Source organism: Haliotis cracherodii, unplaced genomic scaffold (assembly GCF_022045235.1).
Source record: "Haliotis cracherodii isolate W230 unplaced genomic scaffold, xgHalCrac1.p SCAF_9, whole genome shotgun sequence".
Lineage (NCBI taxonomy): Eukaryota > Metazoa > Mollusca > Gastropoda > Lepetellida > Haliotidae > Haliotis > Haliotis cracherodii.
The window spans coordinates 12648649-12712511 of record NW_027266343.1 but is presented as its reverse complement, the minus strand read 5'-3'; the positions used below and the strand labels follow the sequence as shown (position 1 = coordinate 12712511).

The 63863-nt window shown below is 41.6% G+C and overlaps 2 protein-coding genes across 2 annotated transcripts; both read right to left on the bottom strand.

Annotated features, from left to right (window-relative positions):
* Positions 1 to 3466: 3466 nt before the first annotated feature.
* Positions 3467 to 31233, bottom strand: LOC139452356 (uncharacterized). The gene is made up of 19 exons (XM_071233811.1): positions 31146 to 31233; positions 29276 to 29377; positions 27824 to 28001; positions 25307 to 25451; positions 21170 to 21300; positions 18071 to 18128; positions 17747 to 17876; positions 16077 to 16406; positions 15233 to 15361; positions 13901 to 14003; positions 12530 to 12611; positions 11363 to 11432; positions 9895 to 10011; positions 9447 to 9511; positions 8816 to 8904; positions 8229 to 8295; positions 7049 to 7215; positions 6381 to 6544; positions 3467 to 5701 (listed from the first exon to the last, which is right to left on the bottom strand). The coding sequence occupies exons 2-19, from the start codon at positions 29373 to 29375 to the stop codon at positions 3810 to 3812; spliced, it is 4017 nt and encodes a 1338-aa protein (XP_071089912.1). The 5' UTR covers positions 29376 to 29377; positions 31146 to 31233; the 3' UTR covers positions 3467 to 3809.
* A 4135-nt stretch (positions 31234 to 35368) lies between these two features.
* LOC139451733 (sushi, von Willebrand factor type A, EGF and pentraxin domain-containing protein 1-like) lies at positions 35369 to 52531 on the bottom strand. Its single transcript, XM_071233046.1, has 7 exons — positions 52480 to 52531; positions 42591 to 42704; positions 41890 to 42003; positions 40115 to 40239; positions 39246 to 39312; positions 38272 to 38385; positions 35369 to 35946 (listed from the first exon to the last, which is right to left on the bottom strand). Exons 1-7 carry the CDS (start codon positions 52529 to 52531, stop codon positions 35369 to 35371), a joined length of 1164 nt encoding a protein of 387 aa, XP_071089147.1.
* Positions 52532 to 63863: the final 11332 nt, after the last annotated feature.

Below are 63863 nucleotides of genomic sequence, written 5' to 3'. Positions count from 1 at the left end.
ATACATATGAATAGAAAAATAAATGTCATTATATGACAAGACCTCTTGTTGGAACAGATTCCAGGCATTATTGATAATCTCAACGTACAAACTGGGCTGCAGTACCATCAACGTTTAACTGCATCTCAGTTGACATTGTGTCATTAAATGGGAAAACCCAGCATGTATTTATCAGCTTAATGAACCAACTTAAAGCCACCTTTTCGGACATATTACAGCAAGGTTGGGTTGAAAGGTTCATAAGAAAGACAACAAACACTGACAGCAACAAGTTCCAGTAGTTGACCTAGAGAACAATGCATACACCTTTTTGGGCTGCCCATATTTTCTGGTTTACGAATACAACCGCCTGGAAAAATCAGAAAATAAAAACAGCTTCTTTTATTTTAACCTAACTGCTCTATGATGGATTGAAATATAAAAAATCAGTTTCAAAAACAAAAATTAAAAGTAATCTTTTGAAATAATATTTGATATATTAAGTGTATTGTATGTAGTCTGGTCAATGCAATTCTCTTGCCAAGAATATTAATATGATCATGTTGCACTTTAAACAGCATTTATTTTTTTCCCACTAGACCAACCGACAAAAAGAAATCCAATAAATAAATTTATTATGCAACACAAATTTGTTTATTGTTTTGACCATCCTCACGTTATGAATATCCTAGCAACATCCGTAAACACAAAGTGTATATATAGTTTGGTCTTGGAAGAACACTTACAATAGGGCCCTGTTTTACAGCGCAATTGTACCACTACGACTATAGTAACTCCTACACTTTACCATAGACTTACGACAGTTGTAGTTCTATGACAATCGCAACTCCTATACTTTACCATAGACTTACGACAGTTGTAGTTCTGCAACTATCGTAACTCCTACACTTTACCATAGACTTATGACAGTTGTAGTTCTGCGACTATCGTAACTCTTACACTTTACCATAGACTTACGAAAGTTGTAGTTCTGCGACTATCGTAACTCCTATACTTTACCATAGACTTACGACAGTTGTAGTTCTACGACTATTGTAACTCCTATACTTTACCATAGACTTACGACAGTTGTAGTTCTATGACAATCGCAACTCCTATACTTTACCATAGACTTACGGCAGTTGTAGTTCTGCGACTATTGTAACTCCTATACTTTACCATAGACTTACGACAGTTGTAGAGTTCTGCGACTATTGTAACTCCTATACTTTACCATAGACGACAGACAGCACTACAGTGGCTTTGTACAAAGGGACCCAACCTGCCCAAGGCAACAACACGACTTTTATACAGAAAATAAATAGATATTATTGATATAGGTATATATTATTCCAAATAAGTTACTTCATCTAACATGACTAAAATAACAATAAATAGTTGATCATCCTAAGTTGACTGGACAGAGTTAATCTACACTAATATTTTGAGAACTGGGATGAGATTGTCTGGTTTTATGCTGAAAGGGTTTGAAATTACTTGAACAAGAAAATAATAAAAAGAACTTTTTGAATTCTTGGTTTGACAGTAAAAATAAGAAAGTAATATTGTAATCCTTTTAGATTAGTAACATAAAAGATAAACAATGTACAATCATAATGAATATCTTCAGTTCATGGGCAACAATATAACATTGCATGGTAGAACTTTATTTCTGAGTGACCCAAATTAAAGAAGTCTGCGAGTGTGTATTAAAAGTACCGTATTCGACATAATAAGCGCCCACGGCGATATTTGCTAATAAATTGGCCAGTGAACAATCCCAATTAGCACCCCTTCCGATTGATCAATGTACACAAGACTTATCTATTCGCGTATGATATGCACTCGTGTGTTATATGCAACCTTAATTATGGGGAATTAAATTCTGGAAAAATATATGTCGTACATAAACATTTCAGGCTGTCAGCATAAACCACGAAATTTATCTTTCAACTCTGTTTTTTTCACCAAAATAATATTCTAATAAGAGCCCCCTATTTCTAATTTTGAGAGCGCCCAGGGCGCTTATTACGTCGAATACGGTATTTAACTTTTTCTAAGGAAGTTTTTAAAAAAAATATTTAACATCATTGCTGCACCACAGATTTTCTGATTGACAAGAACAAGTTTTAATAACTTCAATCGTCATATAGTTATATTTAAAATCAAATTACCCCATAACTTTAATTTTAATAATCTCCACTAATCTTACAGAATTTTTTGTCCTGTTTGTATGAACTTTGTTCTCGGTCACAACAACAATACCAGTAGTATTAATGAAATATTCAACAACATTGTACAATATATTGGAGGGTCTTTGAAAGGCATTAAGAAGTGATACACACAAGGAAGAGAACATATGGATGTCAACTTCTTTATTACGAGGAACACAATGTTTCGGAGTATATGCTTACTGATGAAGGAGTAAGCATATACTCCGAAACGTGTTCCTCATAATAAAGAAGTTGACATCCATATATTCTCTTCTTAATATATTGGAATGTCAGTTTTAATCACATCACTATATGGCTGATATATTGCCCATGTAACGTAAATAATAACTCACTCACTCAAGCACATGTTATCACGATAGGACAACCACATTGTATTTGATGATGTAGGGAAAAAATTGGTTTTCAAAACGCCATTACGTTTTTTCAAGAGATCAACCAATCCAGGATTAAACGTAACAAAGTTCCACTATGTTTTTTTTGGCTGGTTCATTTTGTCGTAAAGATTTCCCTATCATGCCATTACAGACATCCTGTCTCATACGTTTCGGCCAACACACGGTAATTCATAACATACAGCTTTCCTTGGTCCAATGACACAATTCTGCCTCGATGATATAGTGGTAGGTCCCCAGGTTTCGATCCCCGGCCTCGTCATACCAAAAGACATTAAAAGATGGTAATTGTTGTTACCCTGCCTGGTGTTTGTCATTAAGGGGCTAACACAAGTACTGGTCAGCTCGGAGTCATTATACTTTGAGTGGGGTATTCATGTTCAAATTGCGGCATAGTATCTCTGCATTAGTCTGGACTTGCAAAAGCGTGTGCGCCACGCACAAATGCACGTACACACGCACAATGCACGCACACACACTTGCATGTACGTTGCTATGTAACTACAATAATATTGGATGCAACATTAATCCCCATTTCACCTCACCTCACATATATAACCTTTGAAGACCAATAAGCATCACCAAAATGGTCATAAATGTCCAGCACTCCTAAGAGGAAAAGAGTCCAGTGTTTTGAGAGCTCATATTTCATTATGTTTATTACCCTGATTGGTTGTTCTCCCGTAAAAAAATACTGGCGTGTTGAAACTCGAAAAAACATTCCGTTTCGATACACTTTGGCCTTGGAAAGGATAGTATCCAGTTCGCCTTGACCTTAAAGATGTACACCATGTTTGCTGAGTTTGCATTTAATGGACTACTGAAACACAAAATGTACAACAGTCCAACGACAACACCTGCAAAACAGACCCTGACAGTCAACCTACTGACTAGTGACGATCAGGCCTTGAAACTGCTGGTAAAACTGGACGTCTTCTGCTTTGCAGTGACATAGGAAAACAGCATACAATTATTGTTTTGAAAACTCCTTCATCTAAATCAAATTTCTGTCATGGCAATCAAACCTTCTGGATGTTTTCATTATTTTAAAATCGGAATATGTTTTGCCTGAAAAACTAAATTACTTTGACCAGGTGGAATTTCAACTGAACTCCATTGTGCTGCAAACATTGTTGCCACTCCCCCAACATTCTATCACATTTCTGCTTATTCCAAGTGGACTAATCCTTCATGTGATGAAGATTCAGATGATGACACTTTTCTTGCTCTTGCAGCTGTATACAGTATGGTCTGTTGAGCCACAGAGAGTACAGCTGCGCTTCCCCGGAACCCAACTGTACCTGGGTTGTCGAGGTTGTTCCTGGCTCTGCCGCAACGGCTTCATATAGTCCATCTCTTCAACACCTCCAGTGTCCATACACGATGAGAAGCTATTGTCGCTCTCACCACAGTCTTTCGAGGGAGTGTCGCCTTCCCCAGACAAAACAAACCCATCCAAATCATCTTCATCTAAATCGTCCTCAAAGCCATATTGGTTGGAGTACTCTGGAAGCATGTGACAGTTTGGGATGCCCTGATACTCTGCATCATTGGAGTTGCTCACAGTGGACCGCTCATCCTCCACCTCGCTGGTGATCTCGGACACACTGAAGCTGGTGTTAGCTGCATTGGTGTCAGTGTCTGCTACCACTAGCTTCTCAACTTCTGATGACTCTGCGCCCCGACCCTGCTCACACGGAACTGTGACGTCTCCACTTCCAAAGATGTCCTCCACGATTGACTTGATGGAGGAAGATGATGAGTCGTGACGTGATTTTCTTAAACCTGATTTCCACGATCCACTCATGTCTTCTGAACTTGACGAACTTAAGTTGAGTCCTACATCTCTTCTGGAGGATTTGTATCCTGGTGGTGTTCCTAAAGGGGTCCTAGAGGATTGGCGTCCTGGTGATGTTCCTAAAGGGGTCCTAGAGGATTGGCGTCCTGGTGATGTTCCTAAAGGGGTCCTAGAGGATTTGCCCACTGGTGATGTTCCCAAAGGCGGCCTAGAGGATTGGCGTTCTGGTGATGTGATTGGCACCCATTCTTCAGCATTTACATTTATAAGTGACCTTGGATCTGGGGAATGTGATGCTGGAGGGGTCATTCTATTTGACTTTGTTGACCTTGACCGACCTGCCTTCGGGGAGTGAGTTCCAGCATTCCACCAGTCCACAGGAGTGAGTGACCTTGTCCGGGACTCACTCCCAGTATCGCTCCCTGATTCATTCTGCTCATAGCTGCTGTTGAGGATGTCCCTGACCGAAGGGAACTCGCCCAGCCCACGCTTAGTAAACACAGATTTACCAGCATGCACATCATCCACTCCATGGTCCTTCCTTCTGTCCCCACGGTCCTTCCTTCCGTCCCCATGGTCCTTCCTCCCGTCCCCACGGTCCTTCCTTCCGTCCCCATCGTCCTTCCTTCCGTCCCCATGGTCTTTCCTTCCGTCCCCATGGTCCTTCCTTCCGTCCCCACGGTCCTTCCTTCCGTCCCCACGGTCCTTCCTTCCGTCCCCACGGTCCTTCCTTCTGTCCCCATGGTCCTTCCTTCCGTCCCCACGGTCCTTCCTTCCGTCCCCACGGTCCTTCCTTCCGTCCCCATGGTCCTTCCTTCCGTCCCCATGGTCAACCTCTTTTGGAGTCTGATAATCCAAGCCAGGCCCCTCACTGTTCTTTTCCCCCTTGCGACAGAAGTGAGAACCACTTGAACTCTCCTCTGTAGCATGCTGCTGGGAGTTCAGATGCTTCTGAAACCTCGGAGGCAAATCTTGAATAAATTTTCCTGAGAAAACATATTTTTCGCCACTCAAAGTCTGGAGAGCTAAAGCTTTGAGACCACTGTCCGTGGGACCTTTGATATAGGAGTTTTTGTGTTTCCCCGAGCTGACACACTTGGCCCAGGAGCTGTACTCCCCTGCAGGAGCTGGTGGGATGCTGGGAGCTGCTGTACTGGTCACTGTCTGGTCTGGTGCATGCAGTGAGGTGGCAGGACATTGATAATACCCCGGGCTGACCTCGTCTCTGCACAGACTGTCATTAGCCACGGGGGAGATGTCTTCTATCTCGGTATCAAAGTGGCTGAACAGGGAGCTATCTGAAAACACAATATAACTATTCAGGCTCTTTTCTTCAATTACTTGTTTGACAGGTGTTTTTTATATAAAGATGTTTTATTTTAATGATCAGTCAGTAAATTACAGAACAAATGAAATGAGAGAGACAGCTTAGTTTCGTTTATGAGTCAAGGAAAGTCAAAAGTAAACTTTTCTTCCCCTATTGTGAGATTATTTTCATCACTGACATTAAGTAGTTTGATCAGTAAGTAATATACTAAAAGATTAAAAAACCCAAAGAAATTGTAACTGTTTATGACAACATTTCAGATAAAGAGTTGGGTTTGAAGTAGGCTTGTGTTTCCCCAAACCGAAAGTAATGGTATCACTGGAAATTTATGGTGGTATGTAGGTCCCTTCTAAAAATGGCAGTGAGGCAACTTTTGTTTTTTCAAGTACTCGCGAACATGTTTCAAGTGTTCTTTATGCTATTTTTGTATCTTCCACCTTTGACCCCTAAATTTGATGCTGATTTCAAAATGAAGTTCTGATCAGTCATGAACTTGAAGTTTATTGCATCTGACCTAAGGAAGTTGATTCAGAACAACTGCTAATGTAGTTTACAAAACACTGACATTGCTGGAAACATCCAGGTTCATACATAGTCCAGTTACTACTAACTATGTTCCTGAATGCATTTACCGCCTCCTGTTTGCCTACCCTCTTGGTGTGACTGTGCTGTAGAGTTGGGGTCAGGGACAGCAAAGGATGAGGTTTCTGTCTGGACCTCTACGCTGACCAGCTTTGGGCGAACCTGCTCCGCATCAAATACCTTCACTGGACTCAGTTTCAGCAACATCTTCAGGACCTGCTCACGAATCTCCCTGCAAAGTGGACAACCACTTCCTTAGTGAACAACTCTACGTTTGTCACAGGTATGTCTAATAAACACTTTGTTTCAAGGAGCTAGAACAGTGTTACCTTGGATGTGACAGAGCTAGAAAAGAGTTACCGGTATCTTGAATGTGTCTGAGCTAAAAGTGTCAACTTGAATGTGTTTGAGCTAAAAGAGTGTCACCTTGAATGTGTCTGAGCTAAAAGAGTGTCAACTTGAATGTGTCTGAGCTAAAAGAGTGTCACCTTGAATGTGTCTGCGCTAAAAGAGTGTCACCTTGAATGTGTCTGAGCTAAAAGAGTGTCACCTTGAATGTGTCTGAGCAAGATGAATGTTACCTTGGATGTGATTGAGCTAAAAGAGTGTCACCTTGAATGTGTCTGAGCTAAAAGAGTGTCAACTTGAATGTGTCTGAGCTAAAAGAGTGTCACCTTGAATGTGTCTGAGCTAAAAGAGTGTCACCTTGGATGTGATTGAGCTAAAAGAGTGTCACCTTGGATGTGATTGAGCTAAGACCTTGTCCTGCAGCCAGTTGTGTACCCGGACGAAAGTGGATGGATCAATGTCGGTGATGATGTCTGCCGCCACCACCCACACCCCCTCCAGACAGTCGGTGTACATCTGCTGGGTCTTCTCATACTGCAGGCCCACGTGGTACCCCTACATGTCAGGTCAACATGGGTCAATACAGGTCAACAAGGGTCAATACAGGTCAACAAGGGTCAATACAGGTCAACATGGGGCAATACAGGTCAACATGGGTCATGCAGGTCAACATGGGTCATGCAGGTCAACATGGGTCAATAGAGGTCAACAAGGGTCAATACAGCTCAACATGGGTCAATACAGGTCAACATGGGTCATGCAGGTCAACATGGGTCATGCAGGTCAACATGGGTCAATACAGGTCAACAAGGGTCAATACAGGTCAACATGGGTCAATGCAGGTCAACATGGGTCAATACAGGTCAACATGGGTCAATAGAGGTCATCATGGGGTCAATACAGGTCAACATGGGTCAAGACAGGTCAACATGGGTCAATACAGGTCATGGCAGGGTCCTTGTTTTCGCATTGTCAAGAGTAATCATTCGTTTTGTTATACCAAAATTCACTTTAAAGTTTATGAAGTCTTTAAACTGTCCTCTGTTTCATTACAGTAATTTAGCTGTGAACCATGAAATGTCATACCAGACACCATCTTGTTTTCTAGCAGACGAGTCAATATTCATCACGTGACAGGTCAATACTGATAATGTGACAAGTAAATATTTGAGGTCAGTGTCACATGATTTCAGGGCCTACATTGAAATGTATTGTTTAGTCACATGGTATGGATTAACCAATGGAATTGCAAGATTCTTATTAGAGGTATAACAAACCGGGGGCATAATAAGAGGTGAGCAAGTTCATGTGGGGAATCAAACCTTGGTCTTCGGCTTGACAACCAACGCATGAACCACAGAACCTAGTGGAGGGAATTATACAGGGCAGGAGGTGATCATTCAGTTTGTAACACGTTTGGATTTCCAATGGGGAATCTATCAGGAACCACTATGGCTCAGCCCATAGCTCTGTGTAGCGACAAGTCAAAGCCAAAATCGTTCACAAGGCGCAGCACAGAGTTGGGTGACTGTTTAGATCTGATGACAAGTGCGCAGTCTGGGACTTACACTTCTGTTGTAGATGGCCCATTTCTCCACTGTGTTGAAGACAAAGCCCTGGACCATGTCGGCTGTGCTGTGACAGAAAACAAAACTCAAAAGGCATAGCATCTGGCAGGGTGTTTACAACAATAAAATGATTTGAAATAAATAAATAGAATTAATTAATTCCAGAAAATAGGGCACATATAAAAATGTACATATGATATGAGCAAACTCCAATATAGTCTTGCATGTTTACTGGTCATTGTGTTGGTTAGGGGTTATACAGGTAACAAACCCATACTGCCCACTACTTCAAGCCTCAATACAGGGTTTCATCTAGCCAATGAAAATGCCCTCTAGACTCAAACAAGATCTTGAGTCATATTGGGTCATCATCTTAACTTGGAAGCTATGGATTAAAAGATGTTGATAAAACAAAAATGTTGTTATTTCAACCTTGAACAGTTTAGAAACAAAACTCACGGTCTACCTAATCATGATAATCAAATATGAAAATAGGATTAGGATAATTTTGGATCATGTCACATCAGATATGGAGGATTCCTGGGTCATCTGAAACCCTGTCACCATGACAACTATAAGGCACTTACTGTTTATTCCACAGTCGAGACAATACGAGGAGCTGGCCCAGGACCTGGCCAAATTCTTTATGGTAGGTTCTTGCCTTTCCAAATGGAGGCTGAAATAGTCAAACCCCAAAACTGAACCCTAGTAATCCCAGTACACAGAGACAGTATATCTTCCTACTTCAGGGGTTTTCCTGAAGACCGCTAACTAACATGACATTGAACAGCGGGTCTTTATCTTACAACAGGAATTTAACAGGCCTTTACAGTATGTTGGTTAAGACTGCCTCTTGAGTGGGTTGAGTGGATGGAGCGTCGGGCCGGAGAGCAGAATGTTGGTGGTTAAATCCCAAGCCGCATCATACCAAAAGAAGTTTAAAGATGGCATTGAGTTGTTAATATGGCTGGTGCTTTGCATCTGGGCTTAAAACAACGACTGGCTGACTCTGTGGGTGGTTGTGTGGGTGGTTGAGTGAGTGAGTGAGTGAGTGGGGTTTGGTGGGTTGAGCGAGCGAGCTAGCAAGCGATATGCAATGTATCCTCATGAAAACCTTTCTGCTGACAGTGCCAGCAGTCCTTCAATATTGGCCATTTTATTTCAGCCACATGGAGGTGCTAGGGCATCCAAACGTTCACCAACAAGTATCAATCTCACCTTGACAAATCTGCTCTCAAGCTGTCGTAAAGTGGTTTCCATTCTTACGTCAAAATTTGCTGAATCTGAAACAATTAAGGTGAGTTAGTGAGTGAGTGAGTATAGTTTTACACCACTTTTAGCAATATTCCAGCAATATCATGACGGTGGACACCAGACATGGGCTTCACACATTGTACCCATGAGGGAAATCGACAACAGCCTTCAGCATGATGAGCAAACAATTTAACCACAAACCTGGGATTCAAACCCACATTCACAGGCTTCTGTCAGCCTGAGGGATGCATCTGCACAGTGAACTGCAGCACCTTAGACAACTGGGCCACCCTTATCGCAACAGTCTGAGAGAGCTCCACAAACTGAACATCTATCATGTCTGTGAGTAGAAGGACTACCACTCATTCAGCCTTGTCATTTGTGAGACCAGCGTCCAGGGGAGACAACTCACCTACATACGTGTCGAGAACGTTGAGCACGGTGACTTGATGAGGGCCTGTGAGGGTGACGGCCGTCTCCAGCAGAACTTCAATAGCGACAGACAGCCCCCATGGTTCCTTCAAACACCCTGCATCAGACACAGACAAAAGCATCACTCTTGTGATCTGAACTGATCTGTTAGACTGGAAGAAGTCCCATTCGTCCCCACTCGCCCCTTTCCGTCCCCCCTATCGATGAATGTTATGTGCGAAAATAAGACAAACCAATGAGAATGCACGTATGATGTCAAGTTCATCGTCAAAGAATCCCTCAGAAATAATTTTTGATTTTACATACGTCTTGCATGTAAAAATATACCCAAGATACAGTTAAATGTGTTCAATCATACTGTATAATTCCGCATGTCCTGATGTGCTTTAAATTCCATCTGAAATATATATAATATACGGGGAAATATATGTGAACCATTTCACAACGAGTTGACAATTGTTTTAGGTATGCCCGTTTGTGCTAAGAGGGAACAAGGTCGCAAAAATGGCCACGAGAGCGTAAAGTCACTATTCAGCTTGTCCCGGAATAACACGAGTTGGTCACGACTGAAAGAAGTCCCTGCTTCCAAAATGAATTTTTGTAAAATAATATAAAAAATCTTATCTGTGTCCTACAATCCAAACAATGTTTTAAATTTTTTCATTTTGTTGCATTTTGATTAAGTAAGGTGATGTGAGACATCATTCACATTACATTATAATTAAATGGAGACTGCTTCAGAACACAATCTATTTTCATGCAAATTTTGGAACTTTTATTTTTGCTTGTTCAAACTAGTATGTAACCAAATAAACAGTTGTGTACAATCAACCTGGGAAAGGGCCTCCCTACATTAACAAGCACACAAACGCATGTCAAGGGAAGTAACTGTGTGCCATATTGGATCACATTGTTTTTTAAGAATTAGGATTTTTTTTTTTAAATATCTGAAAATGGAAATAAAAACGAAACCTGCGGCAGACTTCATGATGATTCGGTCAGTGCCTGAGAACCAAGACTATTGTTTTGTTAAGCCTTATAATATAATGGAGACTTCTTCAGAACGTTGTCCATTTTCACGCAAACTTTGGAACTTACATCAAACAAACAAGATCTGTTGGATATTTGTTTAACTGGATAAATGTTGCATCGATATCATGTTGTGTTTGACCTGCCTATTAACTGAATTTTGTCTAAATCCTTCAAAATCTGTCAAAGCTACCGTCTGAGAGCCAGGGTCATAACAAGCGAACCCTCACGTTTGTCTGCTGTTGAACACTGCACTCAACAATGTTCCAGCTCAATGACGACAGTGTGAAAATAATCGAGTCTGGACCATACAATCCAGTGATTGACATTGCGAGCAACAAACATCAGTTAAATACCAACGGGTCATGTTTGGAACAATTCCACCAGCAACTAAGTCTTCATGTGCCAGAATAACTGACCTGGCTGCACCACTCTGTTGAACTGATCACACAAGGCTCCTGGGTCTTCGATCTCCCCTTCGTCTAGGATCTACAGGACACAGACGCGTGGGATAAATAACAAGGAATAAATAAATGCAGATGATTGTGTGGCATTTGATTCGCTAACCAAGCCATTGTTTTCAACTTTTTGTGTGTGAACCTATGTTTCCATACAACACCCACCCCTCCCTCTAAACCCCCCCCCCCCCCCCCCAAAACAGGTCATGCCCACTAACAACATACTGTTTCCTGATTGGCTGATATTGGAATGGGCGGGGCTTGTGTTGCATTGTTGTTCTGAAAGATGTCACAGACTGTGTATCTTTGTCCAATGATTAAAAAAGGAGTCTGTGAAGTTATTATTGTTGGCCTTTTTTATTTACATAAATTTACTTCCACCTGTTTTTGTGCTAATGGTGTGTACACTTTTCGTTAATCTGCTACAGAGATTTACATAACATTTTTTTATATTTATACCTCAATAAACACCAAATACACTGAAGACAATTAAGCTTTTCAGAAAAATACAGTTGCAAAGAAATTGAGATCACAAAATAGCTACATATTATCTGCTCATGTTAAAAGTGAAGACGAGGGCCCACTTGCACGAAGCGATCTTAGTGCTACAACTATTGTAAGCCTATGTTAAAGTATGGGAGTTACGATCATCTTAGCGCTAAGATCGCTTTGTGCAAGTTGGCCGAGGTGAGGTGAGGTGAGGTGAGGTGAGGTGAAATGGGGTTTAACGTCGCGTCCAAGATTATTGCACTTATATAGTGGCGTGCATGCGTGCGTGCGTGCGTGTGTGAGTGCATGTGGCTGCTTGTACTAATCCGGACTGATGCCGATTTATAGTGCTAGCCCACTGAGATACCATGCTGCAGTTTAACATGAATACCCCACTCAGACACAGTATACTGACTCCGAGCCGACCAGTCCTTGTTTTAGCCCCTTAATGCCGAGTGCCAGACAGGGTAACAACAAGTACCATCTTTTAAAGTCTTTTGGTATGACGCAGCCGGAGATTGAACCCTGGACCTTCCACTCTCTGGACGGACGCTCTATCACTAGACCACGGAGGCAGTCTTAAAGTGAAGATGAGAGTCAGGAAGCACATCTACCATGACTTGGAGATTACTGACATACCTTGGAGAGTTGCTTTGACAACTGAGACTCCAGCCTCTCGCCAGGCGTTGGGGAATCCCCTAACTTCAGCAATTGCAGACTGCTGTAAAACATCACCATCTGCTATGATACCAGCATGATACACTTTGTCGATATATGATACATATCTTGGTTGTAAGGCTGATACAAGCATGATACACTTTGTCGATATATGATACATATCTTGGTTGTAAGGCTGATACAAGCATGATACACTTTGTCGATATATAATACAAACGGTCTTTGTGTTGGGGAAAAAACCATCAAAACCCTCCTAATCATAGGTGATATACAGCAGGGGTCCGGAAAATTTAAAATCCCAATCGGACATTTGCATTTAACTTTTTCCCAGTCAAATTTCAAAATTCCCATCAAAATTCTTTGAAGTTGTATCATTGGGTACGTTTTAACTGAATCACCGGTAGTTTGGGAGAGACATGTGCACAGCTGATTGCTATTTCCGGCTTAGTTTACGAGAAAATACACACGGTAATCTTAAACTCTGCAGATAAAACAATGCCTTGGAGAGCAGGAAATACATTTTAAATGGTAAATCATCATGTCTAGTGATGTTTTATATCAAATTTCATACTTTTATTGACCAAGTTTGTTTTACCTGTTTATTCACCTGAATTCACTGAAGGGTTACGATAACTCTCATCAATTATTTTGACCCCGAAGGCAGCGTTGTTTGTTTTTGAAAATGTCCAGACAGAAAAATTTAACGGTAAGCAATATGTTAAACTGGACATTTGAGATTCCCAATCGGACATGTCCGGCGCATATGACCGTTTACGGACCCCTGATATACAGTATCTTGGTTGTAAGGGTGATACAAGAAAGATATAATACACTGATGCTAGTGTGAACCGTCTGCAAACATAAAATGAAAAAAGAACAACCTGTCTGGCAACCATGGCAACGTAGCATACACTTACAGAAATATTTTGTTTGTTTGTTGTTTTACGCCGCACTCGGCAATATTCCAGCTATATGAAGGCGGTCTGTAAATAATCGAGTCTGGACCAGACAATCCAGTGATTGACATCATGAGCATCGATCCACGCAATTGGTGGCATGCATCAACCAAGTCAGCGAGCCTGACCGACCAATCCTGTTAGTTGCCTCTTACGACAAGCATAGTCGCCTTTTATGGCAAGAATGGGTTGCTGAAGACCTATTCTACCCCAGATCCTCACGGGTCGTTACAGAAATAAGAGAAACAAATCAACATACAATTCTTTTGTTCAAACAACGTTACAGTGAAGGTCACTTTTTACTTTGTCAACTCTTTTCATTCATAAATTCCTCAGTAACACAACTGAACCTCGGACTGAGGCAGGATGTCTGTACCTGGTACTGGGTGCCGTCATCTGTGCCAGATCTTGACTGGTTTTAGGAATTTCAGACTTCACTGCTTCTGCCTGGAGTTCCTGCAGGATTGGCTTCTGGGGACCTGGGGACATTCAGGACATCAATGATGACTTCGATTTTAGGAAACATGCATGCTACAACCTCATTCCATCTTCCTGAGGCAAGGGAGTTAACAGACTGTAAAAGTCCTGTTCCCACCCTGGCCGAACTAGGCTGGAGTTATATTTTGGCTGGACTAACGAGTCTATGTATAGTCCAATCCAAATTGCGTAACGAAATCGACATCTGGTTCATAAACAACATGGATTTCAATGTGCAGATTTCAGTTGACTGCAGGATTTTAAAGGATATGTACTGTCAACTGGGCGTTGACAGATATTGATCTTTTCATGTTTTTAATCAAGGTGCTCACGTGATATGATGCACTTTGTGAGGTAAGGCCTGTTTTATTACAATATATCAGATCTTCTCGACTGGGCGCCGCCATTTTGTTTGAAGCAAATGCAAGTAATATGAGAGCTGGAATCTGATTGGTCAATAGAAGGGGTATAGAAGGGACATAACTTGTAATAGCCACTGGTGGCACTACAATCGAGCCCAGAAATTCCAGCCTAGTCCGGCAAGGGTGAAAACTGGACTTTTACAGTCGGTTAACTCCCTTGCCTCAGGAAGATGCCTCATACCAGATTAAACTACCTTGCCTCCAGTTTGCATAAAAAGGAACCTAAATGCACCCGCAATCTGATGACATCTAAAAACACAGGACCTAACAGCTGAAATTCCCATTCCTCTCCCTACTTTGATGCCTTACATGCAAATCTGGTCTAACGTCTTATATGGTTTCTGGCAGTACTGACATAATGTAGAAGCTTGCATGCCCTCAGCTATCTTCATCATGTTAATAAGAAAGTTATTTGCACTTCTGGGGCCAAAAGCGGACCTTTCATCCTCAACTTTAGCCAATTTCATGCTTGGAAGAACAAACTTTCTGTTTACTGCGATAATATTGTAACCTTCCTTTACAAAATAGCAGCCAGCATCTGTAAGATTCTGTCTTCCAAGTTGAGAAACAGAACATATATTTATACTTTACATAAAGGATTGAAATTATACATGCATGTGGTAAGCATACAATGAGGGTCTGTCTTTGGTTGAGGGTGTGTCATCACGCCCTGATGATGTGGATTGTCACTCACACTTTCAGTCATTAGTTTCCAAGACTCAATGATTTACAGTTTTGATTAAGATTAAGCTGGACTACTGCTAACTGCAGCATCTTTAACAACATTCCCTCTCCCGGAGTGTACTGACCGTGGCCCTCTGTCATGCTCGGGGTCCAGTTCTGATCTCCTGAGGCTTCTCTTATCACTGCCACCTTCTGGGCAAACACATCCGGCTGATGCTTGAACACCTGCTTCCCTATGTCGTAGTCAGAGGCGCCTATGTCCAACAGGAATCATGGAGTGACCACAAGCACTTAACATATAACCATCATACCTTCAAACAAAAACTACAAAAATACTTCTAGAGAAAAATCATCTTGGCCCATCCCTTCAGGTTTTCTGTAATAAGAAGAAGAGTGCTATCCAGACTACCCATGTCTCTCGACCCACTCAGTAACCTCCACCCTGACCCCACTCTGTGACCTCCACCCTCACGTCACCCCACACAGTCACCTCCACCCCATTCAGTGACCTCCACCCTCACCCCAATCAGTGACCTCCAACCTAACCCCACTCAGTGACCTCCGCCCTCACCCCGGTCAGTGACCTCAACACTCACCCCACTCAGTGACCTCCACCTTCATGTTACCCCACACAGTGACCTCCACCTTCATGTTACCCCACACAGTGACCTCCACCTTCATCCCACTCAGTAACCTTCACCCTGACCCGACTCAGTGACCTCCACCTTCATGTTGTCCCCACCCTGACCTCACTCAGTGACCTCCAACCTGATCCCCCTTAGTGACCTTCACCCCACTGTGTCCCACACCTTCACCCCACACAGTGACCTCCACCCTCCCCCCCCCCCCTTAGTGACCTTCACCCCACTCAGTGACCCACACCTCCACCCTGACCCCACACAGTTACCTCCACCCTCACCCTTCTCAGCGACCTTCACCTTCACCCCACTCAGTGACCTCCACACTCACCCCACTCAGTGACCTCCTCCTTCTCCACAACAACTTCTTCCATATTCTGCTGGACCATCTTCAGATCCTTCTCCATCTCGGACGTGATGGTCTTCTTCCTCTCGTCCTCCTTCTTCTGCGCGATGATGTCCGCAGTTGCCATCTTGGTCTTGAAGATGGTGTTGAGGTTGAAGCCTGGGATGGTCACTGCTGGAGACTGGGGAGGTGTCTCGTCTGCCAGTTCCTCAGCGGGCTCACACACGCTCCTGCCAGAACTTACTTCTGACTTGCAGATAGGTTGGCCATCATGACTTGATTCTGAGACAGGACTAGATTCATAGCTAGGCAGATCTAAATGAAAACAAGAGTAATCAGGAGATGGATGCGGTGCAAATAAAATGGAGTTTGGCTACTTATAACCCACTTTAGGTTCATTAACATTGGATACCTTCAGTTCAGCATGTTTAGAGAAGAAGAAAATAATGCTGTTCAGTATTTTTCAATATCTAAAATCATCAAAAGGCACAAGTTCGCCACTAGACTGATCTGTATAGCAAGTTCCATCCAGAAATATTCGACAGTTTTGGAATTCTGCTCCGGAAACGAGCACTACCCTCATTTTACATAAAGTCCAACTTGTCATCATGAAAAATAAAATAAAATAAAAATACATAAAATGCCAAATCATCAAAAAGCATCAGTTCACTAGACTGATCTGGATAGCAACATGAGAAATATCCATCTGTTTAGGAGTTCTGCTCCAGAAACGGATGGATGGACGTATATGCTGATCGCAAATAATGACAAGAGTGCTCTGAGAGCACAACATCTTATAGTTATAGTTAGATATTGTGATATTCTCTGGAAACTGGAGGAGGAGTAGATTTCATGAAGCTCCGTAAAACAGGGGCAGTAACTCTGTCAAAATTAGTCGAAATGAAACGGAACTGCGATATGCGTATCATCAACATGTCGGCATCTTGTGTGTAGAGTGTCAGGGATATTCTCTAAAAGCTGGAGGAGGAGTAGATTTCACAAGCTTAGTACCTCTCTCACAATTAGGCAAATGAAGCTCTGTAAAACAGGGGCAGTAACTCTGTCAAAATTAGTCAAAATGAAACGGAACTGCGATATGCGTATCATCAACATGTCGGCATCTTGTGTGTAGAGTGTCAGTGATATTCTCTGGAAACTGTAGGAGGTGTTGATTTCACAAGCTTAGTACCCTCTGTGGGACAGACAGAGACAGACGGACGGCGACATAATCCCCCTTTGGACATTCTGGCCCGGCAGGGGATAAAAAGTAAAGCAATTATTACAAGTATCTTCTGCCAGCATCTTGTTCTAATAAAATGAACATTTCCAAGATTGTGGTGGGCAAAATGGAAAACCCCCATTATTTTTGCAGAATTGGGAATTTTTGTATAGTTGTGATATTCTGACATTCAGAGGTATTGTAATACTGAAGTCAATGAAATGAAGCCAGACTAAGTCCTAGGCCCAAAGCTATAACAGTATTAAGTTCCATGTTATGATAACCTGAATTTTGATATCTTTAGTTTCATGGTGGATAATTACGATTGATTATTCTCTGGTGTTGACGTGTTACATTTTCAACATCTGCGTCTGACATCTGCTTATTCATCAATCAAAGCTCTTCTACTTGATCTGAAACATCTCTAGCTGTTTACCTTCAACCTCGTCCCGATGTCTCTCCTCCGAAGCATCCAGACAACCTTGCTGCATGTCCTCTGTGGAACACTCAGGGAACACTCGCTCCACCTCATGGGCATACTCCGCAACATCATCAATGTCACACGCCTGCAAGACACGTCCAGGCGAGTGAGTTCAGTTTTACGAGGGACTTATTTAATAAAACTCAAAAGAAGTTAAGGACCACATGATTCATTCCTATTACTGTAGTTGATGTGCCATGCCACCTGTGCCACCATGTAGCCCAGTGCTTGAAACACCACTCTTCTAGACTGTATTCTACACAAGGATGTTCTACTCACCATTCCCACCTCCTCCTCCAGCATCAGGTGGGCCAGAGAGCGGGCATCCCCTCCATCACTGAAACAGCAACCTCACACATCACTGAAACAGCAACCTCACACATCACTGAAACAGCAACCTCACACATCACTGTAACAGCAACCTCACACATCCCCTCCATCACTGAAACAGTAGCCTCACACATCACTGAAGTAGCAACCTCACACATCACTGAAACAGCAACCTCACACATCACTGAAACAGCAACCTCACACATCACTGAAACAGCAACCTCACACATCACTGAAACAGCAACCTCACACATCACTGAAACAGCAACCTCACACATCCCCTCCATCACTGAAACAGTAGCCTCACACATCACTGAAGTAGCAACCTCACACATCACTGAAACAGCAACATCACACATCACTGAATCAGCAACCTCACACATCACTGAAACAGCAACCTCACACATCACTGAAACAGCAACCTCACACATCACTGAAACAGCAACCTCACACATCCCCTCCATCACTGAAACAGTAGCCTCACACATCACTGAAACAGCAACCTCACACATCACTGAAACAGCAACCTCACACATCACTGAAACAGCAACCTCACACATCACTGAAACAGCAACCTCACACATCACTGAAGTAGCTACCTCACACATCACTGAAACAGCAACCTCACACATCCCCTCCATCACTGAAACAGTAACCTCACACATCACCTCCATCACTGAAACAGTAGCCTCACACATCACTGAAACAGCAACCTCACACATCACTGAAACAGTAAACCTCACACATGACTGAAACAGTAACCCCACTCATCACTGAAACAGCAACCTCACACATCACTGAAACAGCAACCTCACACATCCCCTCCATCACTGAAACAGTAAACCTCACACATCCCCTCCATCACTGAAACAGTAGCCTCACACATCACTGAAACAGTAAACCTCACACATCCCCTCCATCACTGGAACAGTAAACCTCACACATCCCCTCCATCACTGAAACAGTAAACCTCACACATCACATCCATAACTGAAACAGTAAACCTCACACATCACATCCATAACTGAAACAGTAAACCTCACATATTCCCTCCATCACTGAAACAGTAAACCTCACACATCCCCTCTATCACTCAAACAGTAAACCTAAAACATCACTTCCTAACTTGGAATCACTTTGTTTCAAACTATTGTTGTATAATAGGGCCAATGGTTCAAATAGAAATGAAAGTATTATTCAGACATGTTTCAGGTGAAATAGACTTTAACATGTTAAAGTATAGTGAAGGGATAGTTTCATTCCCATAATATTCGTCTCCAAAATCTTAATATCATCCTACCTCTGTGAATTATTGGTGGATCAATGAAACATATTCATGATGCAAACAAAGGAAAAACACCTAGACAAGAATACAAGTCACCTACAAACTCTGCTTGTCTTCAGAAGAGACTGACTGAATCTGGTGCTTCCCTTGGGTGACTGCATGTTGTTGTGTGGGGGTGACTGCATGTTGTTTTATGGGCGTGACTGCATGTTTTTGTGTGGGGGGGGACTGCATGTTGTTGTATGGGGGGGACTGCATGTTGTTGTATGGGGGTGACTGCATGTTGTTGTGTGGGGGTGACTGCATGTTGTTGTATGGGAGTGACTGCATGTTGTTGTATGGGGGTGACTGCATGTTGTTGTATGGGGGTGACTGCATGTCGTTGTATGGGGGTGACTGCATGTCGTTCTGTGGGGGTGACTGCATGTCGTTGTATGGGGGTGACTGCATGTTGTTGTGTGGGGGTGACTGCATGTTGTTGTATGGGGGTGACTGCATGTTGTTGTGTGGGGGTGACTGCATGTTGTTGTATGGGAGTGACTGCATGTTGTTGTATGGGGGTGACTGCATGTCGTTGTATGGGGGTGACTGCATGTTGTTGTATGGGGGTGACTGCATGTTGTTGTGTGGGGGTGACTGCATGTCGTTGTATGGGGGTGACTGCATGTTGTTGTATGGGGGTGACTGCATGTTGTTGTGTGGGGGTGACTGCATGTTGTTGTATGGGGGTGACTGCATGTTGTTGTATGGGGGTGACTGCATGTTGTTGTATGGGATTGACTGCATGTTGTTGTATGGGGGTGACTGCATGTCGTTGTATGGGGGTGACTGCATGTTGTTGTATGGGATTGACTGCATGTTGTTGTATGGGGGTGACTGCATGTTGTTGTATGGGGGTGACTGCATGTCGTTGTATGGGGGTGACTGCATGTCGTTGTATGGGATTGACTGCATGTTGTTGTATGGGGGTGACTGCATGTTGTTGTATGGGGGTGACTGCATGTTGTTGTATGGGGGTGACTGCATGTCGGTGTATGGGGGTGACTGCATGTCGTTGTATGGGGGTGACTGCATGTTGTTGTGTGGGGGTGACTGCATGTCGTTGTGTGGGGGTGACTGCATGTTGTTGTGTGGGGGTGACTGCATGTTGTTGTGTGGGGGTGACTGCATGTCGTTGTATGGGGGTGACTGCATGTTGTTGTGTGGGGGTGACTGCATGTTGTTGTATGGGGGTGACTGCATGTTGTTGTGTGGGGGTGACTGCATGTTGTTGTATGGGGTTGACTGCATGTTGTTGTGTGGGGGTGACTGCATGTCGTTGTGTGGGGGTGACTGCATGTTGTTGTATGGGGGTGACTGCATGTCGTTGTGTGGGGGTGACTGCATGTTGTTGTATGGGGGTGACTGCATGTCGTTGTATGGGGGTGACTGCATGTTGTTGTATGGGGGTGACTGCATGTCGTTGTGTGGGGGTGAATGCATGTCGTTGTATGGGGGTGACTGCATGTTGTTGTGTGGGGGTGACTGCATGTTGTTGTGTGGGGGTGACTGCATGTTGTTGTGTGGGGGTGACTGCATGTTGTTGTAGGGGGGTGACTGCATGTTGTTGTATGGGGGTGACTGCATGTTGTTGTATGGGGGTGACTGCATGTTGTTGTATGGGGGTGACTGCATGTTGTTGTGTGGGGGTGACTGCATGTCGTTGTATGGGGGTGACTTTTAGAAACTGTATGCCCCGCGGTTTGTAAGAAGGACTAGCTTACCCTGAGTATAGGGCTATCTTGTGACACATGAGTGAAGCTCCGTAGGACACAATCGACACCTGGAGAGTCTCTTCTCCCTGGACCAGCTTTTCAAAATACTTCACGCCGCGACTTGTCCATGTCTTGGCAATCTATACAACAACAGTACAAAATAGTATCACAGGCAACAAACAAACAAAATTCTTAAAGAGTTGTATTTCACTTTTGGAGCAGACCGTGAAGTTTCGGGTAAAATAGGTCTCCAGCAACCCATGCTTGCCATAAAAAGTGACTATGCTTGTCGTAAAAGGCGACTAACGAGATCGGGTGGTCAGGCTCGCTGATTTGGTTGATGCATGTCATTGAATCCCAATTGCATTGATTGACGCTCATGATATCAATCACTGGATAGTCTGGTCCAGATTTGATTATTTACAAACTGCCATCATATAGCTGGTATATTGCTGAGTGCGGCATAAACCAAACAAACAAACAAACAAACAAACAAACTTTTGGAGCAAGACTTCATCAAGTGAAGGCCAAACTGTAAGAGTGTCGGAACTTGTGTGATGATCCATTAGGAAAGCGACTATTATTATTATTAAATAGTTTGTAAAGTTTACAATAAATTGTATATTCATAAATACTTATCCCATCTCATCTGTGTGCATTTCCCCTTCTTTATTATGTTTATCAATCCTTATGGAAATGTATGGAAATGATCCTTAAACATGTGTCCAGCTTAAACAACACAAACCATCTATCTGGTGGGGCCAACATTCTGCCCTGCTTGGTACTGAACAACACTCCGATAAAATGGGGATGATGACTGAGTGGGGATCTGACTTTTTGATTACCCGTCCTAGTTGATGTAAGAACTTCCTGGCGAACTGCAGATGTTTCTCCAGAATAATCGGATCTAAGTAAGCTTGGATGCAATCATCTATGTATGCTTCGAATATGATGCCCCGACACTGCTAAAACTGAGTGATAGGTTTTGTGATGCGAGCGATAAACCACAGGGCAGAAGAAAAGTCCAAATGGGAGCATGTTCCATTGATAATGATTCGCCTGAAAATTGAAGCAATAGATTCCATGGATGCGGTATTTCCAGGTTGAGCAGCAAACAGTCATCTGCAAACCATCGCTCGGCCACATGATTGATGAATTGTCTGATCTGTCAGGCCATTGTAGTACCTCCGCCCAGTGTGTCACTGCCAACACCACTGCTCAAGGATCGAGGTAGTTGATGTGTAGATATTGTTCATCTTCAGACCAAAGCCCTGCCACTCATTAAACAAACAAGTGTGCTCTCTAATCTATGTCGAGGCGCTGACGAAAGGTGGTGCATGGTGCGAACGTTTCACATGTTGTCATTGAAGCCCTACAGCAAGCCAGCAACATGGTCACTTTGATGTAGAAAATGTAAATCGTCAAGCTCTTCAGGGTCAAGGCTGTCGCAGTACATCCATACATGCACACAACATCAGCGTTCCTGTTTACCGGTAATTACCAGTTTTTTACTGGTAAACTTAGGCTTGGACCGGCAAATAAAGTACCTTAGACAAATCTTTGTTGAACAAAACCTTCATTTAAGTACATTTTTCAAACAAAGTCAGCTTGTCTGTTGCCATCAGGGTTTCCCCATGTCTATTTCTAGGTTAAATATCCATTTGTGGTGACTTCGTCTCAAAATATTAAAAAAGAGAGAGAAAATCGTGACTGAGGTTTGTGTGAATGACATAGAGATCTAACTAAGTTACTTCAGAGATGACACCTTTGCACTGAGCATGATTTTGAAAAAATTAAAACTAAACAAGCATGAAATACTCACATCCCTGCCAATATGACATGTCAGGTGTGTGCAATGAATTAGCCCCTGTGAACTATGTTCACTGGGCCTTTTTGTAAAGAAACATAGTACGTTTTTCAAGATCTGCTCCAGAAACGAGGACTACCACCATTTTCAGTCTAAATCAAAGTCGTTGCCATGGAAACTCTAAAAATAATATTTTTTTAAATCCCAAACAATCAAAAGTCACCAGTTCACAACTAGATCTATCTATGTGCTATGTTTGGTGAAGAAATATGGTACGGTTTTCAAGATCTGCTCCGGGAACGAGGACTACCGCTATTTTCAGTCTTAATCAAAGTCATTGCCATGGAAACTCGAAAAATAACTTTTTTAAAAATCCCAAACTATCAAAAGGCACCAGTTCACCACTAGATCTATCTATGTGCCAAGTTTGGTGAAGAAATATTGTACGGTTTTCAAGATCTGCTCCGGAAACGAGGACTACCGCCATTTTCAGTCTAAATCAAAGTCGGTGCCATGGAAACTCGAAAAATAACTTTTTTAAAAGTCCCAAACTATCAAAAGGCACCAGTTCACCACTAGATCTATCTATGCGCCAAGTTTGGTGAAGAAATATAGTACGGTTTTCAAGATCTGCTCCGGAAACGAGGACTACCGCCATTTTTAGTCTAAATCAAAGTCGTTGCCATGGAAACTCGAAAAATTATTTTTTTTAAAATCCCAAACTATCAAAAGGCACCAGTTCACAACTAGATCTATCTATGTGCTAAGTTTGGTGAAGAAATATGGTACGGTTTTCAAGATCTGCTCCGGAGACGAAATGTGATGGCCGGATGGACTGGCGGAAGGCCGGCCGGCCGGCCGGCACCCATTCCTATATCCCCCTTCCACTTCGTGGCGGGGGATAATAATTTTCATACATTTTTTTATTTGTTGAAAGTTGAGACTGGCAAAAGTTAGGGGGAACTGGTAATTTTTAGAGTTGCCTGTCCACAAGGACTGGCAGTTTCCAAAGCCAGCAGGAACACTGCAACATGTAAAGTGCATCGAAGGCTCGCATTAAGTCAATCTGTCCTGATTCCAGAACAAGCGGTCTTGTTTACAAACCAGATAAAGCTGTGACACGTGACATGCACATCGGACTCGATGTACCTCTGCGCTAGACACTTGATCAAAGCTCCACACACACACCCATCACATGACAATACATTGTGAACTGTATGGCAGACTGAGCAAAGTGTCCCGAGTTACGAAGAAATATGGTGTACATGCTGCATTCCCTGTAGAATGTGTCACTTGACCGATGCATTCATTAACAAGCTGACCTTCGTGATATTTGGTGCATGCAAATAAGTCTTGAAGATGACGACATCACTGAATCTTTTGCCGAATGTTCTAGTGAAAGTTCGATGAACAATCGTGTCCATCCTCACTCACTCGACGATGTCTATCCTGAGAAAGGTAACATTCCCAGTTCTGATCATCCTGGTACAGATGCCACATCGGACGATGATATATACTGCAATAACACTAGCCAGGGTTTGGATATCCGTAGGCGAAAAAAATTATGGTTGTGAAGATTATCCCAGGACTTGGGTAGCATAAGCTGACCCACTCAATCCTCTAATCAATCAGTGAGGATCCTGTTTATAATCACCACTTTCAATAATCACCACTTAGAGAGGTTTGCCAATCCTGCTCTTGGCTGTCCTGTCTGACTAATGAAGATCCGGGTAGAGAATAGGTCTTCAGCAATAGGTCCATGCTTGTCATAAGAGCGACTATACTTGTCATAAGAGGCGATAAAGGCGATCGGGAGGTCAAGTTTGGTTGATGCATATCATCATATCCCAATTACGTAGTTCAATGCTCATGGTGTCTATTGCTATGACGGTCCTCACAGAAAGTTGATTGTTGTGGGGTCCGTCGAGCCCAATCTCAGCTGTCAAAGCATCTCTGACGCTTGTTGAGAGGTAGAACAATTCCTGTCAAATCTCCCCCTGCTCTTCTGACCTCAACGATTGATGTGGTGAACGGCAATCTCTCACACAATCAAGCATATTGTAGCATTGTTGCTTCTCCTAATCGATTAGCATGATAAGCGATGATTCTTTGTCAAAACAAACAGACTGACTGATTCGTTGTAAAGATTTGTCCGACCCAGAAGTGGTCAGAACTGCCAGAAGAATCAACAGCGAATGATTGAGGTACGTCGGACAAAATGTTAGGAAATGTCTGATTGTGAGATAGGATATGTCTTAAAAATTGACCTTTTTGAATCTACCAGTAACAATTTTAGCCCAAAGATTTAAAGAAATACCAGACAGAATCTATCTACTTACAGGTCTGATTCCAGCGAGACAACACTTCCATGTATGCTGATGAACAGCGAAGAAGAACGCCGGAACAGCTGCACATATCTGATCTAGTGACACAATCTCAGTCGTGCCATAATCCAGGTAGAACACATCCACAGACCCCTTCTCACTGGAACAAAAGACAGAAAACAGCTGCAGGACGCCAGTCTGAAGCCCTGGTAGCATTCTGGTCAGTCATTTCAGTTCAGCTCAGTATTAAATCGGCCCGGCCGTCTAATGCGCCGCGATTCGCTGCACAGAGTTGCGTCCCTTTGGCACACCAGAAACCTATGATTGTGGGTTCAAATATCACTCCGCCCTGATTGTGGTTCTAGGTTTGTTAGCACTATAGCTCACAGGTTTCACCAGTCATTAAGCTGACATGCCGTGATATAACTGGAATAATGTTAAAAGCGGCGTTAAACCCAACTCACTCACTCAGTACTAAAATCTATAGATAGTGAGAGTCAAGTTTGGACTGAAAGGTTTATGACACAGGCTGTGATGTGGTATTGCTGCAGTGTTAACTTATGGCCAAATACTGTCATTCTGATATAATAAATTCAGAGAAAATAATCATGATAATAGCCATGTGCAAAAGTAATTTCTCCCAAGGTAAAGGCTTCCTTCAGAGTAGTAGGGATATATAAGCTTTGGAAACTCCAAAATGAGGGTGTTTCCCTGCTGTACTGCATGTCAGCCTTGAGAATAAGGGAATGAGCATGAACTGGAATTAACAGATTGACGCTGAAAGGTATCAAAGTTTTAATCGCGATCTGTCAGCATACAGTAGGCGGAAAATCCAAATTCTGCTGACTTTGGAAATTACACCATTTTCATTGGTCAATCATAGGTTATAAATCACAACCGCTGACTGAAACAGCTGATTTGATGGATTTGGTAAGATTAATATGAAACACTTCTTCCTCACTCATCATTGGAAGTCATTTTGAAAAAATGATACCTACAAAGTTGTTGACCTCCAGTTTTTACACCATTCAAAGCATGTGGGGTAATATACTCACCGCCAAAAGAAATGCAAATGAGTGAGCGAGTGAGTGAGGTTTAACACCGCTTTTAACAGTACAGTCAAATTTCGTTAATCCGACACTCGTTAATCCGACACTCGTTAATCCGACAATCAGTTAAATCAGTGCTATTTCGACCCTTTAATCAGACAGTCTCGCACTCCAACTCCGACACGCCTAATTTGCAATGAATATCCAAAATCACTCATTAATCAGACACAGTGATCAGCTTACTCTGTGGTCATCTGCCCGCGAGTACACAGCCCCGTGTTTTGATGCGAGACGAATCGGCTGGTAGCTGCATATTACAATGGCTGCAGAGATAAACTTGCTTAACAATAAACAATTAATGCTTTAAATAAAGAAAACAGGATAAATCACATGCTTAGATTACCCCAATCTTATTTATATTTATTTAATATTTTTTTATTGCGTATTTGAATCCTTATCTATCGTGTAGTTGTCCGATTTTCGATCACGAACGTTGATACTACTAAATTTCGTTTATCCGACATACTCGTTAATCCTACATAATCATATGCAACCATTGATGTCTGATTAACGGGGCTTGACTGTATTCCAGTTATATCACAGCATGTCAGCTTAATCATGTTAATGTGGGAGGAAAGCCCGAAATGATGCAGGTCTCCGACGTTTACCTCTTCGGAAAACCCACTAGCACGGATATGGTGCTGACAAACCTAGAAACATAATCGGGGCGAACCTGGATTCAAACCCACAATCATAGGTTTCTGGTGTGTCCTAGGGACGTAACTGCACAGCGAATTGCGGCGCCTTAGACGACTGGGCCACCCGTGCCCCCCTGTTTACATATAAAGAATTACTCATATTCAAGAGACAAAAGATTGGTTCGATGCACAAACAAACATACTGCTATGATGAGAACCAATGCTCATGAACACATCACGGGATGTCATAGATCCATGAATCAAGATGACTCATTTGTCTTGTTCAGGATTAGGTCAAAAAGTTTGGAAATCATGTGCAGCATATTGTGATAAAAATAAAGACACCGTGGTAAGACTTGACTGATTCTTAGTTTTGTCTAAGTGATACACATTGTAAACATCTCTTGTACATCTATGAGAGAGCGTCCGCCCGGAGAGCGGAAGGTCCGGGGTTCGATCCCCAGTGGGGTATTCATGTTAAACTGCGGCATCAGTCCGGACTAGTACAGGCAGCCACACAGACATAGACACAGACACAGACACAGACACAGACACACGTGCATGCACGTCGCTATATAAGTGCAATAATCTTGGATGCGACGTTAAACCCCATTTCACCACACCTCACCTCTTGTACATCTAACAAACATACTTCTCTTTATGTTTCTATCATGTCTATGGTTTATGTTTCTTTAGGCGGTGAGTGTACATTTTGAGCAGAAAGCACAAATCTCTACGCTACTTAAAAGCACAAGGATGATGTGGACAAGAAGTCCGCTAGTTACATGTTGTGTCGGGCTATCTGCGCCCTCCTCCAGGAACTATTGCTGCTGATGCTAGACTTGACCACAACGTAGCAGCCATCCTCCATCCAGTTGGCATCATCGGGAACCAGCATCCCCACCACATCACAGAACCCCTGCACTTCCTCCTCCAGCTGCTTCAAGCCCTCAAACAGCTGCTCTGTAAACACAATGTAACCACGGCAACAGTAAAAATGACACTTCCTGACAGAAGCCCTCAAACATCTCTGTAAATAAATTGTTTGATAGGCATTACTTAGAAGTTGACAGAAGACAAGATAGACACAATTTTTATGGATAACAACTTCTTTAATACTGTGAAAAGCGACGTTTCGATATAGATCCTTATACCATTGTCAAGCAAGACTGAATGGGGGACATAGTGCAGAATATATATAGTAGGTGGGGGATTGTTATCCATAAAAATTGTGTCTATCTTGACCTCTGTAAATGCTATGAAACCATGGCAACAGTAAAAAAACACTACTTCCTGAAAGAAGCATGCTCAAGCCCTCAAACAGCTACTCTGCAAACACAATATAACCATGGCAACAGTAGAGAATGCCACCTCCTGACCATGCTGAACATAACCATTCTGTCTGATGATTTTCAGGTGTCCGACTTAAGCTTGAAGTAAAAGGGTCCTTGTGATAACCCTAATGTTATAGGTTTCAAATGTAGCACATTCAGCATGTTAGGGGGTCTCAAGATTACAAAATTATAGCAAAAACATTAAACTGCTAAAGTTATCCCGCCCCCTGGCAAATTTAGAGACCTGTGAAGATCCGGGGTATAATAGGTCGTCAGCAACCCATACTCGTGGTAAAAGGGGACTATTCAACCTATTCTTACCCGGATCTTCCTAGGTTGACTTCGGTCCTGCTCCACGCTGAAGCACATGTAAGGCATAATGCAAAAAATATTCAAGAAAAATATATATAGCTGAACATCCTAAAAGATGACCTTGACCTTAGACATGAATAGAGTTGAAAGATGTCTTAGGATTTGTAAAGAAACTGTACAGGTAAGCATGCCTCAGAAACTGACAAAAAAAACATGTTTTACAAACCCGAAGGCTGACCTTGACCTTTCAGGGTTTGATAACTTTCAAAGCATCGCCCCATCCTAAGAAGTTACAAACTAAATGCATGATAAATGCATCATATACCATGATGACTTTTGAGAAAGTGACACCACAAACTTTTTTGTGAGATTTGTCAAATTCCAACAAAACATAACAGCAGTTTTATTTCACGGACCTGCTGACAAAGGTCACTTGACCTGTAAATAATAATTGTTTTATGTTCAATGGTAGATCATTCCATAATAAAGCTGCTGCATTTTTTAAGGATCTTTTCCGTTGTTACTGCCAGCGTTGTTGAGATGAGAATGTCATCTTTGGAACATGATCTTAGGGAGGAGAGCATGACTTACCCGTTCCAATCTGGATCCAAAAGTTGGAAGGGTCGATGACATGTGTCACATGCCCCAGCAACAGACTGCTGTCTTCTTCCGGTACTGTGTCTTCTTCCATTTCTAGAAAACACAAAAACAAAATGACCCAGTAATTAGGGCTGTGACGATTCACTGATACCTACCACATCATCGATACTAAAGGACAGACAATACTTGAATTGTTAGATCCTGATATGCCATAAATAGAATAGAAACTGATAGAGTTGCCTCCCGTAAAGGCAGAAGCAACATCGTGCAACTTTTAAGCATGGCGGAACACAACGACTTGGCGATAGAGGATATGCCTGCTTTTAAACTATCACATAGAATAGCCATTCCTTTATTTAAAAAAGTATTTTATCTTGTTGTTTTTTCGTTAACAAGTTTTTTTATTTTTGAGATAACCTAGAAACATAATCAGGATTAACCGGGTTCACACCTACAATTAGAGGTTTCTGATGAGACAAAGGGACACAACTCTGCACAGTGAATGTTTCTTTGGAGAAATGTGTGCCCTCTGTGTATGAACTCCAGCATTGACGTTGAGCCGCTTGTATTGCTACAGTGTGCTGTATAGGACAACCTCACATATGAGCTATACCAAGAAGCCAGTGCCACCAATTGATATTTTTTATACATGGTCAGGTATTGACAAGCTTTCAACAATTTTTACCAATAATCACCTAATGTTTAATGTGCAAAAACCTCTAATAATATTCTCAAGAGCTGAGGCCTCTACTATTAAGTAATACCTTTTCATTTATTTACTTATTTTTCATGTATGTTACCCTTGTACATGTTGTAAATCTTTTAACCATGTTAACATGTGTATGCTAGTCTCTCAGGGGGACTCATGCATAATTATAGGATGCTAGTGTATTCTTATGTTCTTATGTATAAATTAGGTGAGACTCATATAAATTAGCTGTCTGTCTGTATCGTGCTCACTACAATCATATATACCTGGAATGTACAGTGTTAGAAAGAAAGCTATACTGATGAGGAATGTTTCCTTGAACAACAATCCAAAGCGCCTGATTTTAAGCAAGACATTACTATTGTCAAAATATACAAAGGTGTGTATGTAGTGAACAATTTGTAATGTTTTTATTAATATTGAAAAATGTTGAACAGTCTTCGGCTTATCATGCGTGGTAATTTATATCCCTGTTAACATTGTCGGGCATGGATCGAGTGACTCCCTTTGGATATTTTCAAAAATGAATCAGTTAATGTTATCCCTTGCCGCAGAATATTGCGGAAGGCCATACATACAGATTTTTTTAGTTTGTTTCTAGTCCGCTCGTATGGACCATATTTTCAAAACTTCAACCTGTCTATACATGGTATAGCATCTTCTTGTTTGTAAGAGAAAGTGAAACCACTTACATGATAAAACGGTGCAGTCAATGTTTGAAACACAAAGTTTGGGCAAGCCGTAATGTTATATTTATCTTTCAAGCAGTTGACTACCCTCCTCAAAGACCAATGTGCGGACAATATGTCTCGGGATTGGAAATGGGATGTGAGACTGAGAGAGAGTGAACCCCTTTGCATGGAGACACGCTGGGGAAGCTGCTTGGCTAACGAATTCTATCTACTTGTGAGATGTGTTTAAAGTTTTCAAAAACTATTCTCTCGGTTTGGCTCTAGCTGGTTTGGGTTTTCATTTTTTCATTGGCAAGTGGACCAAATGAAACTGAAAATATACCTATATCGACTTTAAAAAATACTACTATCTATCCCCAAGTTCACAGCTGTTTAGGGTAGCGTAACACATAACAACCTTCTGCCTATTTCTCACGAGTCAATGAACACACGAAAACATCAACCCGTTTCTGTTTCTTACCTCTATATGAATCCTACTGACATTTCAAACGTTGTCGAAGACACTCGAAGTTGACTATCATACGGTTAAAAATATCTTCGGGGAATCACCTGCCGTCATTTGAAAATGCGCCACCTAGCGGTGTCAATCAGAGTTAACAGATTTGCTAAAAGACGGAAAATACTGCGGTACTTCAACCGGATGTGACCAAACAAAATCTAAACGGATGTAGATACGTCCATGTAACATTTGTGAAATAACATCACGTCTCAATTCACACAAGATTGATGCAATTATTAGCGTTGCATTTTGCGTGTACTAGTTATATTGTATTTGTTGAAAGCATACAACTAAATGGTGATGTATACCAATCGATCTATTATAAAACCACTAGTATCGTATAGATGTTCGCATGCTTAACGCTTAGGTGAAACCCAGGGGAAGGGAGCTGACAAACCAAAGATTATAATCAGGGTGGAACTGCGATTCGAACACCCGATCAGCGGATCCTGGCATGATTATGGGAGGAAATTCAACTAACAAACTGCAGCGCCTAAAACCACTGGACCAACCCAGAACCTGGTGAGGCCATATTGTACTGTTTATGGACTTTCAATACACACATAAGGGGCTACCATTTTGGTAGACTGGAAGCCGATCTGTTAAGTGGTATTCCCGATGCCGCAGAGTAGTCGTTTTCGCCAGATGCGTTGCCGTTTTCGCCAGAGAAATCGGTGACGTTTTGCTGAGGTGCCGTATTAGCCTGCACCCGTGCAGCACGCTGGATGCCATGAAATATTAATCTGGTACGCGGATGTCATATTTTAATGTTCAAATGTATCGTCCGTCTTTATTTTCCTTGAGAAGAGAGACCCATCAAAAAATGTTATTTAGCCCTAAGCTTATGAGCACACATGGTCATGTATTCTATGTGAAAAAACCTAGTCCAATTTACTTGTATAAGCTGTGTACACTGATAACCTTTTTGAGAGGAATTTAGAAGTCGGAGTACTAAGTGAGGATATATGGATGAACAACCTCTGTATTACAATTAGGAGGACGTATCGGTGTAGGTTCTGACACTTGCGTGATAACAGTGTTAGAACCATCTTCCCGAGGCAAGAGAGTTAACTGACTTTAAAAGTCCAGTTTCCACCCTTGCCGAACTAGGCTGGAATTCCTGGGCTCGATCGTAGCGCCACCTGTGGCTATTACGAGTTATGTCCTTTCTATGCTTCTCCTATTGACCAATCAGATTCAACCTCTCGTATGGCTTGCATTTGCTTCAAACAAAACGGTGGCGCCCAGTCAAGACGATCTGATTGATAATGTGATAAAACGAGTCTTACATCGCGAAGTGCATCAAATCACGTGAGCACCTTGATTAAAAGCATGAAAAGATTTAGAAAATATCTGTTGACAACGAGTTGGAGGTGCACGTGCTTTGAAAATCCTGCAGTCGACCGAAATCTGCATGACACTTTACGAACCGGATTTCCATTTCGGTGAGGCAATTTTGATTGGACTATGCATAGACTCGTTAGTCCAGCCAAAATGTAACTCCATAGTACAAGCCTAGTTCGGCAAGGGTGGAAACTGGACTTTTATAGTCAGTTAACTCCCTTGCCTCGGGAAGATGTGTTAGAACCTACACGGACACGTCGCTCCTAATTGTAACAAAGAGGTTGTTGATCCATATATCTTATACCTTATTGTGTACACTGATATATGACTCAAAACTTTATATGGTATTTCTGAGAGCGGCGCAAAACCATACTCACTCAAATACAAAATTCATAAATTGGATGCAAGACAAATTAAATGGTTTGCAGGAGGCCTAGTGTAAGGGAGTTTGCAACTTCAGATGACTGTACTCCTGAAGAGTAGATTCAGCCCTGAGGATAAGGTCATAAATTACCAGGGGCGGTCGGGTAGCCTAGTGGTTAAAGCGTTCGCTCGTCACGCCGAAGACCCGGGTTCGATTCCCGACATGGGTACAATGTGTGAAGCCCATTTCTGGTGTCCCCCGCCGTGATATTGCTGGAATATTGCTAAAAGCGGCGTAAAATCAAACTCACTCACTCAATCATAAATTACCATTTGGGCGGCCACTCTCATCCATCACACGGTGAAACACGTGAATTTCCGGGTTAGAATAGGTCTTCAGCAACCCATGCTTGCCGTATAAGGCGACTATCTTGTCGTAAGAGGCGACCAACGGGGTCGGGTGGTCAGGCTCGCTGACTTGGTTGATGCATGTCATCGATCCCAATTGCGTGGATCGATGCTCATGATATCAATCACCCGGACTGTCTTGTCCAGACTCGATTATTTACAGACCGCCTTCATAAAGCTGGAATATTGCTGAGTGCGGGGTTAAACAACAAACAAACCAAATCACACGGTTTTTGGCGGATCACTCCACAGTGTGTGCCACTGTACAACAACGTTACTTATGTTCGTGATTTCGGCTCCTTGGTGGCACAAATAACACACGCCACTTTGACCTCACTATGCTCGAGCATAGATTATAATGCCAGTGCGTTTATGTGTACCCTCACAGTGCTCACGTCTTGTGTTTATGAGATTGGTGTACGCCAAGGTGTTTTCGTTGGAACGTTGGATTTTTGTTACGGGCGGGATTTTGTTGGGTCACTGATACAAAACATACACAGTTCCGGAACATCTGGTATGTGAGGTGAAACATTTCTTTTCTTGTTATTTGCTAGATCTAATGCACAATTTTATATCTTGCAGTTATTTTGTTACATGAACCGTTTATTTCACAGTCTCTGCTTAAACATGCCTTCTATATATGTTTGTCGATGTAACTCACTGGACAACTAACAAACGCATCAACCATTGTTCTTACATACACATGTGACAACCAGCATTCTCTTCAAACACAGCTCTACATATACACATTAGACAATCAACATTCGCTTCTACCACAGCTCTACATACACAGTAAACTACGTTTATAACGAACACGCTTATAATGAACTTACGGATATAACGAGCTGTTCTTTGGGTACCGGCCTTTTAATCAAATGAAGTTGATGGATATAACGAACACGCTCATAACAAACTAACGGATATAGCGAACTCACCTTGTGGCCCTGTGTGTAGTCTGTCAACGATAATGTTTAAGTGTATAACGAACTGTTACCGGTAATCCCTGACCTGAGCTCCTCACTTGGCACCGATCTGCCTATCAAAACAGGCCAGGCGCGGCTGTTCAAAGCGTCAATATACAAGTGGAGGCAAGTATCTACTTTTAAGCGCTGACACCTTGTCCTCCAATTACACCCTCAGTTAACAATAGTAAGACAGTGATTGAAGTGGATATATTCTGTACATTAACAGAGCACACTTTTGTTATTTATCGAGTCACAAGATGTCACATGGCGTACTTGATAAAAGATCTCTGACGGTGGAAATGCGTATACCGAACGACGGATATAAAGAACTAAAATAAGTGAGTTAAAATTTAACGTCGCATCGGCATTGTTTCAGCCCTGAAATTTGTGGTCCCTTTGGGTTCGTTATAACCGTACCTTACTGTATACACATTAGACAACCAACATTCGCTTCAACCACAGCCCTAGACAACCGACATTCGCTTCTACCTCTAATCTACATACATACACATCAGACAACCAATATCATGTCAACGAATAGTAAGTTTATATGAAGAAAATTCTGATAACATAATCTATTATAAAACATGTCTTTGTATCCAAATTGCTTTGACAGCTGGAATATCTGGTCGAAACGCGATTATTTGCAGACCGCCGTCATACAGCTGGAATATTGCTGAGTGCGGCGTTAAACAAGACACAATCAAATTATTTTATAAAACGATCTACGCTTCCGTTCTCCTACCAACTATAACCCCCGAGTTATCTCCCCTGAGCAACATGAACCTAAATCTTGATGTCTTACTTTGGTGATCGTCAATGATATTCATAAAAAAAATCACTCCAAAATACCTTTTGTTGAAATAAACCATCACATCGTTAGACAATTGTTCTATAATGCATTGTGACAAAGGCTCTCATAATATTTGTTTTACCCATAATACATGATATTTACAATGCGGAGAGACACAAAGTCAATAATCTTTTTTGATGCTGGAAACAACAAACACGTATCACATGCAGACTATTTATTGAATACGAAATAACAGTACAGCTATTTCATCTATTGATGCCATGTCTGATCGGGTCGCAAATGCAAGACTCTTAATGATTGGAACAAAGCATCATGATTCGTTGAATGGCACTGACAGCAGTGGGGGAGCCAAGTTGGAAGATGTTGGAGGGTTTCGAAGCAATCACGTTGAGTGTGGAAGTGTCAGTTACCTCCGAGGTGACAACGACATATACTTCAGCTACAGCCTTCAGAGTAACACTGTTAGCAAGTATGGCCACCCGATCCCCATCTGTGACCAACCCATCAGTAAACATGAAGACGATGTTGTTAGCATCCGCGCGGTCGCCATTTTGTGGTTTGAAAACTTCAGCTGTAGCCAGACTGATGGCATCGCCAATGCTTGTAGAAGGACCTTCTTCGTACACCTGCTCCCTGAGGGCTCTCATAACTCCCGCCTTGCTGTTGTTATTGTAATCATGATTCAATGGCAACACCACTGTAGCTTTGGCAGCAAACACCAATAGTGCAACGTTATCGGCACCACTGTTTATGACGGTGTGGCTTAGCATCCTCTCTTGAAATCTTTTCATTTCGTCGAAGTTGGTTTGGCCGATGGAGAGGGACACATCATCCATGATGAGGATGTCCAGCTTCCGTCCACTGCAGGCTGGAAAATAAGACGTGCAATATTTAGAGGTTGTTCCTCGTCTGTGGGTAAAAGGAGTTACCAGATGCTTCATGGAGCTATGTGTCTTTTATAGACATCATGCGTTAAGATATTGAACGTCAGAGACACGGTAATAGACCCACACTAACCACACTACTACTACTACTACTACTACTTCAACTACTACTACTACAACAACTACTACTACAACTACTACTTCAACTACTACTTCCACTACTACTGCTGCTATTCAACTACTACCCACACTACTACTACTACGACTTCAACTGCTACTACTACTACAACTACTACTACTTCTACTACTACTGCTACTTCAACTACTACTACTTCTACTACTGCCACTACTGCAGCTGCTATTACTTCAACTACTACTACTACTCGTTAAACTACTACAACTTCAACTACTACCACTACTACTGCTACTTCAACTACTACTACTACTACTACTACTTCTACTACTGCCACTAGTGCAGCTGCTATTACTGCTATTACAACTGCTGCTGGTGCTACCACTGCTACTCCTGCTGCTGCTACTGCTGCCACTACTCCTGCTACTACTACTGCTGCTGGTACTACTACTGGTACTACTGCTGCTGCTACTTCTACTGCTGCTATAACTATTACTGCTATTACTACTGCCGCTACTACTACTGCTGTTGCTACTGCTGCTGCTGCTGCTACTACTGCTGCTATTCCTCTTGGTTCTGCTGCTGCTACTACTACTGCTGCTGTTGCTCCTACTACTCCTGGTGCTGTTACTACTACTGCCGCTACTACTACTGCTGTTGCTACTGCTACTACTGCTGCTACTACTGCTGCTATTCCTCTTGGCACTGCTGCTGCTATTACTGCTGTTACTGCTAATACTTTTGCGGCTACTGCTGCGGTTACTACTACTACTGTTGCTGCTACTACTACCAACATTTTGATTCCTGGTTTGTCAGCACCATACCCATGCTCAAAAATTCCACCGAACTGGAAAATGTTGATAAGACCTAAATCAAGTTGAGCATCCCACTCAATCAATGACACGCTGTGATATAAATGACACACTGTTGAAAGCGGCGTTGAACCAAATTTATTTCGTCCGTGTCATCCTGCACCTACTTTCACACATCAGACCCGTGGAGCCAGCAGGACAGGCACAGCTGAACCCGAAGTCCCTTGACAAGCACGTGCCTCCATTAACGCAAGGGGAACTGCCACAGTGATCAATCTCGGCTGCAAAATTAAATATAAAGGTTAGCTTTCAATCTTTTTCGAAATCATATAAAGAATATCCACAAGTTATACTTACTTTACTACCACTACTACTATTTCAACTATTTCAATTACAACAACTACTTCAGCTACTACTACTTCCACTACTACTACTACCACTACTACTACTACTACTACTACTACTACTTCAGCTACTACTACTACTTCCACTACTACTATTTCAACTACTACTACTACTACTACTACTACTACTACTACTTCAGCTACTACTACTACCACTACTACTACTTCAACTACTACTACCACTACTACTACTACTACTACTACTAGTAGTATTTGTACTACTGCTGCTGCTACTACTACTGCTTTTGCTACTTTTGCTATTACTATTACTGCTTTTACTACTGCTGCTGGTGCTACCACTGCTACTACTGCTACTGCTGCTACTACTGCTGCTGTTGCTACTACTGCTGCTGCTACTGCTGCTGCTACTGCTACTGCTGCTGTTGCTGGTACTACTCCTGGTGCTCTTTCTACTGCTGCTGCTATTACTGCTATTACTGCTACTACTTTTGCATCTACTGCTGCTGCTGCTGCTGTTGCTACTGCTGCTGTTGCTGGTACTACTACTACTGTTGCTGCTGCTGATGCTATTCCTCTTGGCACTGCTGCTGCTACTACTGCTGCTGTTGCTGGTACTACTACTACTGCTGCTACTACTGCTGCTGCTACTGCTGCTATTCCTCTTGGCACTGCTGCTGCTACTACTACTGCTGCTGTTGCTGGTACTACTACTACTGCTGCTGCTACTGCTGCTATTCCTCTTGGCACTGCTGCTGCTACTACTACTGCTGCTGTTGCTGGTACTTCAAATACTGTTGCTGCTACTACTACCAACATTTTGATTCCTGGTTTGTCAGCACCATAACCATGCTCAAACATTCCACCGAACTGGAAAATCTTTATAAGACCTACATCAAGTTGGGCATCCCACTCAATCAATGACACGCTGTGATATAAATGACACACTGTTGAAAGCGACGTTGAACCAAATTCATTTCATCCTTGTCACCCTGCACCTACTTTCACACATCAGACCCGTGAAGCCAGCAGGACAGGCACAGCTGAACCCGGAGTCCCTTGACAAGCACGTGCCTCCATTAACGCAAGGGGAACTGCCACAGTGATCAATCTCGGCTGCAAAATTAAATATAAAGGTTAGCTTTCAATCTTTTTCGAAATCATATAAAGAATATCCACAAGTTATACTTACTTTACTACCACTACTACTATTTCAACTATTTTAACTACAACTACTACTTCAGCTACTACTACTTCCACTACTACTACTACTACTACTACTACTACTACTACTACTACTTCAGCTACTACTACTACTACCGGTATTTCAGCTAGTACTACTTCCACTACTACTACTACTACTACTACTACTACTACTACTACTACTACTACTACTACTACCGCTCCTACTTGTACCACTACTATTACTTCTACTTTTTCAACTACTACTTCAACTACTACTACTACTACTACTACTACTACTACTACTACTACTAGTAGTATTTGTACTATTGCTGCTGCTACTACTACTGCTTTTGCTACTTTTGCTATTACTAGTACTGCTATTACTACTGCTGCTGGTGCTACCACTGCTACTACTGCTACTGCTGCTACTACTGCTGCTGTTGCTACTACTGCTGCTGCTACTGCTGCTGCTACTGCTGCTATTCCTCTTGGCACTGTTGCTGCTACTACTACTGCTGTTGCTGGTACTACTACTACTGTTGCTGCTACTACTACCAACATTTTGATTCCTGGTTTGTCAGCACCATACCCATGCTCAAAAAATCCACCGAACTGGAAAATGTTGATAAGACCTACATCAAGTTGGGCATCCCACTCAATCAATGACACGCAGTGATATAAATGACACACTGTTGAAAGCGGCGTTGAACCAAATTCATTTCGTCCTTGTCATCCTGCACCTACTTTCACACATCAGACCCGTGAAGCCAGCAGGACAGGCACAGCTGAACCCGGAGTCCCTTGACAAGCATGTGCTTCCATTAACGCAAGGGGAACTGCCACAGTGATCAATCTCGGCTGCAAAATTAAATATAAAGGTTAGCTTTCAATCTTTTTCGAAATCATATAAAGAATATCCACAAGTTATACTTACTTTACTACCACTACTACTATTTCAACTATTTCAACTACAACTACTACTTCAGCTACTACTACTTCCACTACTACTACTACTACTACTACTACTACTACTACTACTACTACTACTACTACTACCACTGCTTCAGCTACTACTACTACCGCTCCTACTTGTACCACTACTATTACTACTACTACTTCAACTACTACTACTACCACTACTACTACTACAACTATTTCAACTACAACTACTACTTCAACTACTACTACTACCACTACTACTACTACAACTACTACTAGTAGTACTAGTACTACTGCTGCTGGTGCTACCACTGCTACTACTGCTGCTACTACTGCTGCTGTTGCTACTACTGCTGCTGCTACTACTACTGCTGCTGCTACTGATGCTATTCCTCTTGGCACTGCTGCTGCTACTACTACTGCTGCTGTTGCTGGTACTACTACTACTGTTGCTGCTGCTGATGCTATTCCTCTTGGCACTGCTGCTGCTACTACTACTGCTGCTGTTGCTGGTACTACTACTACTGTTGCTGCTACTACTACCAACATTTTGATTCCTGGTTTGTCAGCACCATACCCATGCTCAAAAATTCCACCGAACTGGAATATGTTGATAAGACCTACATCAAGTTGGGCATCCCACTCAATCAATGACACGCAGTGATATAAATGACACACTGTTGAAAGCGGCGTTGAACCAAATTCATTTCGTCCTTGTCACCCTGCACCTACTTTCACACATCAGACCCGTGAAGCCAGCAGGACAGGCACAGCTGAACCCGGAGTCCCTTGACAAGCATGTGCCTCCATTAACGCAAGGGGAACTGCCACAGTGATCAATCTCGGCTGCAAAATTAAATATAAAGGTTAGCTTTCAATCTTTTTCGAAATCATATAAAGAATATCCACAAGTTATACTTACTTTACTACCACTACTACTATTTCAACTATTTCAACTACAACTACTACTTCAGCTACTACTACTTCCACTACTACTACTACTACTACTACTCCTACTACTACTACTACTACTACTACTACTACTACTTCAGCTACTACTACTACTACTACTACTACTACTACTACTTCCACTACTACTACTACTACTACTACTCCTACTACTACTACTACTACTACTACTACTTCAGCTACTACTACTTACACTACTACTACTACTACTACTACTACTACTACTACTACTACTACTACTTCAGCTACTACTACTACTACTACTACCACTACTACTACTACTACTACTACTACTACTACTACTACTTGTACTACTACTACTACTACTACTTCAGCTACTACTACTACTACTACTACTACTACTTGTACTACTACTTGTACTACTACTTCAGCTACTACTACTTCAACTACTACTACTACTACTACTACTACTACTACTACTACTACTACTACTACCACTACTACTACTACTACTACTACTACTACTACTACTACTACTACTACTAGTACTACTAGTACTACTTCAGCTACTACTACTACTACTACTACTACTACTACTACTACTACTACCACTACTACAACTACTACTACTACTACTACTACTACTACTACTACTACTAGTACTACTTCAGCTACTACTACTACTACTACTACTACTACTACAACTACTACTACTTGTACTACTACTACTACTACTACTTCAGCTACTACTACTACTACTACTACTACTACTACCACTACTACAACTACTACTTCAGCTACTACTACTACTACTACTACTACAACTACTACTTCAGCTACTACTACTACTACTACTACCACTACTACTACTACTACAACTACTACTTCAGCTACTACTACTACTACTACTACTACTACCACTACTACTACTACTACTACAACTACTACAACTACTACTTCAGCTACTACTACTACTACTACCACTACTACTACTACTACTAAAACTACTACTTCAGCTACTACTACTACTACTACTACTACTACCACTACTTCAGCTACTACTACTACCGCTCCTACTTGTACCACTACTATAACTACTACTACTTCAACTACTACTACTACCACTACTACTACTACAACTACTACTAGTAGTACTTGTACTACTGCTGCTGCTACTACTACTGCTTTTGCTACTTTTGCTATTACTATTACTGCTATTATTACTGCTGCTGGTGCTACCACTGCTACTACTACTGCTGCTACTACTGCTGCTGCTACTGCTGCTGCTACTGCTGCTATTCCTCTTGGCACTGCTGCTGCTACTACTACTACTGCTGCTGTTGCTGGTACTACTACTACTGTTGCTGCTACTACTACCAACATTTTGATTCCTGGTTTGTCAACACCATACCCATGCTCAAACATTCCACCGAACTGGAAAATGTTGATAAGACCTAAATCAAGTTGGGCATCCCACTCAATCAATGACACGCTGTGATATAAATGACACACTGTTGAAAGCGGCGTTGAACCAAATTCATTTCGTCCTTGTCATCCTGCACCTACTTTCACACATCAGACCCGTGAAGCCAGCAGGACAGGCACAGCTGAACCCGGAGTCCCTTGACAAGCACGTGCCTCCATTAACGCAAGGGGAACTGCCACAGTGATCAATCTCGGCTGCAAAATTAAATATAAAGGTTAGCTTTCAATCTTTTTCGAAATCATATAAAGAATATCCACAAGTTATACTTACTTTACTACCACTACTACTATTTCAACTATTTCAACTACAACTACTACTTCAGTTACTACTACTACTACTACTACTACTACTACTACTACTACTACTACTACTACTACTACTACTACTTCAGCTACTACTACTACTACCACTACTACTACAACTACTACTACTACCACTACTACTACAACTACTACAACTACTACTACAACTACTACTACTACTACTACTACTACTACCACTACTACTACAACTACTACTACTACTACTACAACTACTACTACAACTACTACTACTACTACTACTACTGCTACCGCTCCGCTATTACTATTACTGCTATTACTACTGCTGCCAACATTTTGATTCCTGGTTTGTCAGCACCATATCCATGCTCAAAAATTCCAACGAGCTGGAAATGTTGTTAAGACCTACATCAAGTTGGGCATCCCACACTGACATAATGACACACTGTTGAAAGCGACGTTGAACCAAATTCATTTCGTCCTTGTCATCCTGCACCTACTTTCACACATCAGACCCGTGAAGCCAGCAGGACAGGCACAGCTGAACCCGGAGTCCCTTGACAAGCACGTGCCTCCATTAACACAAGGGGAACTGTTACAGTGATCAATCTTGCCTGCAAAATTAAATATAAAGGTTAGCTTTCAAACTGTTTTCAAATCATATAAAGAATATCCACAAGTAATACTTTATCCCTTGCACAACTACTTCACTATTACGGGTCCTGTGGCTGCTGCTGCTGCTACTGCTACTGCTACAGCTGCTACTACTACTATTTCTGCTGCTGCTGCTTCTACTCCTACTCGTCCTACTGCTGCAGGGGCGGGGCACAAGAGTTGCAGTGGCGAGCTGGATAAAAGGACGATGTGTAGTTTCGAGCATTGCTTTAGATGATTGGGGGTGGCCCTGAAAAGGGACGTATAGTGGGAGTATTTTACTGACAACTGCACACAAGATCCATGTTTCTGAAAACGAATTGGCCTATACACAGGCTGACATACAATTCTTGTTGCTTCTTTCTAACGATTACTCCACAATACATTCAGACATACAAGGTGGCTGCTGGGACAAAGTCGAGTAAGTTGGACCGATTCGCTTTGTAACATCGAGTGCATGTGATGCACCCCCCAATTCTGAGGGGACACTGGAACCTGGATCAATTGTTTTGGGTTTCAGAGGTTTCTCTTTTGTTGCTGTTCCAGAGTCTGTTTTTTTGCGTTTCAGTAGCCCTCAGATACACTTTTCTGAGATTAGTCACTGTTTCCTTCCACAGTTGCATTGGCAAGGATCCTGTTTGTTGATTGGTAAGGTGTTCTGGCTTCAGTGTGCAAAGTGTCAACAGTGTGTCAGTGTGTTGTCAACAGTGTGCGAAATTGATACCCTGCCTCAAGCATCCTGAGCTTATATAGGACCCAAAGACGACATGGTAGTGCGTGTGTCGATGACATCATTAGAGTATGTGTGATGTTTTTTTTCTGATTGACTGAGCCCTACTATATAATGAGGGGCGGAGGGGGTGTTACTACATTCGATGGCAGTAAACATGCCTACCTGTGCACGCCTATTGCACTATAAAATATGATGGGACATTTCAGTGTGTGTATTGCCATACCAAACTTATGGACACGTACGTGCGGTATTTAACCCATGCCAGCAAGGTTCCATAAGGAAAAAGGTGACAACCCATCCGTGCCTGTGTCATAGTGTGAGAGGAAGGCTCACGATCCAACAGTACATGCATTTTTCAGGACCAACCATCTCTTGCGAAAGAACACTTTGCAATATAAATACAATATATGTTCCAATATTTATTTCCCCATTAACAAGAACACAGGATTAGGGGCGTCCTTGGTCTTTTGTTTACAAACTCTGAGAACTGTAACATGAGAACCATAATATGAGAATCATAATATGAGATTTATACCATGTCTAAGACAAATTGATTGTGCATCGTGTCAAGGTTGTCAGTTTTGGCCATGGGTTTCTTTTATGGAAAGGAAATGTTGAACCTGAAATCAATGCATTTGGAATCCTTCATTGCTGGTGGTATCGTGAGGATCAAACAGTTCCATTACATCTTCAAAGGACCATCTTCGAGCAGCATGATGGGTCAACATATACAAACAGTACATACCACAACGTGTGATGTATCGGTTTTGAAGAGGATGAGGATTCCACTGTTGCATTTTTTATCCCGCGAAGGTCATGACATCCTGTACGTCTGGGTGTTATTGGTATGGTTTGAGTCCATAAATGTCAAAGTAGTGAATGATGCCTGGTGCTGGGTGATACACACATACCCAATATTGTCCTAAAAAATGACTGGGATCCGTGTTTAAAACGTATGCTTTGGGATACCATTCACATGGTTGACGTAAAGTGATCTCTGGCAAAGATGCCTTGGTAGAAAGGTCTGAGCACCTGGGTCCACTTGCACAAAGCGATCTTAGCGCTACAATTATTGTAAATCCTTAAGATCGCAATCTTAACTCCAAGCTGTCTTACAATCGCACTAAGATCGGGTTGTGCAAGTGGAATAGGACAATTGTATGGCGATTGTAAAGTTGATTGTAGCCGCCTAAGATCGATTGTAACTAAGATTGTTCTGTACAAGTGGGCCCTGGTCTCGTTGCACATAGTCTTTGGTGGTCAAGCCAGGGTAGGCACCCTTGTCGTCCATCAGAGCACTGTAGGAACAACTAATTTCCTGGACGGTTTCATATTCCAACTTGCCAGTCTGTCTTGGGTAGTTATAGCAATAGCACCCAGATCAGCAGTCAGATCCACGACCCATAGCGTGTAGCCATTTCTGAACTGGTCCAGGGTGAGGTTGCAGGGATGTTCTTGCCACTGGTGTCTGGTGTTGCTGAACAGGTTTATGTAAAGTTGTCTGAGCGCTGCACTGTAGTCCTCAAAGTCACTTTTGATTTCAGTTCTGTGGATTTTCAACTTGAGGCTGGTCACTTTGAAATGATGGAACTGGAAGGGATTCTTTTGCTGGCAGCAAGGGCTTTGTTGTCTGCCAATCACAGGACGACCTATTTAAGCAGCTGGCCTCTAATCTTTTAATCTTTGTGGAAATCATTCCCTTGACTTGATCTGGGGTTAAAGGTTATTTGGCCATCACTCCTGGTGACATGTGTTTCACATATTGTTCCTATATGGCAGGATCAATGTTTTCTTGACATACATAAAACTCGGCTTTAGTCAGTTCAAATTGACAGTTGACATCTCTAGCACTGATCAAACAGAAATCAATGGGGCTACGAATCAGTTGAACTTTCATGTGGACCCCCTCCTCCAGATAATGTTCTTGGTGAAATAAGTCACAGTGTAGACGACCTGTCAGTTCCACTTCTTGGATGGGCAGAATGACCAATCGTCGTGCGACAAGGCCTGTGTTTGCATTCCGGGCGTCAGCATTATAATGATCCATTTTCCAGCTCCATCTGTGTAACAATCTCATTAAAATCAGATCTTAGTTCTCGCTGCTGCTAAACAAAGGTCTGAGGACATCCCATTACGGATCACGTCAGACAGACCTTTCGCGAACTCTGACAGATCAATGGAATTACTGACAAGAAGTCGACATTAGCCAATCAGAAGGCAGCTTTCGCGTTCTTTACGTCACTAGTGAGTGAGTTAATATTTAAAGTCACATCGGCAATATTTCAGCCATATCGTGACTTGAACAAGGTATAGCATATATAAAAAAACTGTCATCAAAGGACAGTACAACAACTAGCAATATATATATCACAGATCATAATTTAAAACTAGTTTTAGATCAATAAAATGATTGGACTACGACAGACGACACATTATAAAAACAGGCTATTAATCACCAACAACTAAAGTTAGGCCACCATACTAGGGACCATGGGGACTCACAGTATTTTTGCTACCTACATGGTTTTTACAGCACTAATTTCAAACTGGCGACTACGCTTCGAAACATATTTTGACAAATTCTCACTTAAAAATTTGAAACCTGAACAAAAGAACATTCTCATATGGCTAATATATGGTCTAGATTGTATAGATTCAGTTGTGAACCGCGTCAATATCGTTTGGAATACCACGTTTTAAAGTTTTCGAGGTTGGATGATTAGAAATCACATTCCGACTGTCTCTTTCATGACCTGGTAAGTGACGCTCTGATTGTCGGATGAAAGCTCATTCTGACGTGACCCCTAATGGGATGTCCTCAGATCTCTGTTTAATCGTAGCCTGGACTAAGATCTGAATTTAATGAGATTGTCTGTGTACCATCCTGGTCACTTGAGATGAGTCAATTTGGCTGCATCCCCCATACACTTGCTTACTTACACACGTTTACTTCTCAAAAGAGGGAATGCATCATGTTGTTCACTGTGGACATGTTTTATCCATCATCACTGTCACATTCATAACATTGGTATTCTTGACTTTCAGACAACTGGTTCAAATCAATGAAAGCATTGACAGGCTTAACAATGCCAAGCCACTGAGGGGATCGCGAGGACGGTAATGAATGCACTGACCTTCTTGTAGTGAGGTGACCACAGGCGGGACAGAAAAGAGATCCAGTTGAACCTTGGCGCATCTGCAGGCATCTCGGCGCATCTTGACAACTTGTCTTGACAACATCTTGACAGTTCTTGACAGCACCGTGTCTGGTGATGAACTGTGTCTATTACCCTTCTGTACTGATATTTAAGGCTGCCTGATCCATATTGGGTACATCTCGGCATCAACAACCCTAAATGATGCTGGAGGTGCAGCGGGTGTACTTGCATGACATTGACCAAGGCACTCCACATTTCTCTTCCATTCTTCTTTGGACAACAGTCGTTTGTTTGTCACTTCCCTATTGGCAGAGTTTCACACCGCAGCAATAACAGATAACTCTATCACCTCGAAATAGCCAGAAATAGCCAGCTATGGCCACGTCTGGGGTCTGGGTCATCTGTTTAGGCCTTGTTTGAAAAGACCACACACTTTAAAATTGATCATGGTCAGAGTGAGAAGGATTACTCAAGATGTAAAAAGGAGCAGGTAGTGCATCGAGAACGTCACCATGTAGTGGAAGGACTTTGTTTGTACTTCTTGGTGATACGAGAGAGAGAGTGTTTGTGTTTGATGCTTCTTTTACGAGCTGGTGCTGCTGGCCCTAGTTGGTGTTGTCGCAATGTGGTGAATAACGCCTGTTTCCTAGGGTGTTTCAAACTGTCCCCTATACTTCTATGTCCAGAACTGATATCATCCAAAAATCCAGGCAACATGCATGCTCCTGTTTTGAGTGCTGATTTTCATACAGTCTTGATTATTAGCAGTGCTAAATTGTCCAAAGATCCCGAAGATTTTTCCCAAGCCTCTCCCTCTGTGATGGATTCGTGCTCAGTACACTTCCAGGCCTTTCATTCATTGTTGTCCAGCCAAACTGGTGGCATGGTGGTGTGTGATGAACTGGTGTACCACCATGTTGAACACTAGAAGGTACCCAGACGATGTGGACAGAGTGAACATCACGATACTCCGTTAAATATACACACTGAGATTAATCAAGCAACACCTAATTCATAGACACATAATTGTGGGAATTAAGAAAACCGCATTTGACTGATTGATCATTGTGACATATTGCATCTTGCAGCATGACTTTTTTGAGACATGTAATACACGTGCAATGCACGGGTAATGCACCTGCAATGTGCACCTGCACCTGCAATGACAACATTGCTGAAATCAAATTTGGAATCATGACATGTCACACTCTCTCATTTCAATTTGTTTTGCGTGTTCAGTACCCTAATTGTCATGTCACTTCGTAAATTGTCAGAGGCTACAAGGTGGCAAATTATTTGCATGAGAAATGCAGGAATGTCCCACAGACAAATTTTGGACGTCAACTTCCATCATTTCAAGACTCTTGAACAAACACATGGCTACCAGTAATGTGAAAGATCGTCCAAGACCTGGCAGACCCCGTAAGACAACAAGGAGATAGGATAGAACATTGTTGAGACTTAGTTGCCGTCCATTTGACTCAAGCAAATCTTTAAAGCAACAGTGGTTACCAGAGAGAGCCCTTTCCTTCAGGACAGTCAGAATTGGTGGAAGCAGCAGGATACAGTATCAGAAAACCACCAAACGTATTAAACTGTCTCCTTCTCACAAATAAGCTTGACTTGGCTGGTATAAGCAATGTGTTCGCTGGAACATTGCATCATGTCAGAGGGTTCACTTTTCAGATGAGTGTCGGGTTCTTATTTACTTATGGTGGATGGTCGTACACGTGTCTGGAGACAAAGGAACACAGCCATGTTTCCCCGCAATATCCAGGAAACGGTTCCTTTTGGGTTGGGATCAGCCATGGTATGGGGATGCATTTCCTTTGGTTGCAAATTTAATCCATCACCATTCGCGGTGACCTTAATGGGCCTCATTATCAACAGGATATCCTTGACAGAGCTGAACATTGTCCCTTTTTTTGATAATCATCCTTTTGCCATAAGAACCATCGTCATGAACTACATTGTCTGACCTCACCCTTTCTTTACAATGAATAATGTATTTTGTAAGGAAATCCTTTACACATTTCACACACTAGTTCATTAACGTTACTCGGGGCGACAATATACGGGTGATGCTTAACTAATTTCCATGTAAATAGATTTTGATGACATCCCTACATCCCTGATGTAATCCCAAGTAGCGTAACTGTTGAGACGTTTTCATCATGACATCATGTCTTCCATCATCTGACGTGACACTGGAACATACATGAGTAAAGGGTCCATGATGTCCTCTGCGATTTGATGTTCCCCCACATCCGAGTTGATGTTGACAGTAAAAAAAACGGGTAGAAGGCCAGCTTCCTCCAGACCAATGATGAGAGGATGGTCAAACACATCCACCAGAACAGGCACATCAGAGACATGGCTCACTTCCTGTTCTTCATTGACCATGTAGGAGGGTAGGTAAATAAATCCCAACATGCACACCAAGGACGTGGCAACATCACTTTGGCTGATGTATGCTGAATTCATGTTGCCAGGTTGGTTGGCTGTGGGGTACACCAGTGTAACGCCTACACGTGTCTTTCAGGGTCGGAGCATGAAAGTTCAGATGATGTTTCCATGCATGAAATCGAGGTTGCTCCTTGGGGTAGTTCACAGTGGATGTGTAATGCCCTCAACATCAGCTTGGTAAACATCAGCTGTATTGCCTTCAGACTACTCATGGTTTGGGCGACAGTATCTGATTCCCGGACGTTATATTAACTGGAGTTATCCATGACAATCACACTGACGTCGTTTAAAATGGGCAATAGCCCATGTCTATGAACACATCACCTTTCTTTTTCGCCTCGATAACATCCATCAATAAACCCCGTATCATGGGTTGCAGCGTGCAAAACAATGACACAATTACCTTCACCTGATGGTACCATGGGTGCTTTCTGTCCATCTGCCTATAGCCACATGTAGTCAGTGGAATGAGTCACCAAGGTAAATTATCTGGACGCCCTGACTGTGATAGTTATGAATGGTTCGGAGATAATGTGACCTCATAGACAGGATGGAATATTTTCCCCTGAAAAGTGCTCGGTCATCACCACGCCCATAGTTTTGAAATCCCATCTCTTGGAGAGCAATAGTGCAGTTCACATTAATTGTATCTTTAATTCCTCCCAAATTCTACTACAAGACAGGGTTACCTTCTGCTCATAAAGTTTGTACACTTTACGCCTAATCACCCTGTATCAATATCTTTTTACGCCTCAGTTTTGTTTTTGAGGCCATCACTATACCTGTTTTGTTTTCTTATCATACCATAGACTTTATGGTATGAATTGAAAACACCATAGCTTGGGCAGTTCGGTAATTCACACTATCTAAATTAATAAATGGTTTCCCACTATCTCTCTAAAGTGTAAAGAACTTGTATGCATTTCCAAGTACAGATTCCATATCGTGAACCTTGGTTATGGCTATGCAAGTGTAATGTAACATGCATCATGGGAGCAATGTTAACAAAAATAACGCAGCATCATTTTGTCATTTTAGAAGATGCACATCTAGCATTTCTGAAACACTTTAGTAGGTACCAATGTTGGTTGTGGAAGCAAATACCCCTTGCTGGTCTACAAGTCTGTCCACAAGTCTATTTCACTGTGGTCCAAACCACTTTAACCATACTCATGATGCCCACCCAGCATATAAGAATCACTATGGAGAAAAACACCACTTAACTTCGAGGTACTCCCATGCCAAAGCATCACCAGCATGTTGAATATTTCTTCTTTCAGTGGCATGTTGAATATTGCTTGATGCTCCTGTTTCTATGGGAGGAAGACATCATCCATGATGTCCAGAGACACAACTGCCTTGGCTTGTCGCGGTAAAAGTGGTGGAGTCTGTTGCAGGTAGGACTGCCAGTTCAGCAAAATGTGTGTCAAAACATCAGCAAAGGTACTGATCCCACTACATCGCATCAAGTTACTCAGACTTTCATTGGCAGGTCAACACATTTTGTTGTCTCAACGACTAGGACTTAAGCCAAGATTTCAAAGGAACGCGCTCTGCTCGATTGCAACCTTTGAGGGCCACACTCTCTGCTGAAGGTGGAATGTGTGGAATTGAGTGGTGGTTTGGAGACAACGGGATGGGTTGTGGGGTGTGGATAGAGGTAGGGTCAAGGACTGAAAGGGAGGCAAGGTGATAGGAGATAGGGGGGAGGTAGTGGTGTGAAGGAGATAGGGGAGAAGGAAGAAGGGGTCAGACGATGTGGGATACAACTTATAAAGGGAGGTATTTTTCCTTTTGCCAGGAGCAGAGGTAGGAGAGATGAAACTGCCGTACAACCTTTGCACTGAACGCCGATGCTGTTTGGTTGGATCACAAGCCAGGGAAGTCCGGACTGTTTTTCGGACGGGTATAAACAACCCTATGAGTGACTAGAGCAGCTGGGTGGGCTTCATCTGTTTCTGTCTGCACCCCATGACAGCTAAGCATAAAGTGAACCGTGTTGTGGACCATGGTCTCTATTTGTTCTTTTACTTCTTGGGAATGTAGAGGGTGGTAGGGTTGCAAAAGAGATGGGTACGTATTGATTTTTCGCGCCGTGGGTTTCAAGTCCAAAAACAAGTTGGAATAAGGAGTCAAGGTGAATCCTTACAGGCTTCACGAATAAAGGCCATCTGCCCTGGAAAGACTTGTCTGGCCAAGTGATCAATTTGAGAGGCATCCCTGTTTTTTTCAAACATTACCATGTAATGTGCACGTATACTAAAGGTCTGATGATGAGGCAAAGAGTTTGTGGGTCAAGTACAACACAGACTTGTTATGATGAAGACTTGTTTTTGTAAACCATCGCAGTTCCTCAGTCTCTTCGTCTTTGGTATTGTTTCCCAGCAAATTGTCAATGGCTGACATGTGTTCGTTGTAGTACCTGCAGGTAAGTGAGTGTTGGTTTTGCCCATGGTTTGCACTAACGTGATTGGAATACCTAACCCGGATGTCAGAACTTCCAAGTCCTCACGCATGGTTTGCCATTCACTAAATACCCAAACAATCCCCTGAGGTGCGGTATCAAGGATCCAGGTTGGAACACATGTTCCATGAAGGCTTTGACAACCGACGCTTTACCCGTGGGTCCCCCTTTCAGCATGGTAAAAAGGATGAACATGGCCTCCACCAGGTCTGGGGTTACTGTGGAGAAGGTCAGTGACGGAGAAAGGTGTCTGACCTAGATGCAGGTTCACTGGAGATCCCTGAAGATACAACACAAAACACAGCATATAAGCAACAGGAAACATGTATTTTTTGTGTTTTGTCGAAAGGGGGTGATGGAGAGCCGGTATCAGTATTCTTTATGATAAGCCATCTAATAATAGTCTGTATCAGTCAACTCGCTAAGGTGACTCTCTTTTTGGGCAAATACCTGCCCACTTGCAAATGATCCATGGCAACGTTTGTTCCACCACTTGAATGCGGTTTTGGAGATCCATGTCGTTGGTCTTGAAAAACTCACTTTGGGTCATCACCGAGTTGTGTAGACTGGTGATGTTCGAGGCCATTTTCTTTGACTGTGAAGCCATGCTGATGAAGACATAGACATAGGCAGATTGTAGATTGCTGGGGACGTCATCTTCAAATCAAGGTAGAGAGGAGTGACAAAGGTGGAGCTGCAACTGAATGCCTTGCGTTGCCCAGCGCTGTGCTTTATAGGCAGTCGTGAAGGGTGAGTGGATGAGTGGGATTGAGTGAGCGGATGAGTGGGTTTGTTGTGGGCAGGTGAGTGGGTTTGTTGTGGGCAGGTTGGCGGGTCTGGGTGGCGGGCTAGGCGGCTTGAGGAATGAGCGAATGAGCAACTGCGAGTTTAAACGTCACTTTGAAAATACGTACCCGCCTGGATGTAGCAGAGTTGAAGCATTAGAAGCAGGAAACTCAGCATCATTGTCGGATCCTGGAAGAATCAACATTTTAAATATTCAAAATTCTGCTTCAAATATTAACGCACTCATAATTGGACTATGATTGGGGCAGGCAAACTAGTGGTTGGCAGTCGAGGGACAAATTGTGTTCCACCATTCCATCCCCAGTGGCAGAAATCATTAAAACTATAAACAAAAAGACACATATGTTACACTGTACAAAATGTGTTTAGATCCTATACACAAACCTACAATGTTTCTTGTCCAATAACTTTGACGCGTTTTGGTCTAAGCGTGTTTAGAGTTTAAATGTGGGAAAGACCCGTACATACCTGAGTTCAGTTCATTGTGGGGAATTTTAAAAAAGGTGCGTTCCATGTTTTTGTTGCATTCAAAAAAGAAAATCATTGTAGTAAGCAGATATACTTGTATTGTTGACTTCCGTTTCCTGAATGATTTAAATACTATTACTCAAACAGCAACAATACATATGAACGCAACACTTTTTAAACCTCGGCGGAATAGGAACACGCAACCTCTTTATTTGCACTCCTTTACGCTTCCTCCTGTACTATGTAGTTTGTTGTCACAAAGGCAAATATTCCTAGTCACCATTAAGCTATCTTGGGTTATTTGTACAGTTGTATGTTAGCATTGTACCCAGTTCGTTGTAATAAGTCCTGGTGGTAGAGTGTCTGCCCGGAGAGCGGAAGGCCCGAGGTTCGATCCCCTGCCACGATCCCCTGCCACATCATACTAAAAGGTGTATAAAGATGGTATTTGTTGTTACCCTGTCTGGCGCTCAGTATTAAGGGAATCTGATTTGTACATCTAATTTCAATATATATTATGCATTTTATTTTAATGCCCAGTGATATGCACTTTATAGATTGAACATGTATAAATTCTGAAAAAGTTAAGATTATAGGTGAGGTGAAATGGGGTTTAACGTCGCGTCCAAGATTATTGCACTTATAAAGTGACATGCATGCACGTGTATGTGTGTGTGGCTGCTTGTACTAGTCCGGACTAATGCCGATTTATAGCGCTAGCACACTGAGATACCATGCCGCAGTTTAACATGAATACCCCACTCAGACTCAGTATACTGAGTCCGAGCCGACCAGTCCTTGTTTTAGCCCCTTAATGCCGAGCGCCAGACAGGGTAACAACAAATGCCATCTTTTAACGTCTTTTTGTATGACGCGGCCGGGGATCGAACCCCGGACCTTCCGCTCTCCGGGCGGATGCTCTACCTTTGGACCACGGAGGCGGTTGTTAAGATTATAAGGATAATACTGTTATAAGGTTAAAATGCGTCTCAAAAACATTAGAAAATGGTAACAAAATTGTAACAAATTAAACCGTTTACAGCTGCAATGATGAGTTGCATCAGATATACAAAGATCGTGACAGAGAACTTTTAGTTCAAAAGGATTAATCGAGAAAAGACATTTCACATTTATCACAAGAGTATTCCGGACATTGCATATTTATCATTGGATTGGTTCCATGTTATCGTGGATTAGTTAATGAAACAAGCGGAGAGGTAAGATAGCATCTGGAGTGAGTCACAAAATCAATTGTAGCATCTGGAGTGAGTCACAAAATCAATAGAGAGATAATCCATCTGGCATGTAGGCTTCGATATTTTTCCGATTACGACATACATGAATTCATGGTCAGATCTAACTTTTAACGAATCAAACTGAGGTATTGTGACATGTGACAAAGACAGGCCAGGCCAGGCCAGATCACTATAAAATGATGTCGTCAACATTAGGAGAGGCGAGCACGGGTTGCAGTCGATCGAGTCGAATCGCGATCGATCTAAGTTCTCCCCATTTAGTGACGAGCCTGGCCGGTCTGATCCTGTCCTGTATTGATAGATGGACTGAGAGTAAGTAAAACTTATATGAGTATGAACCTGATGTTGCGTTTCTTTATTATGCGAGTATGACTGCTGATGGGGACCACTTGGAGTAAGGGTCATTAGACCAACCACTCCTTGACGGAGCTGAGCCGATGATGACAAGGCGAGTGGCAAAGTCATGGCTCAATTGACAATGATGACCAGGAACCACGATACTTTTAGTAACTGTAGTAGGGTCGCAATTGACACCCGAAAGCAGTTACGACAATACACATGGCTATGCATTTTGTCGTAATTTTTGTTATGCTGTGTTTAGATGGTGTTTAGACACTGAGACAAGCCAGTGTTACGTGGGTATGATGTAGGCAAACAGTTAGAAAGTCGATTTGCACTTAAATAGATTCACTCCAAGCATAAACAGGTACAGGTCCAACAAGTAGGTATTCATTCCAAAAAGATGATATATATTCCAACAAGCTTGTATGTATTCAAAGAAGCAGGTATATATTTTCCAACAAGCAGGTATATATTTCAACAGACAGGTATATATTCAAAAAATAAGCTATACATTTAAAAAAAAAGGTATCTATTACAACAAGAAGGTATATATTCCAACAAGCAGGTATCTATTCAAACAAACAGGTATTTATTCCACAAGAAGGTATATATGGCAAAAAGAAGGTATATATTCCAACAAACAGGTAAATATATTCCAACAAGCAGATAAATGTATTCCAACAAGCAGGTAAATATATTCCAAGAAGCAGGTATATATTCCAAGAAGCAGGTAAATATATACCAACAAGCAGGTAAATATATTCCAACAATCAGGTATATATTCCAACAAACAGGTAAAAATATTCCAACAAGCAGGTACATATATTCCAACATGTAGGTAAATATTCCAAAAGCAGGTAAATATATTCCAACAAGCAGGTAAATATATTCAAACAAGCTGGTAAAAATATATTCCAACAAGCAGGTAAATATATTCCAACAAGCAGATATATAATTCAAAGAAGCAGGTATATATTCCAGCAAAATGACAGACATGAAATAAGCTTCGCTTCTATACCTATACTTGAAGAAAGACAAGCCAAATACATGATTTGTGTGTCATGTTATTTCCATTCATGACCATCCACAGACATGTCCGATAAAACCGTAGGAAATACACCTAAACATTCCTAGTTAATATTCAGGTGAGTATTTTGCTTGTACTATGACATTCATAAAACAAATATTTAGACCTCCATTATTAGGTAACAACCATATTAGTATGTTCAGTGAGAGATGTAATACGGTTTATCAATTAATTTTGGACTGTATGCAAGATCCGTTTATCATCCCAAACTGGCTCCCACAGGAGATATCGCTTGGATGAGATCAAGCGATATCTACACTGTAGATATCGCTGCAATGAAATTACATCACAATGCTTTGCAGACCGTTGTGACGTCACTGGTTACCATGACGTCACAATTAAATGACATCACTAATGACTCTGCTACTGAAGCTGTTAGCAGTACTTTTTACACTTTACCCTCTTGGTGCCGCGAGACCATATATGGTCCCTCACTTTTCACACCCGCATAGTGCCAAGGGACCATATATGGTCACGAGAAAATGCCCTTTTTAAACTGTGAATTTTGATATCAAACACTGAGTGCGCAAAGTATAAATCATCACCCCAATCATCACCCCAATCATCTTAGCTTTAACATCGTGCAACTCATACTTTATACAATGCTACGGATTGCGAAATATGGCGAGATTAGTAAAGTGGCTACCACAGGAGATATCGCATGGATGAGATCAATGAAATTACATCACAATGCTTTGCAGATCGTTGTGACGTCACTGTTACCATGACGTCACAATCAATCGACATCACTAATGGCTCTGCTACTGAAGCTATCAGCAGTACTTTTTACACTAAGACACTGCTTACTACTGTCTACAAACTGAAAAAAGTTGGAAGAATGATGTTGGATGATAAATAGAAACTTGATGATAAAAGTTGAAAACTCCAAGGTATTATATATTTCATATTCGCGTTTCGCCAATGTAATTGACACCACGACCGTTATATCGGACCTGTCGTCCTAAGCCCTCGGGAATCTCGTGGATATCTTTATGAAGCCGTTTGTAAAGATTGTGCCGAGCATTAAAAGTTAGTTTCATTTTGAAGTTTCAACAAATGACAAATTTACGTTAAAGTTATGCAATACAATATTCAAAACCAATACAACGAACACAGCATAGTGTGTTATGTACAAGTATCTTCTTCTGTGTGTGAAGTACATTCGACATCTTGCAATAAGAATGACTTGTAACGTATTTGAAATGCTTAACATGTGTTACAAACTTAACCATGGTTGTTTCAGGAGTCTGGCACACACTAACCCGCTGGATGCCGAGGTTTTTTTCTGACGCACATTTTCCTGAGACAAGTGAACCTTGTGCGAAAATTGCGCCAACGCGGCACTGGATCTACCTCCGGCTATTAAATTACGAAGAGATGTAGAAAATTAAATTTCCTATCTGATAGTGTAAATTTAATTGCAAATATTAAACCGGTTTGAAAAAAGACACTGCTAAGTGTTGTCTGAGAATTTATTCTGCGTTGGAAAACAGCAAATTGCTCCGCTTTTTAACGTATACCGCTAAAGGTACTGTGCCCCGTGTGCGAAATACGCATCAGTCGGAAAGCGCACGTTAAATCTCCAAAGTAAGTAAGTAAGGTACTGTGCGACGATTCTTTTTATTTAGCAGCTTTACGGAAACTGTGAGCGAACAAAATACTGTCTTATATCTGAACCACATAAATATATATATATCTAATGGAGCTATATGCGTATGTATAACGACATACATTCAATGCAAAAAAATAACCTGCCGTAAATGACGAAAACTGATTTTCCCCTATGACGTCAAAAGGTGACAGAGAGGTAACACACGTACAAAGAAAAGGGGGCATAACTCCGCTATTCTTAGCACTAGTTTATTGTAACTCAGGTCACATGGTGAGATTTACCTGTGGGTAAAGACGATATATTTTCGTGGTGTTTTGTTCTCGAGGAACCAAACTATTCAAACACAAATATCGATATTGAAACTGTATACGTTTAGATTAAAAAACCCATAAGAAATGATGGAATCGTACTACATAAAAAAGAAGTAATACCAAAATGGAAGGCCCTATCTAACCTATAAATTTGCCCTTATATTCCAACATTCTGATTGTGCAAGTGTAATTTGACTAATGTTGCACCATTATTAATGGAAATATCCAGTGTTCCTTCAGGATAGATGTGAGTTTAACTGTGTAATTATAATATACGATGTGAGTATTGGAATAGTTTGTTTGCTGTGATATATTTTTGAACAGACTTAAAACTCTAAATGTTTATATCCTATTATGATTCCTTATCACCAAAATGAAATATTCCCAAACCTTTAAGAGTTTCTTCATTAGATATTTCTTTTTACACAGTTTATATACTGAGTAACATGTACATTCAAGGACATGGTGATAAGCATTTTCACTTGGAAAATTACAAGAGCATGAAATTTGAAGAGATGAGTTCACTAAGTATAAATCAGTGTGGCAGTTACATATTTTGACTATTTCTTGTATTTTACCTTTTAAGTATAATTCATGTACATAATTAAATGCAGTTGTAGTCATTCTTTTTTTTATTGCTCAGCCTACTTTAAACACTTAACCATCAGTAACATAACTCTTACCAAGCATGCTTACTGCATGGTTTGTTTGTGAATGTCACACCCTGTGAACTAATACAATAGCCCCAGCCTTCTCCCTACTCAAGCCTTTTGTCTATATGGCCAGCTTGGGTACTCAGCCATGCTGTATGCTGGACATCTAAGGACTGTGGTCACTCCACATATGCCTCTCCACGGATAAAGATATATATATATTCACGTGTTTTTTCACAAGGATCGTTTTTGGGGAACCTTAGATCAAATTCCAAGGTTAGTATATTGTATTATTGAATTGAGGATTTTATTCATTGAATTGTATGTGCAATATTGTAGATATTGTTTGTATTTGGATATATGTGTGTTTAGACAGGAATACACGGAATGTAGATTATCATTTCAGTTTAACAACCAAATAAGGATCCTACAATCATTAAAACATGTACAAGCATTAAACTAAAAAGTAAGATTAGTAGTTTTAGAAATGATAGAGGTTACTTGTGATATAAGAGGTAAGGCTAAGCAAGCATGCATGATATGAATGTAGGTAAACATATATGAATGAATGAAAGTAAGCATAAATGAATGAATGAAAGTAAACATATATGAATGAATGAAGGTAAACATAAATGAACATGTACATAAATATATTTTACCCAGTGCATTAACAACAATACTATGTACTGTATCTCACCAATAATACTAGTATGCATATCAATTGTATGTATATATCTGTGTTTATGATATGTGTATTGTTTTATATGTGCTCTATTGTATACCTGATTGTTTCAGGGTGTTTTTTCTTTAAAATCACATTCGCATTTCTGCAAATAAATATTGGCCATTGAAGAACACCGTAGTGTCTGTGGTCTGTGGGCATCGGACCCAGTCCAGCTACATCAGTATTGAGGATTATACAGGTTCGTCTGAACCATGTATGCAGTGTGTTAGTCGCTCTTTCATCACAGTCGAAATGGGAAAGTTGTTCGGTTTCAAATTTATTACGTTTTCTTAAAATGTGACAGAGATGCTATTTCGCTCATTTCCTCATGAACATAAAGCACTTTAAAAAAAGTAGAGTTGTGAAAAGTTGCTGTGCGAGCAAAAGGTATACCTATGTGGTTTATGACGCAAATTTTAGCTAGTATGTTGTATTGTTAGACATGTTGAAAGGTAAAAAGTGACATATATCATGGACATTGATTGTCGACAACGCAATATAACAACAGTAGTTTTTCAAGGTTCCACGGCTGCTATCGTAATATAGACTCTAGTGTGATGAAAACATTCCTTACTTTACTTAACACTGCCTGACACTAGATGTTGTTATCAACCAACATTTACGCCCAACACAACTTTTGTTGGAGAAGGGTATACAGCAAATCTTTGCCTTTGATGAATTATGCTTAATTTCTAAGCTCTTAGAATTCTTCTCTGCAAGCTGGGTCTTGTCAATATCATACACGCCAGATGTAAGTGAATGTAGGACGCATAGAGAGAGAGAGGGTGTTGACATCGGGAACGGTTTCTTCATATGATGTAGACCTTACGGATTCCAATTATGCACAAAATGGATAAATATTGATTGATTTATTTTCATGTTTTCTGACGAATTATGGCTCACTCTCGACTTCCATGACGTCGAGTTTGGAGACGTTCTAATAAGGTTTTTGGACGTTCACGCCCTACAGAATTATTTGGGTATGTGTCCATAATGGTATGGGGTGGAATCAGAATCACTGGCCGAACTGCGCTTCATATGGCAATGTAGCGCGCACTGATGAATGGAAAACAACATGAGTCAAGCTGACATTATTCGGCTCATCAGAAGCATGCAGCGAAGAATTTGTGCATGTCTGGACAACAGAGGTGGTTTACCCGATCTTAGTGTCCTTGGCTGCAAAATGAAAATTCCGAGTTTCACCCCGACTTATTGAAACAGGTATATATTCCAACAAGAAGGTATATGTGTTCGAGTGAGTTGTGTTTAACGCAGCTTTTAACAGTATTACAGTTATATCGCGGCGTGTCAGCTTAATGTGGGAGGAAAGCCCGAAGTGATGCAGGTCTCAGACGTTTACTACTTCGGTGAAACCCACGAGCACGTGTATGGTGCTGACAAACCTAGAAACATAATCGGAGAAGGTATATGTATTTCTGCAAGAAGGTATATACATATTTCTGCAAGGAGGTATATATTCCAACAAGATGGTATTAATTCTAACATGAAGGTATATATTCCAACAAGCAGGTATATATCCCGACAAGAAGGTATTAATTCTAACATGAAGGTAAATATTCCAACAAGCAGGTACACATTCCAACAAGAAGATATATATTCAAAGAAGCGGGTATATATTCCAACAAGCAGTAACATATTTCAACAGGCAGGTAAAAATTCAAACAAGGAGGTATCTATAACAAAAAGAAGGTATATATTCAAACAAGAAGGTATATGTTCCAAGAAGCAGTTATACATTCCAACAAGAAGGTATATATTGAAACAAGAAGGTATATATTGAAACAAGAAGGTATATATCCCAAAAGAAGGTATTAATTCTAACATGAAGGTATATATTCCAGCAAGCAGGTATATCTTCCAGCAAGCAGGTATATATTCCAACAAGCAATTATATATTACAACAGGCAGGTATATATTCCAACAAGCAGTTATATATTCCAACAAGCAGGAATATATTTCGACAGGCGGGTATATATTCCATCAAGAAGGAGTCTATTCCAACAAGCAGGTATATATTACAACAGGCAGGTATATATTAAAAAAGACAAACAAGAATCTTATATTCAAACCAGAAGGTATATATTAAAAACAATCAGGTACATTGTAAATGTATAGACATTTAGAAATACAATAAAACAAAAAGAAACATTTGTTTTGGTCGAAGTGATTTTTCCTTTACTTTATTACTCATTAACCACAATATAAGGCCAGTTTCAAGATCAATCTTACTGGATGCGCGAGGGAGTTACGTAATGCACTGGTACCATGCAATGAACATCAGACCATTTGTATTATACATGTGATATCATTTATCATGTATTAAAATTGATACTGTATGCATATATGTAATATAGACACATGACTGTAAACTAGTGAGTGAGTGAGTTATGTTTAACACCGCTTTTAACAGTATTCCAGTCACGGCATGTCAACTTAATGTGGGAGGAAAGCCCGAAGTGATGCAGGTCTCAGACGTTTACCACTTTGGTGAAGCCCACGAGCACGGGTATGGTGCTAACAAACCTAGAAACATAATCGAACCCACAATCATAGGTTTCTGGCGTGCCCAAGGGACGCAACTCTGCACAGCGAATTGCGGCACCATAGACGACTGGGCCACCCGTGCCCCAACTGTAAATAAAGATTGAGAACAGCTTACTGGATACGCGGGGGAGTTACATAATGCATTGGTCCTTTGCCCCATAACAAGGATAATCACACTTTTTATGAGTATCTTATAAGAAATGAACATACTCTGCAACTGGGTTTATTTTTCGAGTTTAGGTTTCAAAAATATTATAAATAGTGGAATGTATTGGTAAATTATTGCCATAAATATGCACTTAACAAAAAAACAGGTGCAAAGAAGTCCGGGGTAGGTGGAAAGTCAGTAACGATTATGACCTCCTCGAGCCGCTATCACCTCGTGGCAGCTGCTGCCCATAGACGCGATGAAAATCCGAATAACAGCCCGGGGGATGTTCTGCCACTCCTACTCTAGCGCCACCAAAAGTTCCTGAAGTGACTGTGGCGGTGGTTGACGTTGACGGACACGACGATCCAGCACATCCCACAGATGTTCAATAGGGGACACGTCTGGCGAGCGGGCAGGCCATTGCAGCGTAGGCACGTTGTCCTGACGCAGAAACCCTGTGCAAACACGTGCGACGTGGGGTCTGGCGTTGTCCTGCTGAAAGATGCCGCCATTGAGGTTGATAAGAGGACAACGTGGCGCTGCAGGATCTCGTTTCAGAGCACCATCCACTCTAACAAGTGCTGTCCGGCCTTCGTGATGAATGCGTCCCAACACCATGACGCTTCCCCCTCCAAAACGATCCACTTGCTGAACGCAGTATTCAGCGTAACGTTCGTTAGGACGTCGGTACACACGGGCACGTCCATCTGCACCACTGCAGACGTTCACGGAGGTCTCCTGGCTAGAATACCGGCTGCTCTAAGACGATTTCGAACAGTCTGATCCGAAATTCGACGCCGTCCCGGTACTTGTGAGCTCGAGGCTGTTGATGTCGCCGCGATGAAACGGTCGTACCCGGATGTAGCGATCTTGGCCAGGTGTTGTAACGCGAGGTAACATGCTCTTGTGTTTCACCCGCTTGCAGTCGGCCGATGGCGTTGTTGCGTTGTGCTTCTGATAAACGTCACGGTGGCATTTTAGCGGCTTCTTTTCGAATTTTCTGATGTGTGTGTCAGCAGTCATTGTCCTGGCCTTTTAAACCTTGCTGACAGAGGAATTGTCACGACAGTTCAGAAAATTGCATGCTGCACGTTTATGGCATTGCAGCTGCGTTTGGGCGAATTACTCTGTCGCGACGTCACAACATTACGCTTCCGGCAATCTGCATGTTTACTCGAAAATTTAATGAAATTTAATGATTACTTAGGAAATTAAATTAAATTTCTACCATACAAAAACGCCCGGGTCCGGTGTCATCAAATTTATGCATCTATAGTTTCTTTTTAAAGAGTATATAACAGTGTATGCAGAGAAAAAAAAGCGAAAAAGAAAGGGGAAGCAGGAAAATCATTGCATACGCGATTCTAAACAGTTTTGGACCACTCTGTAAGGGTTTAATACTAATTGTTATTCAGAAAACAATGTTCCAATCGTTTCAAGGAACTTTTTTCAACTTCTATAGAGAACGAGGAAAGATTTTTTTTATACTGACGAATCGAATGCATTTGATAATTCTTTTTGCCAGTTTAACTTCAAATATTCTTAACAGGAAATGAGATTCCAGAAACAAATTGCAAATATAAGAAATAATAAAGCAACCTGTGAAGATAACTTGATTCCTGATTTCTTTTAAATAGAATAGAAATTCTCCTCCCCTACCTTGAACTACTTTCTAACGTCATACTTGAAACCAGTAAAATACACAAACGTTTAGTATTTTGATAAGATAGATGAAGCACAAGTCTGTTTCAGGCATGGACACTCTACCAGCATGCTGTGATCCCTTTGTAAATGTCAAGGTATCAGTACTAAAATTGGTAAATTATTATGTTGCATATGTCACAGTGTTCTGATTTGTGTTCGAAACAATAACACCTTATCTGATTCATTCAGCTGTAATATTGGGGTAAGACAAGGGTCCATTTCTTTTGCTACAAATATATGAAAATTGTAACGAGGGTATCCAACTACACTCGGAAACTATTAACTTTTTCTTCTTTTTGCTGATGATATAGTCATGTTCTGGAGCACAGTACCTGGACTTCAAAAGTTGATAAATGAACTTGAGTACTATTGTAACAAATGGAAATTAAATGTCAATATCGATAAGACAAAGGTTACAATTTTCAAATATGGAAGGAAATTATCAAAACGAGAAATATGGTTCTATAAAGGTGAAACACTTGAGGTTGTAAGGAGTAACAAATATTTGGGTGTACATTTTTCAAATCGACTAACTTGGCCACTGCATTGTGACAAAGACCCACTGCAAGCCAAACATATTTTAATTGATAGTTTACAAAAACTAAAACCCCATCAAAT

Bases quoted from the DNA above. Each gene is read 5' to 3' on its own strand.
- LOC139452356 (XM_071233811.1), bottom strand. From the start codon at position 29,375: ATGGAAGAAGACACAGTACCGGAAGAAGACAGCAGTCTGTTGCTGGGG. The intron at 14,004-15,232 runs GTCAGTACACTC...GAATGTCCCCAG, and splicing joins GAGCATGACAGAGGGCCACG to GTCCCCAGAAGCCAATCCTG. The intron at 10,012-11,362 runs GTCAGTTATTCT...TGTCTGATGCAG, and splicing joins CAACAGAGTGGTGCAGCCAG to GGTGTTTGAAGGAACCATGG.
- LOC139451733 (XM_071233046.1), bottom strand. From the start codon at position 52,531: ATGATGCTGAGTTTCCTGCTTCTAATGCTTCAACTCTGCTACATCCAG. The intron at 40,240-41,889 runs GTAGGTGCAGGA...TTAATTTTGCAG, and splicing joins CACGGGTCTGATGTGTGAAA to CCGAGATTGATCACTGTGGC. The intron at 35,947-38,271 runs GTAGGTGCAGGG...CTTATTTTCCAG, and splicing joins CACGGGTCTGATGTGTGAAA to CCTGCAGTGGACGGAAGCTG.